A 54,129-nucleotide genomic window follows, 5' to 3' on the forward strand; every position below is an offset into this window, starting at 1 on the left:
CCGGCAGGTGTGGGTCCACACGAGCCCAGTGACCCCGGCATGTCCTTCCCAGGCCCCAGGGAGCAGGACAGAGGCTGCCTCCTCACTCCTGGGTCACTCGACCCCCAACTTCTGGTTCCAGCCCCAACTGCAAACAAGCGTCCTTCTCTCGGTCTGCTGAATGCCCCGATGTGTGCATTTTTGTGTTTTCGGGGTGATTTCTCTGCTCAACACGGCTCCGAGCATAGAGCTGAAGTGTTGGCCGGTGTCCCAAGTGCAGGAGGGCGGTGACGTGCTCACGGGGACAGTGCGTGTGTTAGATGAACTTCCTTTAGGCGAGGGTTACAGCCCCGCCGTGAGTGAATCAACAACTGCTATCAGACCAGGTGTCTCTAAACAGAAACGCATATCACATGTGACCGCGTGGGGATCGGTGGCGACAACGTGGTGACAGAGGGTGACCCCCAGCCTCACACCACAGAAAACACTCCACCACAGTGGACAACAACAAAATGAAAAGCTTGACTACAAAACTTCTAGGCAGAAAATTTAGAAGAAACTCTTAGTGCCTCGGGTTAGAGAAGGATTTCTTCCATAGGATACAAAAGGTGCAAGAAAACAGTTTAATAGACTGAACTTCAAAGTCAAAACCTTCTGCTCATAAACATACTAGTAATAAGATGTCCCTCCACACACGGGGACGTCCCTCAGCCACGCAGAGGGGTGAAGCCCTGACACTCGCTGCCACGTGGATGGACCTTGAGAACACGATGCTCAGCGAGAGAAGCCAGACACAGAAGGACACACAGGGTGTGACCCCACTGAGGAGAAACGTCCAGAACAGGCAGATCCACAGAGTCAGAGAGTGGGTTCCTGGTTGTCAGGGGCTGGCGAGGGGACGGAGTGATAGCTAAGGGCGTGAGGGAACATATTTGGGGTGATGGAAATGGTCCAAAACATGGCAGTAGTGACGGCTGCACAGCTCAGTAAACTGTCCCCACGTGCTCCGGTGCAGCCTGTGACAGCATCGCTCTCGGGACGGAGGGCTGACCGCAGGAAGACTGAGCGAGCAGTGGGTCCTGGGCCCGGCCGCTCAGCTGGGGGTCCCACGTGGGGAAGTCACTGGGACTTGCTGAGCCTCCACCGAGACTGGCAGCAGCCCCAGGGCCTCACTGGGCGCGGCGTTCCCGGCCCCAGAGCCTTCCCTCTGGTTCTCATCACCGGCTGTCACCAGACTTGCAGGCAACAGTTCCTTTCTTTTGTCTTTTTTAAAGGCAACTCTTGAGTACATGTATTTAACATGTAGGGAACTAGCCCTGACACCTTGATCTGGGTCTTCCTGCCTCCAGAACCTCGAGGACATCCATTTCCATTGTTTACGCACCGAGTACGTGGGGTTTGATGATGGAAGCTGACCCACGTGCGGGGTGACATCAGCGGAAGAATCCCGTGGCGAGGGCCTGCCTGAGGACCACAGGCGCCCGGGCCCTCCCCGCCCCCTGCCTGCAGCTCTGCGCCCGCACCGACCTGGGAGCAGAGCAGGTGCATCGCCTGCCGGAACTCGTGGAAGTAGGTCTCCAGCTCATCGTGCTGCAGTAGGGAGGGCGGGTTGGGCGTGGGCCTGGTGAAGTTGGCCACCGTGGCCGCGATGGCGATCTGGCGGCTCCCATCCTGCTGCAGGCAGCCCGGCTGCAGGCTGAAGCAGGCTGTCTGCTGAGACACAAGAGGAGTTTGTGGATGATTTTCAAGTTGGGGAGCGAGTTTGGGTGAATGGGAATAAGCCTGGATTTATCGAGTTCCTGGGAGAAACCCAGTTCGCACCAGGCCAATGGGCCGGGATCGTTTTAGATGAACCCACAGGCAAGAGCGATGGTTCAGTGGCAGGAATTCGGTATTTCCAGTGTGAGCCTTTAAGGGGCATATTCACGGGACCTTCAAAGTTGACGAGGAAGGTACAGGCAGAAGACGAAGCGGACGGCCTGCAGACAACTCATGCTTCCAGAGCGACTTCGCCTCTGTCCACTTTGACAGCCAGCATGGTGTCCTCTTCCCCAGCCACCCCCTCAAATATTCCCCATAAATCGCCCCAGCCAACCGCAAAGGAACCTTCAGCTACGCCTCAGACCAGCAACCTTACAAAAACCACCAGTGAATCTATTTCCAATCTTTCGGAGGCTGGCTCAATCAAGAAAGGAGAAACAGAGCTCAAAACTGGAGACCGAGTAGTGGAGACGCGGGTTTGATCCCTGATCTGGGAACTGAGATCCCACGTGCCGAGGGGCAACCAAGTCCGGGCGCTCTGGAGCCCGTGTGCCACAACTAGAGAGAAGACTGTGCGCCGCAACTAAGACCCGATGCAGCCAAATAAATAAATAATAAAAAAAAAATACAAACAATACAAACTTGGACTTCCCTTCCCTGGGGAGGGACGCGGGGTGAGGCCCAGCTTCTGCAGAGGAGCCCCAGCCCATGGCCGGCAGGTTCCCTCACGCACGCACCGACGTAGAGGTCCAGGTAGAACTTGTCGATGGAGGACCTTGCCCGAGGCCGCATCCCGGACCATGTAGAGCCTCACGCCTTCGTGCCACACGTTGGCGCCCTCCTCCAGGTCGAAGGTCAGCCCCAGCAGCTCCTGGGAGATGCCCAGCAGCCCGCGTGTGAGCGCCTGCATGGGGAAGTACTCCTTGAGCAGGTTTGGTCCACGCGGTAGCGCGTCTCCTCCCCCTGGTTCATGTAGCAGCGCAGGTCCCAGGCGTTGATGCGCCCGTCAAAGTGCAGGCCCCGCCTCTGGCACTCGGCCTTCTTTAGCTCCAGGATCACGGCCGCTCCTGGCTCCCCGAGGGGCTTCAGCTCCTGGGCCAGCTCATCTGCGGGCGGAGGGGAGAGGCTCGGCTACATCCCTGGGGCGGCCCCCCAGCCGCCCCCCACCCCGCGCCCCTCGAGGCAGAATGAAGGGTCCGGGAAGGCGACCCCCAAGGGCTGACACTGTGGGTCTCAGGCAGCACCACGTCCGGTCAAGGTCCGCCTGACCCCGTCCCCACTGGGACTCAGGGAGAGGCGGGGTTACCTAGGACAGTGGCCACCACCTGGCTGGTCTTGGCCATGTTCACCTCCAGCACGGAGTCGGCATGCGTGCGGAACCCTAGCAGGTGGGACTTCAGGGCCTGCAGCCTCACCAGCTCCCCGAGGATCGCGCAGTTCTCCTGGAGTCGGGCCAGGTCTCTGCGGGTGGGCAGGGCTCTCAGGCCGCTGGCGGGCACAGCCAATCCCCCTCCCTCCTCCTCCTGGCCCGGATTTCTAGACACTTTGGTGCTGTCCTAACACGTGGTCTTTATAAACACAGGTCCTTTTGGAACAAGAAAGGGCATGAACCGTGATGGGTTCTAAGGCCAAGGGCAGGAAGAAATGCGGCCAGGCTCTCCAGGAGTCACCAAGGGGCCTCCCCGGGCTCAACAATACAAACTCGGCTGCCATGCAGACAGCAGCTCATCCCCACGGCGCCCGAACACCCAGCGCCTGGACGGTGAGACACCTGTTGCTGCAGGTGGCCCGTGGCTCGCTGGTGAGGCCCGGCCCCAGGCGTACGTCCCCTTCTCCGGGGCCACCTCTTCGGTTCTGTGGTGGGGTTCTCCTGGGAGCCCCCAGTCACCACAGGACCAACGTAGCCTGTGTGCAGCCCAAGAAGGCGGGGACACAGGACTGTCCCCGGTGCCCCCCCGCATCCCCCGCAAGGCCGAGCGAGCACCAGTGGTGTCTGCGGGGAGGATGAAGGGCTCACGCACAGCCCCCATCTACTGAAGATGCGAAACGGGAGAAGCACAGACTGCAGCCACACGCGGTATGGACCAAACGCAAGTGTCCATGCAGGACCTGATGTCTGAATGTCAAGGCTGTGCCCGGGCCACAGCGAGAAGGCCCAGCCGCCACGCAAGGCACAGAGAGGGGATGGGGAGGCCACCTGTGCATCTGAGCTCATCGGGCATCACCCCAGAGGGAGAGGGAGAGGGAGAGAGGGAGAGACGTCTCTCCCTTCCCTGGGGGTTCTCTAGTGCAGCCAAGGCTGAAAACCACTGCATCTTGGGAGATGGGTCCTCGTGGAAGAGTTAAATAGTAGCTCAAGGCATTATCGACACATATTAAAAAGGCTCAAATTCTTGGGGAGTCAGGGAGGGTAGCTGGCAGCTGCCTCGTAAGCAAGGAGAGATTGGGCATCAGAGGAGGTGCCTGTGCAGCCCGCCGCCCAGGGCCCCGCAGACCTCAACTCCCAGCGGTGGTCCTGGGCTGGAGGTCAGCGGGGAGGTCAGGCCGTCCAAGCATCAACGTTGACTTCAGGGCTGATCTAAAAGGCGCCTGGTGGTTGTTGAAGCAGAAAGAAGAGAAAGCAGTGGGGAAAGGATGGGAGGGGGAGGGAGTCCCCCTCCTCTGCCCCTCTCCCTCTCTCCCTCCCTCTCTCCCTCTCTCTTTGCTGTACACCTGAAATTAACACAATACTGTAAATCAACTATACTTAACTATATTTTAAAAAATAGATAAGTAGGGCTTCCCTGGTGGCGCAGTGGTTGAGAGTCCACCTGCCGATGCAGGGGACGCGGGTTCGTGTCCCGGTCCGGGAAGATCCCACATGCCGCAGAGTGTCTGGGCCCGTGGGCCATGGCCCCTGAGCCTGTGCGTCCGGAGCCTGTGCTCCGCGATGGGAGGAGCCACGGCAGTGACAGGCCCGCAAAAAAAAAAAAAAAAAGATAAGTAAAATGAGGTCATTAGGGTGGGCCCAAACCAATATGACTGGTGTCCTTATAAGGAGGATGTGAAGGCACAGGGAGAAAACAGCCATCCACAAGCCAGGGAGAGAGGCCACAGAACGACATTTTGATCTCAGATCCCCAGCCTCCAGAACTGTGAGAAAATAAAATGCTGTTGTTTATAAGCCATTCAATCTGTGGTATTTTGTTATGGCAGAAACGAATTCAAATTGTTCCCAGTTTTGGCCATTGTGACTAAATCTGCTATGTACACACTCTAATGCGTGGTCTTTTGTGGACGTGTATTTGTGGCTCTTCTGAAGAATACTGAGAAGTGGAATTCCACGTGGACATCCAGTGAATCCCCGAAGCTGCTGCTGAATTTCCAAGGGATGGCACACCCCGCATGTCCACGCTCTCCTCCTCATGCCTTTTGCAGGGGTTGCTTCTGCCCTTGTCTTGGCTGCTGTCCTGTGGAGATTCTGGATGTGGAAAGAATGTTTGTGCCATGAAAAGGACCAAAAGAAGGGCTCGGGGACGTTTTTCCTTTCAGTCTTGGACTCAGGCTTCTCCCCACTGCCTTATGCTTCCCTGGGCATATTATTCCTTGGAAAATTCCTGATTTTTAGAAAAAAATAATACACACTTGATGTTTAAGAAAAAGTGTTCCAGGGACTTCCCTGGTGGTCCAGTGGTTAAGACTCCACGCTTCCACTGCAGGGGGCACGGGTTCGATCCTCGGTCGGGGAACTAAGATCCCGCATGCCGCACAGTGCAGCCAAAAAAAAAAAAAAAAAAAAAAAAAGAAAGAAAGAAAGAGAAAAGAAAAAGTATTCCATACAGAAAGAATACTGAAAAGGAAGTACATGCATACCTCAGAGATATTGCAGATTTGGTCGTGAACCACTGCAGTAAAGCAAATATCAAAATCAATCAATGGGGGCTTCCCTGGTGGAGCAGTGGTTGAGAGTACGCCTGCCGATGCAGGGGACACGGGTTCGTGCCCCGGTCCGGGAAGATCCCACATGCCGCGGAGCAGCTGGGCCCGTGAGCCATGGCCACTGAGCCTGCGCATCCGGAGCCTGTGCTCCGCAACGGGAGAGGCCACAACAGTGAGAGGCCCGCGTACCGCAAAAAAAAAAAAAAAAATCAATCAATGGATCAATCAATAAAGAGAATATCATGAGTCACCGTTTTTTCTTTGGTTTTCCAGTACATATAAAAGTCACATTTACACTGTACTGTAGTCTATTAAGTGCACGATAGCATTATGTCTAAAAAAAAAATAAATCTTAGGGACTTCCTTGGTGGTCTAGTGGTTAGAAATCTGCCTTCCAATACAAGGCATACAAGTTCGATCCCTGGTTGGGGAACTAATATCCCACATGCTATGGGACAATTAAGCCCTGGCGCCACAACTACTGAGCCCATGTGCTCTAGAGCCCTTGTGCCACAACTAGAGAGAAGCCCGCGCACCGCAGCGAGGAAGATCCCGTGTGCCGCAACTAAGACCTGATGCAGCCAAATAAATAAATATTTTTAAAAACCCTTAATTTAAAAATATTGCTAAAAATGCTAACCATTATCTGACAACACACGGTTCCCACAAACGTTCAACTGGTAAAAAAAAATCTGCAAAGCGCAATGAAACGAAGTATGCCTGTAAAGATGAGGCCAAACTGAAACACCCAGAAACATCAGTGTTTAGTGGTTAACGTCCTTCTGGGCAGCCAGAAATGGGCACAGTTTTCCCTCAAGGGGTGGTGCTCATATGAGTGGGGCGACATTTAGCTAATCCCTTAATCATGATGGTTGTGCAGCTTTCAATTTTCCAATCCTTTAAGCCACACTGTGCTGGACACTTTCTTACAGATAATTTAGTGCACTTGGATGTGTATTTCCTTGGGCCAGTCCTGGAAGAAGAAGTGCAAGTTCCTGGATATGAAAAACATATTAAAATACATTTATATGTTACATCTCGCATGTATTACATGAATGTGTGCGATATATTAATATACAAAGTATAATTTTATAGTTATGTATGTGTTTGTATTTAAACCAAAAAACATCACATGATAAAAATTTTAAATACAACAGAAAAATCCGAAAATAAGCTTTTCCTTCCTAATGGCTTCCTCTCAAAGCATCCCTTAGCAACAGTTTGATATTTCTTTTCCAAAAATAGTTTGCATATATTTACATATATATGTGCTATTAAAGATTTACAAAATTGTTTCCTATAGCATTTGCCATTTTATATCTTGCTTTCTCTCCTTATCATATATATATATATATATATATATATATATATATTTTTTTTTTTTTTGGCCGCACCGTGCTGGAATGTGGGATCTTAATTCCCTGACCAGGGATCGAACGTGTGTGCCCCGCATTGGAAGCGTGGAGTCTTAACCGTCTGACCACCAGGGAAGTCCCTCAGATATATTTTTTAACATGACCACAAAGGGATCTACTTCCTTAAAGACTGCATAGCAGTTAATAGATTACAGCATAGCATGTCTTAATCTATTTAAACAGCCCCATGAACGGACAGATAGGCGTTGCTAGTTTTTGTTATCATAAACAATACTGCCCGGATAGCTTATTCTCACATCTTTGCATACATTTACAAGTTTTTGTCACAGGTTGAGTTATTAGCTAGTTCAAAGGAAAATACATATGTGCATTTAAGTTTTAGCAGATGTTGTCAATATTCCATCCAAAGAATTTGCATAATTTCACGGAATAACAAAGTGTCGGAGTGTCTTTTTCTCTACATCTTTGCTACCATTGGGTAAGATACATCTTTTACAGTTTTGCCCATCTGCTACATTGTTTGGATTTTGCATTCCTTGGAGTAAACTTGAGTGAGTTTGCACAAATGTTTATAGGTTCTCTGTACAAACTTTATAATAGTTTCTTCTGTGTGGACACTCTCTTTCTTTCTGTCTTTTTTTTTTTTTTTTTGTGGTGCTGCATGGCTTGCAGGATCTTAGTTCTCTAACTAGGGATCGAACCTGTGACCTCTGCAATGGAAGCTTGAAGTCCTAACTACTGCATGCCAGGGAATTCCCAACCATCCTCTTTATTTACTTACTTTCCCAGCCTCCTTCCTGGACTCCTGCTAATTTATTCCTTTCCACTCTATCCTCTACAGGCTTCCAGAATAACCTTTCTCACAAGAAAATCTGGTCACATTGGGTCACCACTCAAAACGTGTCAGAGACCTCACCCACACCCCGCAGCCTGCAGGATAAAGAGCCTATGCTCTTTAGTCTAGTTTAAAAAGTCCTTTATAATATGGTTCCTCCCCCATCCCAAATGCCCATTAATTGAGCACTAAGTTCAGATACCCTGTGGGTGCTGGGGACCCAGAGATGAATGAAACAGGCAGATGTCTGCTTTCTGCAGCAGTCTACAGCAGTTTTTACTATTTTTTTCATTATTGCCTCTCTATAGGAGAAAAATAGAATTATCTTTAATTTAAATCAGTTTTAATCTAATTACATTTAATTTCTCCCTAACAACAGAAATTAAATGTTTAGGAATAAGATTTTGTCAGGGAGGGTTGGCTTTGGAGGGCCACAAGCCATTGTCATGTCTAAGGTTTTTTTGTTCTGTTTTGTTTTGTTTTCGCCACCCAAGAATTAGTTTTGGCCCTCTTGGGAGCCATATCACTCCCATTGAGAATGCATGCTCTAGAGGGAGAGCTGGACAGTAAACAAGTAAATGGAAAAGATCATTCCAGGGAGCCAAGAATGTTACTGTGAATTCCCTGGTGGTCCAGTGGTTAGGACTCTGCGCTTCCACTTCAGGGGACCGGGGTTGATCCCTGATTGGGGAACTAAGATCCTGTAAGCCCCGTGGCGCAGCTGAAAAAAAAAAAAGTTACTAAAGGAGGAAGAATGGTTGAGGGAGCCACGACATCTTGATCATTTGCATCAGAAAATCTCTTTCCAGACAAGGAAGACGAGCCTTGGTTTCTTCAGCTGCAAAATGGAAATAATAATTTCTCCCCACGGTTCCTGCAAACAGTGAAAGCTCAATAACTGAGCTTTGTTGTTATTATTAATTTTTAATTTTTTAAAAAACGTAAATGAGATACGCTTCTATTTAGCTACCTAGCAAGGTACCAGCTCCCAACCTCTCACACAGCCGGCGCCTCTACCTCCGTCCGTACGGTGGCGCTGTGGGGCACAGCGGTTGGGCTGCTCTAGGCAGCGGAATCGGAAGTCTCGTGCTCCTCCCACTTCCGGTCTTTGGCCCAGGCTTGGGCTGCGTGGAGAAGGTGTCCCAATGCCGACCGGAGACTTTGAGTGAGTCTGGGGTCATGGAGGGAGGCTTGGGAGGCGGACTGGGCGTTCTAGGGGGTATTATAGAATCTGGATGCGCCGAGGCCGCGGGAGCCGGGCCGCGCCTCATCCAGCCCTCCTCCTGGCCAACTTGTCCCCGCAGTTCGAAGCCCAGTTGGGCCGATCAGGTGGAAGAGGAGGGAGAGGACGGTGAGTCTGCCCTGTCGCCCCCGATCACCACAGCCAGCCCTCCAGGCCGTCACTGCTGCCTGTTCCAATCCCCCACCCTGGCACCGCCGTCTGACCCTGCATCTCCCCTCACGGCCAGCCCCTGCCCCGCGCCATCCTTATCCGGGCCAGCCTATCTCCAATTCCGGACGTTCACCTCTTCCTCCCATGCCACCGCCCAAATCCTTGATCCCAGCACAGCTGCTCCCCTTCTCCGGGGAGGAAGTTGTAACAGCCTCCCTCCTGCCTTTGTACTAGCGCCCGGGTGCCAGGGATCCCCTATGCTTGCCATTGCTGGAAGTTGCTACAGCCAGCTTCGTGTCCCCAGACGGCTATCCCAGGACACTTCCTGGCCAGTCGTCTGCCCTCGGTCCCGCCTTTCTCAACTCTTGGTGCGGACATCATCCCAAAGTTCCCTCCATTTCGGTTTGGGAGCTCTTGCCTCTCTATCTAATCCCTGTTCCCTACACTCCCTTTCACAGACAAATGTGTCACCAGCGAGCTCCTCAAGGGGATCCCTCTGGCCACCGGGGATACCAGCCCAGAGCCTGAACTATTGCCGGGAGGTGAGTGACAGACTCCTCTCCGTCCCTGGGCTGCCTCTTCTCCCCAGCCGCCTTCCTGCCTGGTCCCCGTTCCCCAGGGCTCAGTTCCTCTTGTGTCTTCCCCTCTCCCAGCTCCACTGCCGTCTCCCAAGGAGGTCATCAATGGAAACATCAAGACACTGACTGAGTACAAGATAGATGAGGATGGCAAGAAGTTCAAGGTGAGGCTGGGGAAGAGGTGGGTGCCCTTTGCTTGGGGGCACTTGGACAAGGAGAGAATGATGTGTGTTGGGTGCATTGATGAGGAAGATCCCCTGGCCCCAGGAACCTTGAGGAGCTGGAAGCCCACACGTCTCCCCTTCTGTCTACAGATTGTTCGCACCTTCAGAATTGAGACCCGGAAGGCTTCAAAGGCTGTGGCAAGAAGGAAGGTAAGGACTTCCCTGGCAGTCCAGTGGTTAGGGCTCTGCGCGTCCACTGCAGGACACATGGCTTCAATCCCCGGTCGGGGAACTAAGAGCCCACATGCCGCGTAGTGTGGCCAAAAATAGAAAAGAATAAAAAAAAAAAAGAAGGGGGAGGAAGGTAAGACCCTTCTTCCCCTGTCTTGGGGGCGCCTCCAGGGCTGACTCAGAGAAAAATAGGAATCCTTTTCCCTGGTACCTTTATTTTTAGAAGTGGGGTTTAACTGTTTGCACTTGTTTTACTGGAGCAGAACTGAGGCCTGTTTGTAGTCTGTGGGGGGCCCTGAAAAGTCCAGCAGGTGCAGCAGTGGGTGGGCTTGATTCTTACTCCTCTTGGGTTGTCTACCAGGAGGAACAGAGCCAAGCCTTCCCCTCAGGTGGCTGTCACAGCAGAAGAAGTGGTAGCAATAAATACATGTGGCACAATTCCCGGCGTGCTTTCTCTGTGTTAGACCCAGGTGCTTTGCAGGAAGTATTTTCTCATTCAGTCCCCGTAGCATTCCTGGGAGGTGTGGGGAGCATTGTGGTCCCTTTTTTTTATAGGGGAGGAAGTTGAGGTTCAGGTTGTTTAATTAGCTCAAGGCCCCTGGAAGTCTGGGTGACCCTGCACACCCCTGCGCATCACTCCATGGTGGGGGCTGGTCCGCTACCTGCACGGCCCCCACCAGGAGCTGTTGGCTGTGGAGCTGTTTCCCCCCTGAGCCTCAGTTCTCTCATCTGGAACATGGGGCTGAGAGCTGCCCTTGCCTCCTGGAGCTGGTGTGAAGCTAGGGCCTGGCAGGCACTCAGGGAACAGGAACTGTCATCACCACTGCTTTGAGGAGCATTTGGGGAGGGTGTTGAGTGGGGTTCAAGGCCCAGACACCCTGGAGGTGGCGCTTGTAAGTCTAGGGTGCCAGTGGAGGGGGTCGCATTTGTCCTTGCCTTAACCTGTCCCCTATCCCGCCCTGAGCTCAGAACTGGAAGAAGTTTGGGAACTCAGAGTTTGACCCACCAGGGCCCAATGTGGCCACCACCACTGTCAGTGATGATGTATCCATGACATTCATCACCAGCAAAGAGGTAAGTGGGCCAAGAGGCTGGTGGCCAGGGTGGTGGTGGTGTCGGGGTTGTGCCAGCCCAGTCTGAGCTGCTCTGACCTGCCCCACCAGGATCTGAACTGCCAGGAAGAGGAGGACCCGATGAACAAGCTCAAGGGCCAGAAGATTGTGTCCTGCCGCATCTGCAAGGGCGACCACTGGACCACCCGCTGCCCCTACAAGGACACACTGGGGCCCATGCAGAAGGAGCTGGCCGAGCAGCTGGGCCTGTCCACTGGCGAGAAGGAGAAGCTGCCCGGAGGTGCCAGGGCCCGGGGATGCGGCTGGCAGGCTGTGGGGTGGAGGACAGGGATTGTGTGCGCCTCTGGGAGAGTCGTGGGTCGTCACCTGGTGTCTGAACGGGACCGCCACTGCTGGGGCTGTCGTCTCCCACACAACAGTGTCCGCACTGCAAGGCTGTGACCACAGGCCACGTTCGTCTGTGTGAGAGAGACTGGCAGGTGGGTGCTCTGACTGCTGGTGATGTCACCTGACTCTCCTCACTGGGGGCCGTGAGAGCCGCTCGTGGGCACGGCCGCGTGTGTGACTACATACACCGTGAGTGGTGGGGAGACGGTTGTTCCCCGGATGTGTCTGTGGGTTTCCTGACTTGAGTGCACTGTGTTTGCACGCCCACACCAAGGAGGAGACTCACCCAGGTGAGCAGCCACTTGTCACCTGCCCAGGGGCAGGCACCTGGGGGCTGTCCTTAACCCTGTGTACCTGTCTTCCCATGTGTTGTGAGGCTGGACATTGCTGTCAACCCCTGTGGGTTCTCTTGCTCTTCCTGTGCCGCCGGCAGGGCGTTGAGGTGGTGTCAGCTTCCTGCATATGACCTTTAAGTCGTGACCACGAGGCTTTGAAGGAATCAACCGATCACCTGTGGTTTGACAGATGGTGCTTGGGCGGGGCCGTGGCTGGAGCCGCCAGCATCCTGGGGCAGGTCTGTGCCGGGGAGGCCTGACTGGGCCTTGCTTTTGGTCTCCAGAGCTGGAGCCTGTGCCGGCCACTCAGAACAAGACAGGGAAGTATGTGCCTCCGAGCCTGCGGGATGGAGCCAGCCGCCGCGGGGAATCCATGCAGCCCAACCGCAGAGGTGAGGTGGCGAGCACCCTGGCACTGGGCCGGCGGGCGGGCACCTCCCTGCACCCTGTGATTATCCCGCGGGTGGGGCCGGCCCCTTACAGATGCCTCTCCTTGCCTGCCCAGCCGACGACAATGCCACCATCCGCGTCACCAACCTGTCCGAGGACACTCGTGAGACCGACCTGCAGGAGCTCTTCCGGCCCTTCGGCTCCATCTCCCGCATCTACCTGGCAAAGGACAAGACCACCGGCCAGTCCAAGGTGGGCTGGCGGCCAGGGGGCGGGGAGGGGTCCTCCATAGGTCCCAGTTGTGCCTTGAGCGTCCCTGACCCCACCCCCTCCCCCAGGGCTTTGCCTTCATCAGCTTCCACCGCCGCGAGGACGCCGCTCGCGCCATTGCCGGGGTGTCCGGCTTCGGCTACGACCACCTCATCCTCAACGTCGAGTGGGCCAAGTGAGACCCCTGCCTTCCCCCGCCCCCCCCACGGTGTCACGGCCCACAGACGCTCAGGCTGACTGCAGGCCCCAGGCCAGGTTAACAGCCACAAAGGCTGTCCTGGGGCGCAGGTCATTTACTGTCCTTCTCCTCTTACGGAGGGGCGCACGGCCCATGCGCGGCGGGGCCTTCCCGCCGGTCTGGCTCGTCGTGTGCTCTGCGCTGCCATCCGGTCTCGTCCTGCCCTGTCCCCCTCATCCCCGTTGAGTTCCCTGTGGTGTGGGTGTAGGGTGTGCTCTTGGGATTCCCTTAGGGGTCGGAAGCCCCCATACTTCCCATCCTCAGCCACCTCGTGTTTCTCTCTCTAGGCCGTCAACCAACTAAGCCGGCTGCTGCTGCTCGGCCCCCAGCCCCCGGGACCCTTCAGTGGCAGAGGGCAGCCTCCGGAAGCAGGGGGCTCCGAGGGCAATAAAAGATCTCCACCACCCTGTGCTGTTCCATTTATTCGCAGATGTCACTCACACTGTGGTGGGCGGGGCCAGGCCTCCTCCCCGCCTTCCCCCTCTGTTGTGGGTTTGCTCCCTGGCCCTGCCCGGGGTTACTGCTGCGGGTGGCGATTCCTGCTGCTCTGGCTTGGGCGCTCCCTGGTCCCACTGCAGGCCTTTCCTTGGGGAGGAAGTTTTGACTCAGGGCCTCTTGGGGGATCAGAGCCAGGGGCCTGCTGTGCTCTCAGCCTCCATTCTGCTGCTGGGTCCCGGTGTCTCGTGATGAGGAGGGGGCTGAAGATGGGCCAGGTCACGGACTCAACTCAGGGGACTGGGGCCCCGAGGTTTTGGGGGTGGCTGTGACATTGAGAGGCAGGGCTTGGCCGGAGCACTCCATGTTCTCTGGGGCCTGCCCCTGCCCGCAGCCAGGGCAGCGTCGGCAGCAGCAGTCCAGGCTGGGCACCACAGCCATGTAGAGCAGCGGGTGTACGCAGATGGCCAGGGGAACGAGGCCCCGTGTTACCTGATGGGCCACGTACGTCCTCCAGCTCAGTGCCGCCTTAGCCTGGGCCGCACTTGCAAAGCCTGGGCAGAGGGCTCTCCAGCGCTGCCGGGCATACACGTTGAGCACCCCTGTGACGTAGTAGGGCACATAGGAACTAGCGTAGAGGGCAATGCCACCGGCCACCAGCATCATCACGTGCAGCTTGTTGGCCGCTGTCATGCCGTGGCTCTGCAGCACGGCCTGCCCGAGGGCGCCGTAGGCCACCAGGCTGAGCAGCAGCGGCAGGCCGCAGCCCAGAGCCACGAGCGCCAGGCTGTAGACCCTGTAGGCCTCAAGCTGCTTGTCATCTGCTGTCCCCAGGCACTTGATGCAGGCAAGGGGCCTGTCCACAGTGCACTTGCCTTCCTGCTGTGGCCCACTCAGGTGGGAGAAGCTGAGCATGGGTGCGGCCAGCAGGGCTGCCAGTGCCCAGCCAGCAGCACTGATAGCCCAGGCGTGCTTGGGCCGCAGTTGGCTGTGGGTGAAGAAGGGGTGGACAATGCCCAGGTAGCGGTTGAGGCTGATGCAGGTGATGAAGATGACGCTGCCCAGCAGGTTGCAGGTGAAGAGGAAGCGCTCCAGGCGGCAGGCAGTCTCCCCGTAGCTCCAGTGTTTGGGTGGGTAGAAGTAGGCGGCCAGCGGGGGCAGCGTCAGGGCATAGAGCAGGTCGCTGACTGCCAGCTGGGCTGAGAAGATCACGGCTGGGTGCCAAGGGCGATGGTCCTGGGTGCAGAAGCGGTACAGGGCCAGGCTGTTGCCAGCCAAGGCCACCAGAAACACAGCCACCAGCATGGGCCACAGAAAGTCTTCCTGGAAACCGCTGAGGATGTGGTCAGCAGCCGCTGAGAAGTTGGCTGGGCAGTGTGTGGGACCTGGGGCAGAGAGCGTTGCTGCATCAGCCTGTCTCTGACCATGGCTCCCGCCGCCTTCAGAGTCGGAAACACTGTGACACCCATACCGGCTGTGCGCCAGGAGCCCTTTGCGGGGCATACTCCGCTGAGTACTTTTCCACACCCAGGAGCGGGGGGCCAACCACAGCTCCTTCGTACAGAGGGAATCTGTACGAAGAGGCCCAGAGGCCCAGAGCGGTTAGAAGCACAGAGTCCTTCATTCAGCCTCTCTCTGTGTCCCGCACCATCAAGAACCAGTTGGAGCAAGAAGCAGGGACGCAGGCTTCCCCGGTGGCGCAGTGGTTAAGAATCCACCTGCCGGGGCTTCCCTGGTGGCGCAGCGGTTGGGAGTCCGCCTGCCGATGCAGGGGACGTGGGTTCGTGCCCCGGTCCGGGAGGATCCCACATGCCGCGGAGCGGCTGGGTCCGTGAGCCGTGGCTGCTGAGCCTGCGCGTCCGGAGCCTGTGCTCCGCAACGGGAGAGGCCACAGCAGTGAGAGGCCCGCGTACCGCAAATAAATAAATAAATAAATAAATAAATAAAAGAATCCACCTGCCAATGCAGGGGACACAGGTTCGAGCCCTGGTCCGGGGAGATCCCACATGCCACTGAGCAACTAAGCCTGTGCACCACAACTACTGAGCCTGCGCTCTAGAGCCCGCAAGCCACAGCTACTGAAGCCTGTGCGCCTAGAGCTGGTGCTCTGCAACAAGAGAAGCCACCACAATGAGAAGCCCGCCCACCACAACGAAGAGTGGCCCCCACTCGCCGCAACTAGAGAAAGCCTGCGCGCAGCAATGAAGACCCAATGCAGCCAAATAAATAAATAATAATAAAAGTAAAGGAAAAGAACCAGGGACGCATGTAACCCGGCAGTGACCACCCAGAGCCATCGGGGCCTGGGGTGGAGGAGAGGGAGCCCAGGTGAGTATCCCACCCCACTACACAACTCCCAGTCCGATCTGACAGTCGTCACCCCCTAGTGTCACCCAAGTCCAGCCCCCACCATCTACCTGTTGGCTGCACTCGGGTCTCCCTGCTCTGGCCCTCACCCATCTGTTCTCTCACATCCTCCAAAGGGCACCTGAGACAGGTCACATCCCTATCCTCCCAGCCCTCCCCGGCTTCCTCCTCACATGGAAGAAAAGCCAGCGCTCACCTTTTCGCACAAGGCCCTGCAGGAGCTATCCCTCCCACCCCACCAGGGCTCTCATTTCCCACTCCCAGCTCCCTGGGACCGCAGTGTCCTGGCTGTTCCTCAAGTCACAGCCTGCCTCAGGGCCTTTGCACCGGCTGAGTCACAGGCAACAGGCATCCTTAAGGCTGTCCCACTCACCTCCTCCTGGTCTGGTCCTGAGAGAGGACCTGAGATCACTCTAACGTTGTGACTGCACCCTTGGTCCCCTACCCTGCTTATATTTTTGCCACAGCTTGTCACTCCATCTGATCACTGTAAGAAAAATCCCCAGAATGTTCCCTCCTGAGGGTGAGGCAGTGCCCTGCTACTGGCTTCCCAGTGCCCAGAACAGCACCTGGGACTGAGCAGTGCGGGGGGAAGCTGAGCTCTGCAGTTGACCCTTTACACACCCCACTCAGCCTCAACTTTCCAACCTGAGAATTGGCCTGTTCCCAGTTGGTCCAGCAGGCTGGCCAGGAGCTCTGTGCGAGGTGCATGTACCCCTTCCCTGACCCGGTCGGCTACCCCTCTCACTTCTGCCTTCCTATCCCATCCCTCTGCCCTGGGAGGAAGTCGGTCCAGACGTGATTCTAAACCCCTTCTCCCCTCTGCCCTCCAGGAGCCGGCCGCCTCCACCCCCATGGCCCTGGATGTGTGCCTGGCTCACAGCAGTGCTGGCTCCTCACCTGAGGTGGTGGTGGCCGTGGCCCGCATGGCCTGCCTCTGGGTCTGCAGCCCAGTGTGCTGTGCTGCACACGGTCCTTTGCTGAGCTACTAGCAGCGCTGCTGGCCCTTCCCCTTCCCAGCAGCACCTTCTTCAGCCTGCAGAGCTGGTCTGGGCACACGCGTCACTTCCACCCCCGGTTTCCTTCCTCATGACACCCAATCCTCCAGAGCTGGCCCATCTGCTTGTGGGGGCCTTTGCTAGGCTGGGGGAGGGGCCAGGATGCCAAGGCACCAAAGCAGGGTCAAATCTGCCCGTCACCCGAAACAAGGCCCTGCACCTCCACTGCCCAGGGTCGGGGAAATGGGCCCAGGCTTCGGGCAGAAACCAGGCCCCCCATTTCAAGCACAGACTAAGACTCATGAGAAATCAGTTTATTAGAGGGGGAGGTTAGGAAAACAGTTCTCCTTTATGAAAGGAAACCGAGGGCTGCACCTGGAGGCCCAGGAGATGGGGAGCCCAGGGCAGCATGTCTCAGGCCCCAATCTGGGGCATTCCACCTGCCACCCAGGCTTGGCCTCAGGCTACTCTCTTAGGTGGCCACGGTCGGCCTCGCCTGTGGTCCCGGGCAGCCCCTCTGGGTCCCAACTTGGCCTGGGCCCCCGGGTGTCTGCCCTTGGCCTTTGGAGGCCTCCGGTCACTGCCTCGGTCAGGCTTCCGTTCCTTTACCCGTCGCTTCTTGCCTGGGGGCCCGGCAGGCCGCCTCCACTTGGCTGCCTTTGGGAACATGTCTGTGGGAAGAGACTGTGTCAGGGCCACCAGTGCACAGGGACAGACAAGCCCATGGTGCCCAGCTACACTGACCCCTGCCTGCCACACACCCTCATCAGGCTCCTCGCCCACAGCCTGGCGGAAATACTCGGCCTCATCCTCTTCCTCTTGCTGGCTGACCCCCTCTGCCTCTGCAGGGGCCCCGGGGTCCTCTGCATCGCTGTCCCCATCAGCCTCTGCCTGTGCCCGCTTCATGCCCGCCAGGCTCTTCTTCCTGGAGGAGGAACACTGGTCAACGTGGCAGCCTGCGCCCAGGACCCCGCCTCATCCGCCTGGCGACCACACACCTGTGGGCCTCTCGCTGCTCTCGCTTGCGCTGAACGTTCTGGGCCTGCTGGTCCTGCCTCTGGGCCTTGAGCCGTAGCTTCTCCTCCTTGGCTGCCAGGGTGGCCTGCAGTTCCTCCTCTGTTCTGTGCACTAAATGGGAAGAGACAGCCACTGAGGCCTTCACCAAGATCCAGGTGAGCCCCCCAGTACCTTGAGACCCACCTTCTATCAGGCCTCAGACCCCGGTGCCCCTCCAGCCCCGTCCTCACCAAAACTGTGGAACAGCACGTTCCCTTCTCCTACACCCTCCTGGATCTTGATGAGCTGCAGTGTCATCCGAGGCCCGATCTGGAGGAACGGGGGAGGGGGTTGGGGGAGTGTGTGTCAGTCCCTCCTTGAGACTGGGGGAAGCCACCGGGCCTGCCTGGGCGGGGCCTCACCTCGGTGAGCCGCACTGCGCTCTGCTGGGCTGGCATGTTGCCGCGCCCTGCCACGGCCTGGGGCAGCACCGTGATGTTGTGCTCGCCGTCCGGCTCCGCTTCACTCTCGGACAGCCCTGCGCCCCTGTGTGGGGCACACACGGGGCTCAGCAGGGGATCCCGGGCTCCTGGGACAGCTCTGGGGCCCGCTGGCGTGCGGTGGCCCCCTGCCCCCACCCTGAGCCCTCCTCACGTGGCCAGCAGCTCACTGACGTCCTGCAAGCGACTCATGTTGGGGAACTTCTCCTGAAGCAGTTTCTTCATCCCACGACTTGCACCCACAGGGACAACTCTGATGCTACTGCAGGGGTCAGAGCGAGGGAGAACGAGGGTCAGGAGCCATGGGGTCGCGGGGCAGCTCCACCCCCCACACACCCTTTCCATGGTCCATCGGAGCGTATACTTTGAAACTACGCAATCACAGAGGCTCAGCAGCCGTGCTGTCATCAGCTGCAGAGCGGGGCCACACCCGCCACCCCACCCCACCCCAGACTCACTAATGGCGGAAATCCAGCTCCTGGGAGTCAGGGTTGTAGTTGATGAGAAGGCAGCGCTTGATGGTGTTCAGGTTCACCTGGAAGGGAGAGAAGAGAAGGCATGGCGCCACGTGAGCTGCACCCAGGCCCCACTGTGTGCTGGAGCCCGTGCCAAGCCCCGGCTATGGCTGCACTCCTGAAACCTCACAGTAAAAGGGCACAGAGTGCTGAGAGCACTGCAGGGATGGGTGGGGCTGCAGTTGGTGTCCATGGGCTACCTGGACGTTGGCTAGAAATCCTGGGTCCGAGGCCCACTGAGGCCGTCGACACCGGACTTCCTGGTGACTGGCATCTAACAAGGCTAATTTGAAATCCACTGGTGCCACGGATTAGAAGCAGGGGCTCTGCTGCCAGACAAATTTAAAAATCTGGTCCTGCCTTCTTCTCCCTCGTATCTGACCTGAGACTAGTGACTTCACCTCTGTCAGCCTCAGTTTCCCCCTCTGTAAAATGGAGCCACAATACACGCTACTCTACTTAGACCAGCACTCAACGTGCATTTAGGAAATAAAGCACTATGGGCATAGTTTTCCACCTGCCAGATGGGACGGCAGCTCATGGAGGAAGCCTCTTGCGCAGTGTCACAGAACGCTATGAGTGGGATTCGACCTCAGAACCCGGAGTTCTCACCCTCAATGCTAGGAGGTGAAGACTGAGCAATCAACCCAAGGGCCCATGCGTGGTAACTGTTGCCTGGCCCAGCCCACCTTGTGCACGTTGATGGAGGGGAACAGGTTCTGGAACATGGTGGCCATGAGCTTCACGTGCATGCCGTGGGGGCCAAAGCTGTTGAGCACCAGGAGAGGAGGGTGGGCAAACTGCTGCTCGTGCATGCGGTGACGTCGCAGCGAAGAAACCACATCACGCACCAAGGTGTACTGCAGGACAGGGTGACGAGTGGATAACTGCCAAGCACACGTGGCTGGGGCAATCCCCAAACCCAGCTCCTACCCCTCGGAGGCCTCATACCACCTCTAGTCCTTACCTTGTTGATCCGGAAGGTTAAGGTAGGGCCTCCCGGGAGGCGTATCAGCTTCTACAGAAAAAAAGGATCAGTGAGGGTCAAGGTGTCCAACTAGGGAGCAGGGGGAATGGGAACCTCTGCCCATCTCTTCAGAGCGTTTACTTTGAAGCCAGAATCACGGCAGCTCAGAGGCACAAGGGGTCATCATGAGAGCTGAGGGAGGAGGAGGGGGTGGGGGAGTGAGGGGTGAGAGCATCCACTCACAAAGTAGACACTGGTCTCCGTTTTGCTCAAGATCAGGAAGTGTGTGACCCCAAGGGGCCCAGCCACTGCCACACAATCTTTCAGAGAGTTTTTCTTTCGAATCTGGAAACGATAAAAAGAAAAAGGGATGATCACTGATATCCCCTTATTGAACAAAGCCTATACGCTTAAGCTGTTATGCCCTTTCTTGCATTTAACCCTCGGAAGAAGAGGGGAGGAGAGAAGAGTGCAATGCTCTTGACCTCTAGAGCCAGTCAGACTTGAATCTGAGCACCGCCTCTGTCCCTCGACAGCCAGCTGAGGCCCAGACAGGTTAAGTAACTTGACCGAGGCTTTTGAGAGAAGCCAGCCTTGCTGATTCCTGAGTCCCCTCTTAACCACCAGTCCTAGGCACCCAGCCAAGCTGCGCGCGGTTCATCTGCTCGCCCTCGCTGCTGCCACTCAAAGCCCTGAGAGGCAGCCACGATGGTCCCCATTAAGGGCTCCTTTCTCCAGCTAGGGAGACTGAGGCCTCGCGCGGTTTCGAGGATGGAGCCATCCCCACAGAGGACGGGGCCCACAGCGGGTGGAGATGGGCTGGGCGATGCAGACCTGCAGGCGGGTGGCGGTGAGCGGCTCCATGACCCGCCGCAAGTCCAGGCTGAGCTGTCGGACGCTGCGACCCGCGCGGCCCCGAGAGAACACGAAAGAGTGCGGCTGTGCGGCATAGGCCTCGAGGTTGCGGAGGTGCGCCTGGGCGCGCGCCCGCTTCTGGTGCCGGGACTGCGGGGGCGAGAGGCAAGAGGTGAGCACTGCAGCCACCGCCGGGACCCCACCCGCGCTGCCCGCTTTCCCGGTCGCCGCGCCTCACCCGCCCCGACTGCCCCATGCCACCGTCTCTTCCTCGAGGCCTCTTCTGCTGGCTGTTTCCGGCGCCGCACAGCTCACTTCCGGCGCCGGCGAGGCGACTACGTGAGGCGCCGCTGCGTGATGACGTCACCACATGGGCTTGCGCACCAGGTCGCGGGAAACCTCGGAGGGGTTGCTATGGAGACACCTGGTGCCTGTTTCTGTGGAAACCGGGGGGGGGGGGGCGGCACGGTTCGAAATGAGCCATAGGTTCGAATCCCGCCTCGGCCATTTCCACCAGCTGTGCGATTTTGAGGCACACGTTCTCCACTCCAAGGCTCCTAAAGTATCCCAAAGTGAGGATGATCATCATTTCCTCTCTGACCCGCGAATTAAGAGAGATGATGTATGCACAGTACTTGGCGCACTGGCGCCAGGCACTTGGGGACCCGAAAAGGGGATAGCACCTTGGCAGTTACTCATTTAGGCCCCAGGTCCTGAGGACCAGCTGTCCCCCGCGGGGGCCCTGTCTGCGGACGGGCTGAGGGATGGAAATTCCACATCACCTTCTGGAAATTCAGAGCAAGGCGGTAGCTTCGTGAATAATTCACCCCCTCCCAGTTTCCGCTCAAAGCCCCAGCCTTGGCCTCAGGCCTCTGGCTTCTTCCCCAGAACCTTCGGGTGGGGGGAAGAGATCCCCCAACATCTCTCTCCCTGTTCCATCTGTCTCTGTCTCCCTCTCCCCAGCTTTGAACTTGCCAAAAATTGTCTCCTTCGTCATCTGTAAGTTTCCATCTTTCTCCTCTCTCTGTCTGTCCCTATCCCCATTTCTCTCTTCTCATCTCTATCCCCATCTCCCATCTCTCTCCCGATCTCCCAGACGTTTCTTCTTCTCTGTCTCTCTGACTCTCTCTCCCTCCTGTCATCCCCTCTCCTTGACTTAGGAGGTTTCTTCTCTCTCTGCTGCCAGTGGGGGAAGCTGGAGGGGGCCCAGCGTGGTGGTGGTGGGGGGGCGCCAGCCCAGGCCGGGAGCCCAGCCTGGCAGCCTCTCTCAGATCTGGGACGACCATTTCCTCCTTCAGCCCGGGAGGCCACTCGGGTTACGAGTTCTGGACTGTAGGAAATGGGAGGAGACTTCTAGTCGGGGAGGCCTTCTTACAAGTCGGAGACCCTAGCCTGGTGGGGGCTCTACGTGAGTCACTTTGTTCTGTCTGTTTTCGGCCCTGCAGGACCTGACCTGTGTGAGGATGTGAGAGTGTGTGTGGGAGATAAATGGAAACTTGCGCTGGGCTGTGGGCGGGTATCAGGGGCTCGCCGTGTGCCTGGTTTGTGTCTCTGCGCTTGCCAGTGTGTGACCATGTGTACCTGGGTGTGTACATGCCTGATGCAGATTTACAGACACGCTCAGCCCACGGGGTATTTTCCTTTAAGTCGTGGTGTGTGCGTGTGTGACCGCATTTTGTTTTTAGTTTTTGTTGTTTTTTTAATTAATTAATTTATTTTTGGCTGCGTTGGGTCTTCGTTGCTGCGTGTGGGCTTTCTCTAGTTGCGGTGAGCGGGGGCTACTCTTTGTTGCGTTTCGCGGGCTTCTCATGGTGGTGGCTTCTCGTTGTTGCGGAGCACGGGCTCTAGGTGCACGGGCTGTAGTAGTTGTGGCACGTGGGCTCAGTAGCTGTGGCTTGCGGGCTCTAGAGCGCAGGCTCAGTAGTTGTGGCGCACGGGCTTAGTTGCTCCGTGGCATGTGGGATCTTCCTGGACCAGGGCTCGAACCCGAGTCCCATGCATTGGCAGGTAGATTATTATTATCATTAATTAATTAATTAATTTTTGGCTGCGTTGGGTCTTCGTTGCTGCACGCAGGCTTTCTCTAGTTGCAGCGAGTGGGAGCTACACTTTGTTGCGGTGAACGGGCTTCTCATTGTGATGGCTTCTCTTGTTGTGGAGCACAGGCTCTAGGCGCGCGGGCTTCAGTAGTTGTGGCACGTGAGATCAGTAACTGTGGCTCGAGGGCTCTAGAGCACAGGTTCACTTGTTGTGGCACATGGGCTTAGTTGCTCCGTGGCATGTGGGATCTTCCTGGACCAGGGCTCGAACCTATGTCCCCCGCATTGGCAGGCGGATTCTTAACCACTGCACCACCAGGGAAGTCCTGTGACCACATTTTGAACACATAGTTGCTTCCTAAATCTGTGCTATTTCCAGTTGTGTCTTTATTTATTTATTTATTTTGACTGTACCACGCGGCTTGTGGGATCTTAGTTCCCAGACTAGGGATCGAACCTGGGCCCCAGCAGTGAAAGCGCTGAGTCCTAACCACTGGACCCCCAGGGAATTCCCTCCAGTTATGTTGTTGTAATTGTCTGTGCCGGGAAAATCCACGGACACACACACATACACATACACACACACAGATTCCATCTGTCTATCTTTGCTGCTTTGTGCAGTGGTTTCCATGTCTCATTGGGTATCCGTGTGTGTCTTTGTGCTCTACTGTTATGTGCACACACAGAGGTGTGTGTGTGACTGTTGTGGTATATGTGTGTGAGTTCTGGAGCCATGTTACCTGGGCCGAATGCCATTGCCGATCCTTTCTTTGGCTGTGTGACCACAGGCAAGTTGCTCACCCTCTCTGAGGCTCCGTTCTCTGCTGTAAGATGTGGCTACATACAGAAACCAGCTCTGGTTGCTAGGATTAAATGAGATACAAAATGTAGAGTTTAGAGTCATGCCTGACAGGCTGCAGGTGCCGCTGATATTCGCTACTGTTGTTCTCTGTGGGGGGTGTGTGTGTGTGTGTGTGTGTGTGTGTGTGTGTGTGTGTGTGTGTGTGTGTCTGCCTGTCTATGTCTGAGGCTGGGATCCATGCAGCCTCCCTGGGCCTGCAGCCTCCCACGCTCTGTGCTGTGCCGTGGGGGGAACGTCCAGGGCGCTGAACTGTGTTATCAGGCTCTGGTGGCCTGGGCAGGAGGGTCTGGCAATTCTGCCTCAGTTCTCACATGGGAAATACTAAATATTTACAGTTTGGAGCTCCTGGGCTCAGCATCACCACTCTAGTCCCAGGCTCTGGGTAGTTACCAAGCCTCCTCCCTCCTGCTCTCCCACCAGCCTCTCCCCTTCTCCAGTTCAGAGGCCCTGCTGGACCCTCAGCTCCTCCTCGGACTTCTTGTGTCTGCTGCGGGCCTTGCTGAACTCAGGGTCTTGGTCGTGAGAGGTGAGAGCACAGGAGGGTGGGAGGGCAGGTGGAGGCTGAATCTGTCTGTTGGGAAACCTGGGTCTTGGCTTGGCTGGGGGACTCCCCAGACCTCCTCTTTACTCCAGGCTGAGATCCTGGAAGGCAGCGGATGTTACACACACACTAGTTTAAACGGGTTTGGTCCATCCCTGTTGTGGAGGGCCTGATGTCTTCGGGCGGGGGGCGGCAATGAGAGGTCCCTGCTCTGCCCTTGGTAGCTAGTGCTTGGGGTGTGAGTACAGTAGTGAATATGCCTTTCTCCAGCACAGAGCCCTCCAAGATTCCCATATGACTCAGAGTAAAACCCCAAATCCTCCTCAAGGTTCACAAGGCCCTGCACACTTTGCCCCCATCACTTCCTCCTGCTCTCCGCCTCACTAATTCTGTTGCAGCCTTACAGGCTTCCCTGCTATTTCTTGGGAATATCAAGTAAGGTTCAACCTCAGGGCCTTTGCGCTTGCTGTTCCCTCTGCCTGAATGCTCTTCCCTTTCTCTCTCTTCCTTCAGGTCTTCACTCAAGTGTCATCTTCTCAGTAATGTCTGACCCCTCTATTTAAAATGCACCCCCAGCCCAGGTCTCCCACCCCCTTCCCTGTTTTTCTACTAAGCACTTACCTCTGGCCTACCCACAATCTGTTTTCCCAACCTGCTCCACAAGGGCAGGGGTTTTGTCTGTGTTGGTCACAGCTGTGTCCCCATCTCCTGGAACAGCTCCTGACACACAACAGGTGCTCAAGGAATGCTTGTAGAGTGTGTGAACAAGGCAATGTGTGTGACAATGAAGCCTGCAGGACATGCGCCTGTGTGGCCACCAGGATGTGTGGGTTTGGAATATGGTGGATCGTGGCGCGGACAGGGCCAGCATGTGGACATGTGGAACATTTTCTTAATGTTGGCATGTGCACATGGGAGGGATGTGTTTCCCCATCAGACAGCCTGCAAGTGTGTGAACCCCAGGAATGAAGACAATGGAGGCCCGCGTGTGGATCCTGCAGGGCCGCGGGTTGGTGGCCACAAGTATACAGCTCACCTGTGGGAGCCAGGGAACACCTGGCGGGGGCGGGGCATGTGGGCAGATCCGGGGCATGTGGGTGTTGCGGGGTGTGTGTGATGCCTGGCACTGTTTTAGGCGCTGCGGACAGAGCAGTGAACAAAAGCCAGGCTCAGCCTCTGGGAGCTTATGTTTTGGTGGAGGAATTCAGATCATAAACAATGGCAAACAAACAAGGCAATTGCAGAGTGATAAATGCTAAAATGAAATGGACGGACTGTGCTAGGGCGTGCCCAAGCAGGGGCGACTCTAAACGGGGTAGTCAAAGAGGGCTTCTTTTTTTTTTATTTTTGGCTGTTGGGTCGTCTTTGCTGCACATGGGCTTTATCTAGTTGCGGCGAGTGGGGGCTACTCTTCGTTGCGGTGCGCGGGTTTCTCATTGCGGTGGCTTCTTTTGTTGCAGAGCACGGGCTCCAGGCGCATGGGCTTCAGTAGTTGTGGCACACGGGCTCGGTAGTTGTGGCTCACGGGCTCTAGAGCACAGGCTCAGTAGCTGTGGCACACGGGCTTCGTTGCTCTGAGGCATGTGGGATCTTCCCGGACCAGAGATTGAACCCGTGTCCGCTGCATTGGCAGGCGGATTCTTAACCACTGTGCCACCAGGGAAGTCCCTCAAAGAGGGCTTCTGAGGAGGAGACAGCTGAGCTGAGACCTGAATAAGGAGAGACAGGGAGCTGTGATAAATTCAGGGAAGAATATTCCAGGCTGCGGAAACAGCAAGTGCAAAGGCTCTGAGGCTCGAGGGTCCCTTGTGTGTTTGAGGAACAGCCAGGCCAGGGTGCCTGAAGCAGAGTGAGCGCGGTGGGTGGGAGGATGAATGGGAGGAGGGGAGGGCAGGGAGGGGCCTGGGCAGAGCATGCAGGGCCTTGTGGGCTGCAGGGAGGACTTGGGCTTTTCCTCAGAGTGAGGAGGAAGCCACAGAGGTCCTGAGCAGAGGAGGAGGGACGTGACCTGTCTTGGGTGTTCACGGGTATCCTCTGGCCACTGTGGGAGAAACAGAGCAGAGATTGAGGATGGAAGCCTGGAGACCTGGCAGGCAGCTGCTCTAAGGAAATCCAGATGGTGTCTTGAGCTGGGATCATGGGAGGGAGTGAGAATAGGGGGGAATGTGGAGGAAGTCAGGGTCTAAACACAAGAGCTGATAGGCCTGGCTGATGGTTTCCATCTGCCATGAAGAGACATGAATGACTCTGGAGTTTTGGTCTGAGAACATGGGAAATAGGGTGTCTGCTACTAGACTGAGTTAGTGAGACTTTCTCTTCATCTCCCCTCACCACCACCCCCCCCGCCACCTGTTTCCCCATGGCTTCTGCTCCAGTTTCCTCCAGGTTCCTTTAATACATCAGGCATGGTCCAACCTCAGGGCCTTTGCACTTTCTATTCCCCCTGCCAGGGACCTCTTTTCTCCCAGATACCCCCATGGTTTCCTCCTTCACCTCTTTCAGGTCTTTGTTCAAAACTGTCACCTCTTCCAGGTCTTCCCTCCTCTCAAATTGCCCCTGCACGTATCCCCATATCTCTGTCTTTTACTGTTTTTTTTTTTTTTTTTGGTAGTTGTTTGTTTCTTTGGCCGCGCCGTGCAGGTTGCGGGATCTTAGTTCCCAGACTAGGGATCGAACCCCGGCCCCTTGCAATGGAAGCCGGGAGTCTTAACCACTGGACACCCAGGGAATTCCCCTCTGTCTTTTACTAAAAGTACCTTTTATCTTTAGTACCTAGGGCTGTCTAATACACTCAATTAATTCTAAGTTTATTTGGTCCTTGCTCACCAGGGCAGGGATTTTTGTGTTTTGTTCCCAACTGTATTCCCAGCGCGTAGAACTCAGGCCAGCACACAGTTAGCACTCAGAGAATGCTTGCTGAATGAATGGACGAGACACACTGACCCGCAGGGAGCCTGGAACTCAGTGGGGAGGCCAGAGCTGGATTCTATTGGCGTATCTCCAGCCTCGGGACAGGGAAAGGGATGGAGGCGGGCGTGTGTGGACCCTGATCTACGCAGGTGTACACCTGTGCATTCCCGCGTGGGACCACATAGGTATGGCCCAGCTTGAGAGTCGGGGGTCGAGCCTGCGTTCCGGGGCCCCCTCCTTCCCGTTCATCCTCTGCCTGCAGGTCCGCCATGTCGGCACCCCGGCTGCTCACGATGCAGGTGCTGCTCTTGCTGGACGCTCGGTGGGCGCGCGCAGCCGCCCCGCGCTGCACCTACACCTTCGTGCTGCCCCCGCAGAAGTTCACAGGCGCCGTGTGCTGGAGCGGGCCGGCGGCTCCGCGCCCAACTCCAGAGGCCGTGAACGCCAGCGACGTGGCGGCACTGCGCGTGCGAGTGGGCCGCCACGAGGAGCTGCTGCGCGAACTTCAGCGGCTGGCGACGGCCGACGGCGCTGTAGCCGGCGAGGTGCGTGCGCTGCGCAAGGAGAGCCGTGGCCTGAGCTCGCGCCTGGGCCAGCTGCGCGCGCAGCTGCAGCACGAGGCGGGACCGGGGGCGGGGCTAGGCCTGGGGGCGGAGCCTGCCGCCGCGCTGGCGCTGCTTGGGGAGCGTGTGCTGAACGCCTCGGCCGAGGCGCAGCGCGCCGCCGCCCGCTTCCACCAGCTGGACGTCAAGTTCCGCGAGCTGGCACAGCTGGTCAGCCAGCAGAGTGGCCTCATCTCCCGCCTGGAACGCCTGTGCCCGGGGAGTGCGGGCGGGCAGCAGCAGGTAACTCTGAAACTATCTCCCTCCCCAAATAGCAGCCACTTCTTGTGAGCATCTTCAGTAGATGGGCCCCCTGAAACCCCATGCCCTTTTTTTTTTTTTTTGGCCGCGCTGCGGAGCATGCGGGATTTTCGTTCCCCGACCAGGGATCGAACCCGTGCCCCCTGCAGTGGAAGCACCGAATCTTAACCACTGGACCGCCAGGGAAGTCCCAACCCCATGATTCTCAGTTCCGAAATACAAAAAGCTCCAAAAACGGACCCCTACCTCTTCCCCAGTAACTCATTTGGGTCAAAACGCAACTGGTAGCTACTTGAAGTCTTTACTTATCTACCTAATATGAATACTCATAGGATCCTATAATCAAGCATATTATTAATATGTGATAAAGACCAAAGACCTCGTTGGGGGTGTTAGGTAATATAGAGGTAGACCCTGCATTACTGTTTCTAACTCCTGCTATATTATTCTAAATTCTGGATTATGTCTCACCTTAGGTTTTGAATAAGCAATTGTTGCTTTGTGACAGTACCTAACTTACAGGGTGGTTGGGAGGATTCAGTAAGTTAGTAATATTGGATGTACTCATATTATCCCTACTTCACAGAAAAGTTTGGAGGCACAGATCGGTTAAGCTATTAACACCAGAGCAGGAGTTTAAGCCCAGCTCTGTCTCTTCTTGACTACTAGAGTTAGGCTTGGGAAGATCAATACACGCCCCTGCTTGATCTTCCCATCTGGGTGCTAGGAGATTTACGAGCCCAGAGCGTCCTGGGCTAAGGGTTAGTGCAATCACATCTAACTCTCTTGGTTACCCCAGGTCCTGCCACCGCCCCTGGTGCCTGTGGTTCCAGTCAGTCTGGTAGGTGGCACCAATGACACCAGCAGGAGGATGAACTCAGCCCCAGAATCCCAGAGAGACCAGACCCTGAGACAGCAGGGGCCCTTGGCCTCTCCTGTGCCCTCAGGGCACCCTGCTGTCCCTACCAAGCCAGCAGGTAAGACAAGGGCAGGGCTGTTGAGGGTGTGAGGAGCCAGGAGATTCCCAGTGCAGCATGAATAGAGGGAAATATGAGTCAGGACTTTAATGCCAGATTCCTCTCATGCTGGGGGGCCTGGAGGAAATGATGCTTTTATCCTGATAATGGAACAGGGAGATATGGCTCTTACTTTGATAAACACCAAAATTCTTACTATGGTGTGAAAATAAGAGAGGTACTCTTACTTTGACAAGAGGGCAGGGGATTCAGGACTGCTACTTTGGTGAGAATTTGAGGGAATTCAGAGGGCCATGTTCAAGACCTCTATTCTGATGAGGAGACCATAGAAGGAGAATTTAAGAATCCCAGGCTCCACATTTGCTTTAGTGAGAGAAGAATGACTTAGAGTCTTATTTAGGTAAGAAAAGGGGTATTGGGGCTCTTATTCTGGAGAGGGAATAGGAGAGGCAATTCGACTGTTCTGGTAAGGGGACCAGTGAGAATCAGGACTCTTACTCCAGTAAAGGGTTGACTGGTCCAGGTTGTGCCTGTCCCATATCCCTGTGCCCGCAGGCCCATGGCGGGATTGTGCAGAGGCCCGCCAGGCAGGCCATGGACAGAGCGGAGTGTATGAGCTACGAGTGGGCCGGCATGTGTTGTCAGCATGGTGTGAGCAACAGCTGGAAGGTGGAGGCTGGACTGTGATCCAGAGGCGGCAAGATGGCTCCGTCAACTTCTTCACTACCTGGCAGCACTACAAGGTGGGCACAGGTGGGTGGGGCAAGGCTGGGCAGGGGAAGGAGACCTGCTGCTGACTCCCTGACTTTCCTGCCCTGCCAGGTGGGCTTTGGGCAGCCTGATGGGGAATACTGGCTGGGCCTTGAACCTGTGCATCAGCTGACCAGCCATGGGGACCATGAGCTACTGGTGCTCCTCGAGGACTGGGGAGGCCGCGGGGCACGTGCCCACTATGATGGTTTTTCCCTGGAGCCTGAGAGTGACCACTACCGCCTACGGCTTGGCCATTACCACGGAGATGCTGGAGACTCTCTATCCTGGCACAATGACAAGCCTTTCAGCACCGTGGATAGGGACCGAGACTCCTATTCTGGTAAAGAGCTCTCTTTCTGGTGGTGGTGGTGGGGAGGGAGTAGGAGACTGTTAGTGAGGAAATGAAAGGGGGTGGGGTAAGACTTTCCTCTGGTAAGGATCAGGATAAACAGGAGAGTGGAGGACAGGACTCTTATTCTGGTGAGGGGGTGCGGAGTCCAGATTCCTTCTCTGATTAGGCAGTAAGAGTCAGGATTCCTGCCTTTGTGAAAGGTGGTGGGGGGGTGGGGGGAATAGGGGGAGGTATGAGAGCTAGGACTCTTATTCTAGAAAGGAAGTAGAGAAGGTTGTTTTCCCTGATAAAGGAATGAGAGGTAAAGCTCCTAGTTTGCAGAAAGGGTGGAGAAAATGTGACTTGTACTTTGGTAAGGGGATAAGGAAGGAATTAAGGCTATTACTCTGAAGAAGGTATGGGGACAGAGGATGCCTGGCAAAAGCCTTGTACTAATGAGGTGCTGGTAGAGGCTTTTATTCTGGTGAGAAGACATGGATTCTCTCTTCCCTCAGGTAACTGCGCCCTGTACCAGCGGGGAGGCTGGTGGTACCATGCCTGTGCCCACTCCAACCTCAATGGTGTGTGGCATCGTGGTGGCCACTACCGTAGCCGTTACCAGGACGGCGTTTACTGGGCCGAGTTTCGTGGTGGGGCTTACTCTCTCAAGAAGGTTGCCATGCTGATCAGGCCCCTGAGGCTGTGACCATCTGTTCATCTGTCCCCCAGGTCACAGGGGATGTGTGTCCGCAGGAGCCCAAGTTGTCCTGGCCACACCTCCTTTGTGACTCAGTGTGGGCCGCGTCCCACAGACCTCTTCTCGTTGTGGATCTGCTCCCCAGGACCCTGAAAACAGCACCCAGGAATCCCCCTGCCAGCATCTTGGACCCAGACGGCTCCCCAAGGGCATTTAGATCTCCATTTGAGCTCGTATTTTATAACAACACAAAATATGCACAGACCGTGTCTGGTTTGCATCTGCACCTGGCAGGGGTCACTCCCCGTGCCCGCCCTCGTCCTCCTCCTTCAGGTCCTCCAGAATGAGGTTGTCCAGGTCTTCCAGGAGGCCCCCCTGGCTCAGGCAGGTGGCCACAGTGGAGCCACTGCTGATGTGGAGGTTGCTGGGGTGCAGGACTTTGGGCAGGTGGTTCTGCTTCCGACTCTTGGGGTGTGCGCAGGACGTCCCAGGCACGTGGGGCTCTGGGGAGGGAGAGGTTCTGAGGTCGTGGGGCTTGAGGCCACGGGAGCTCTGGGAAGGGGAGGGGCTGAGGCTACAGGCTCTGGGGCCAGAGCTACAGGAAATTCAGAGGTGAAAGTCACAGGTGTTGAAGCCACAGGAGACCCAGGGACATGGGCGTCACCTGAGACTACAGAGGACACAACAGGAGCCAAGAACACAGAGACCACAGGGACAGAGTCCACAGGACACTGGGGTGTGGGCCACCAGAGTGAAACCACAGAACTTTATGTGAGGAGACATGGAAGGTGGATGACGCCATGGGAGGTGGGTGTTAGGAGGGGCAGGGGTCCTGAGTGACCTGGAGGTAAGAAGGCTGGAGGCCCGTGGAAGATGTGGAAGGAGGGGCCATTGCAGTGGGAGATGAAAAGGTCTCCAGGACGGAGGCCTTAGGAGGTATGCGGAAGAAGCAGGTAGAGACCTTGGTTCTTAAAGGCTCAGAGGTGTATGCCCGGAATGGGGGGGTAGGCCATGGGGACGCGCCAGGCCCTCACCTCGCCGATTGTAGCAGTCCTCAGCCGAGCAGGAGTGGGTGTGGGTGCTGCGGCGATCTGTGTCCCGGTCCCAGCGTGGAGGGAGGATCCGTGTCAGATCCACGGGGAAGCCGCACCCGTAGCAGGGGGACCGGGACCCCATCTGTGCCCAGCCCCTGGGGGCGGGCAGGGCCGTGAGGGTCCAAGGGCCAGCTGGGCCAGGGTTGGGCCAGGGCAGGGAGGGGCAGGGCTGGGGTGGGGCAGGGCCGAGGATGGGAGGTGGGGGTGGGGTCAGCGCCCTCACCGGAAGTTGTGCCGACATCTCGGGCAGTGGAACTCAGCCACACCCCACATCTTATCACTGGGCACCGGCTCGTAGCGCTTCCGGCATTTCCTGCATCTGGACACCTGGCGGTGCGGAGAGAGGGGCAGGCTTGCTGTCTGAGGTGAGCAGTGATAGCCTGATGTTAGCCAGATCGAGATTTACACTATGGAAATTGGCAAACACTGTAAATCTGGGGGTGCCTCCGCCCCACGAGAGCCGGTTATTAGGCATTTACCAGAAGCATACCACTGGTCAGGGGGTTCAGAAGCCAGATTTGGGGTTGTGGTTTGGGGGTCAGGTTTGATTTCTGTGGTAGCTGTCAAACTGTGTAGTCAGAGGTCAGGCTCTGGGATAAGAGTTGAGCTTCTCAAGTTGAATGTCAAGTTGAAAAGTCCAGCTCAGTGGGTTGGGGTTAGGGTCTGAGATTGGGGTTGATCTCTGAGGTTGCAGGTCCGGGGTTGGGCTCTCAGAGGCTGATGTTCTTGGGTCAGAGGTTTGGACACTGAGAGTGGGGCTTTGGAGTGGAGCCGGGACAGAACCAAGGTCAGAGGTTGGGTTATCACCTCCTTCCGCTGGGGCACGCGGCGCCACCAGACATGGTCACAGGAGGAGCAGGCGAACTGCCGGTCCACGGCAGGGATGAGATCTTCCTGGGCACGTTGGAACATGCGTAGGTTGGCTTCTGTTAGTGGCAGGAGCGAGGTCGCCACCGCCTGCAGAATGGAGACGGTGGTCAGCCCTCTTCTCCCCTTCCTGCCCCTACAATGTCCCTCCTCCTCACCTATGAACACCCCCATGGATGTCCTCCCTGCTTACCTCCCTGTCCCACATCCTGGACTCACCTGGATGTCCCGGTCCTGCTTCATGTCCTCTGGGGGGTCCTGGGTGGAAACACCAGGGGCAGAAACTGGAGATGCGGTTCACGCCTCTTTTCTGGGGGCGGGGCTTCTGCACGGGGAGGCAGGGTTCTGGCCCCATAGAAGAGTAGAGTGTCCCTAACTCAGGAGGGGTTGATTGAGCGGCATACGCTTCCTGAGGGCAGGATGTGTGACCTCAGTTGTCCTTATAGCAACCCTGGGAGGTGGGCACACCTGTCATCCCCATTGCTCAGACGGGGATACTGAGGCCCAGAGCCGGGAGAGGGCTTGCCTGAGATTACCCTGAGTGAGCATGGCGGAACAGGCTGGACCCCATGCTCCCTTCCTGCCAATGAATGCCACACACTTGCTGGCATTGTGACAGGTCACCTCTTTGAGGCCATGCTGCTTTAGGTTAAGTGCTTGAGCTCTGGATTCAGATAGAGATGCAGGTTGAAACCCTGGCTTCATCACTTCCAGCTGTGGGGGTGTGGCCAAGCCACTCCTCCTAATGAGGGACATCTAAGAGCCCAGGTTCTGACTCTTGGTGGCCTGGGTTCAAATCCCAGCTGCCACCTGCATTCAGCATGAACCTGGTGAGTGACGTCATCACCCTGTGTCTCAATTTTCTCATCTGTAAAATGAACGTGATAAGTAATAGGAACTGTCTCACAGGACCTGTGGCAATGAAATAAGTCAACAGGTAATATTCCTGGAGTCCTGCCGCAGGGGAAGTGCTCAATCAATGATACTCTTGGCTATTTTTATCATACTCATTATATGTATAACTGTAAATATATAAATGTTAAGGGTATAATACGTACTTTATTATACTCTTTAACAACTCTGTGCTGGGTCTTTCAGGCAGGCCAACCGGTACGCCAGCCACCAAAGCCATCTAAGGGGCAAAGTGGCCATGCAAAGCCTTTCATTCATTCATTCATTCATTCACATGGGTTCCCCTGCCCCTCTCTCCTCTCTGATCTCCTGCTCATCCCAGCCTGTCTGTATGTTCCTTTTGTCATGCCACCCCTCTTCCAGGAAGACCCTCTCCAACCCCTCCCCTTCCCAGAGGTCACTCCTCCTTAGTCTTGAAGAACTTGGTACCACCTCCTCCAGGAAGCTTTCCCTGATCTCTTTGGCTCCTCTATAATGACAATCGTGATTCGTTTCACTGCTTAGTTTCTTGTCTCTGTCTTCCATTTAATACAGTCAGCATGTGATGAGCATCTACTGTTTGCAGGCTCCCTGGCCAGATACACGACTGAGAGGTGCATAAGTGAATGAGGCTAGACCATGAGTTGTGGACTGACAAGGCACAGAGGGGGCTCACCATGGATGAGCCTGACCCTTCTGTTCTCCCTCCCCTTACCACATCCTTTGAGGGGAGGGCGCCGTTTACCTGGGCATCCAGGTCATTACTCAGTTCCTGTCCATCTTTCTGCTTTACCCCTGGTGGGGAGAGTAAGCGTAAGTGAAAGGCCTTTGAAAGATCTTGTGGGAGTTTCTGGGCCCCGAACCCGATACCGACCACCCCCCAAAGAGATGATCTCATCGCCTCTTCCTACCCTCAGCAGAGACCACACCCCCTCCCCGCTCCCCAGCGGAACCCCCTGCAGGCAGGACCCCCGCCTGCTCACCGTACACGATGGAGCGCCCCACTCCGGTATGGTCGCTGCCAAACTTCCTCATCAGAGTCCCCGCCTTCTTGGAGGATACCTTCCCATGAAACTTCTCCCGGAGGCGCCGGACGCTCTTCTCCAGCTGGGGTGGGGAGACAGGGGCTCAGATGGAGGAAGGAGAGGCGCGATTGCCCCTCCCCCATCCCTAGGCATCCTCTTTTCACGGCCTGAACTTGACCCTTGGTTTTAGCCTCCGCACCCCACCCCCCCAATCCCTCTACTGCATTTCCTGGAAAAAGCCAAAGTCCCCACAGGGCACTGGGGGAGGGAGCGGACTAAGGCGAACGTCCCACGCTAAGGGAGGAGGCCGGCCAGGTAACCCCTGGCCTCTGACCCTTGACCCAGCAGCCCCCGCTTTTCCTCGAGGAGGCCGCATTTCGCTCTGGGGCATGTGGCGGTCACTCTCCTTTCTGAGGGAGACGAGTGCCAGCCTGGGGGAAGGTCTAGGTTTCGGATGGAGTCCCCAGGAACTGCGAAGCCCCCTCCGCGTCCCCCGGCTCCTCCCCAGCATCTCTCGCGGGCCCCCGGCCCAGTTGTAGCCTTCTCCTACCTCCACACCTTCCTGAGACATGGTGGCGGCGCAGGTCCCCGCGAGGGTCCGCACTGGGCGCTCAGCGTCCCCCTACCTGGGTGCGCCCGTCTGTCCAGCTGCCTCTCAGGGCAGGGGGCGGGGCCTCCAGGCCGGCTCCGCCCTTCCTTTCCAGCCCTCCGTTTCGCTTTCGATTGGAAAGAGGGGGGACGGGGCGCGCTGGCTCCGCCCTGGCTCCACCTCTGCTCTTGCGCCCCAAACCCAGGCGGGCGCCCCCGATCTGCACCCTGCGGCGGAGCGCGCAGACCTCGGGCGGGGGAGGCGGCGCGGCCTCTGCAGTCGGTCACATGTCCCCACGCTGCGCGGGGTCCGCGTCTTCACGTCTCTCGTGGGGGCGGGGCCGCATCTGAAGGCCGCGGTGTGTCTCCCGGTCCCCGCTAGCTCGTGCTCCCCCAGTCCACCGCTCTGTCCCCTCCCCTCCCGTCCCCTCCTCTCCCCCAGGAATCAGGCGCTAATTAGGACCTGGACCCCTTTCTCACTTTGAGCCTCTTACCTCGCCACGTCCCCTCTCTGAACCTCAGTTTACTCCTCTGTAAGATGGGGATGATGATAGTGGCTACATCCTGGAGTGTGTGTGTGTGTGTGTGTGTGCCCGCGCGCGTGCGTGTGCCAGGATTCGAGTCCCCGGGTAGAGCACTTAGTAGCTCCTGGCATGCTGTAGACATTCAGCTAGTCCCTGGGCCACCTATTATGTGCAAAATATGAAGGGGCAGGCAGTTGGCGGGAAGGAGGAGGTGCTTGCTAAAAATACTGATTCCTGGTCCCTAGCCGTTCTGCAGAATCGGGCTGTCTAGGGGTTCCAGGGGATCTGCACTGTAAAACGTAAGGTTGAGAACCCCGGGGGGCCAGGACAATTTTAACCCAGCAAGCGGGGGAGGGGCTCTGTCCCAGCCTTGCCGCATCAGAAGTGTCTTCTTGGAGGAGTCCTGGAAGTGTGACGGCTCAGCAGGTGAAGAATGGAGTGGGGGAAGGAAGCAGCTAGCCGTGCAAACCCCCAGAATCAAGAGTCTAGCGCGTTAGGCCAGGGCTTCTCAACCTCAGCAACATCGGCATTTGGGGCTGGATGGTTCTCTGTGGTGGGGGCCTGCTGTGTGCATCGTAGGATGTTTAGCAGCATCCCTGGCCTCAACCCACTAGATGCCAGCGGCACCCCTGCCCCAGTCATGACAGCTGAAAATGTCTCCAGACGTTGCCAAATGTCCTCTGGGGGTGGCAAAATTGCATTAGGATAAATGACTCCTAAAACTTTTTCAACATGCACCTCTATCAGTAAAAATGTTGAAGCTCAACCCCCAGAGGGATATTTGTTTATAAATTATATACAAATACAGTTATACTGAGAGATTCTGTAGATCACTTTATAATAATGTATTTATTACATGATGATATTCCTTAGCAAACTTAACAAAAAAGATTAAAAAAATGTTCTAATGTTTTCTACTTGAACCCCAAAGTTTTGTTTGTGGGGTCTATGCAGCCCTCCCTGGGGTGCATGTAAACAGTTCATGGTTCTTTGTGCTGAGTGGTGGGATTTCGGGCAGGGAAGGGGGGGTGGTATAGGCAGCACAGAGGACCTGGGATTTTATCCTGAGGGAAGTGGGGAGACATGGAGGGGCTCTCCCAGTATAGTTGCCAATTACTACTTACCCAGTGGAGGGGGAGGTCACAGCTATGTCCCACCCCTTGGTCAGGGTGGGCACAGAGCAGGCAGGAAACAGGTGGGAGTCTGATCCAGCCCCCACACAACTCAGGTCTGCTAGATTCTCATCCTAATGGCCACCACAGTGAGAGCTTACTCTGTGCCAGGCACTGTTCCACTGTGGACGCAGCATCAAAGAAAACAAAGATCCCTGCCCACATAAAGCTAGCATTCTAGTGGGGGAGACAGACAAGAAACAAATATGTAATAGGATAGGAGAGAATACATGCCAGGATGAAAAATGAACTGGGGCAGGGGGATGGGTAAAGGGAGTTTAGGGAAGCCTGCAGGAAGTAACATCTGAGTGGAGACCTGAAGGATGTGGGAGAAGAGAGTTCCAGGTAGAGGTGGGAGCCTGGGACTCTTGTTACCAGGTGTTGTAGTTCTCTGTTGCTGCATAACAAATAATCCCCAAATGTTATGGCTTAAAACAATAAACACGTATCAGTTCCTACGGTTTTTGTGGGTCAGGAATCCAGCAATGGCTTTACTGAGCTTTCTGGCTCAGGGTTTCCATAAGGTCGTAGTCAAGATGTTGACTGGGGCTGCAGCCATCTGAAAGTTTGACTGGGGCTGGAGGATCTTGCTTCCGTGGTGGCTCACGCACATGACTGGCAGGTGGGTGCTGATTGTTGGAGGGATGCCTCAATTCCTCCCTACTTGGGCTGTTTGTGCTTGATACTCCCAACCTGGCAGCTGGCCTCCACAGAGCAAGCAACCCAAGAGAAGGAAAGCCAGGTGGAAATTATATATTTCCAAGACCTCACCTTGAAAGTCACGTAGCATCACTTCTGCCGCCACATCCTGTGTGTTAAAATTGAGTCACTAGATCCAGACCATGTTTAGGGAGAGGGGAATAAAGACCCTGCCCTCTCTCCCCTCCTCCCCTCCCATCTCCTGCTGGAGCCTCTCACTGGCTGCACCAGCAGGCAAGGAAGGTAAGGGAGCCAGTCGTGCAGTTAGCCTGTCAGGGCACAGGGCAGGGGGAGAAGGGTGAGAGTCAATTCAGAAGGACAAATAAAGATACAACCTGAGTATTCAATTTTGGCATTTGTAGACGATCAGAAAAACAGATTCCCAGGGAACACATGGGGGCGCTACCTACCCACCAACAGTTCTGTTTGAGCTTTGTGGCCATCTTGGTCTGTCGGGCCAGATGTAGCTTGGTTGTAGTGAGTGGTGTGAACATTTCTGCATTTTATCCTTTGTCTTTATAAAAAGGTGTGGAAAGGGAGAAAATGGATGTGCTGATAACAGTGATAAGAAATGTAGCCTCTGACACTTTAGTATAATTGAGTCAAAGATGGAGCCCATTTGATCCATCCATTCATTGATTTGACAGACATGCATCAGGTGCCTCCCATCTGGCAGGCATGGTGTCTGGCACCATTTCTGCCCTTCTGGAGTCATGGTCTTAATGGGAAAGAGAAACATGAAGCACATGATATCACAAGTAGTTATTTAATTATATTTATGATATGTACCAAAAAAGAGAAATTGAGAGATCCATGAGAAAGGACAACACATGGGACCCTGAACTGGGTAGGGTGGTCAGGGAGGGCTTCATGGAGGAGGTGCCTCTTGAACTGAATTTTTTTTTTTGACCGCTCCACGTGGCTTGCAGGATCTTAGTTCCCTGACCAGAGATTGAACTGTGGGTCACGGCAGGAAAGCTCTGAGTCCTAACCACTGGACCTCCAGAGAAGTCCCAATGAACTGAAATCTTAACACTTTCTGAAACACTGTGTCAAGTGTTTTGAACTATGTATCTCATTTGATCCTCATAGCAATCCTATAAGGGGGATAATATTATTACAAAAGGGAAGACAGGTTCAAGAACCTGCTCAAGGGGGGCCCTCCAAAGGATGAGTAGGAACTAACTAGGTGAAGAGGTGCAGGGCAGAAAGAGCAGCAAGTGCAAAGGCCCTGAGGTGGGATGGGGCAGGGTCTATTGCAGAAATCTATAGGCCACCATGGCTCTGGCTTAGTGAGCAGGGGGGAGAGTGGAGGGAGGGGAAGCTCATGCCCAAAGCAGCAAATCTTGATCTTTAGTTGAACCTTTTGAGGCATATGCTGGGTGACCATAGGTTTAATTGTGGAGGAAGTGGACCTGATTGGAGCATGTGTGTACTTTTTGCAACCTAGTCAATTTCCCCCTCAGTTTAATTAATTAATTAGACCATGCTGCGTGGCATGCAGGGTCTTAGTTCCCTGACTAGGGATAGAACCCATGCCACCTACAGTGGAAGCGAAGAGTCTTAACCACTGGACCGCCAGGGAAGTCCCCCCTCAGTTTAGCCAAATGAAGAAATTTGGGGATGCCCAGAATTGGAGATGTTGGGAAATGGAAAATCTCCAAACCGTTGGTTGGAAAGGGCATCCCTTGGTAGAACCTTTGGAGAGGGCAACTCGGCAACACTTACTAAAGCATTGTGTGCTATTTTTTTTAATAACAAAATATTTTTATTAATTAGCTATCAGACATGCCTCTCCAAACTTTTCCCCCACATTTTATGGATATGTACTCTTCTTTTTTATACATTTATTTATTTATATTTTTTATTTTTGGCTGCGTTGGGTCTTTGTTGCTGCGCGTGGGATTTCTTTAGTTGCGGTGAGTGGGGGCTACTCTTCGTTGCGGTGCGCAGGCTTCTCATTGCGGTGGCTTCTCTTGTTGAGGAGCACGGGCTCTAGGTGCGTGGGCTTCAGTAGTTGTGGCTCATGGGCTCTAGAGCGCAGGCTCAGTAGTAGTGGCACACGGACTTAGTTGCTCCGCGGCATGTGGGATCTTCCCAGACCAGGGCTTGAACCCATGTCCCCTGCATTGGCAGGCAGATTCTTAACCACTGCGCCGCCAGGGAAGTCCTATGGCTATGTACTCTTTAATTGACTCTTCATATGACAATGATTTGTAATGTTTTCTATAGAGAGAATACAAAGATAATTTATCTTTTCTCTAGCATGGTTGATCAGTATTTGTTTTTTATTATTAATAACAGAAAAAATTTTTTCATCCTCGTAGTTCATTATTCCTGTGTGTGTGCACGCGCCCATGAAATTTCAGAAGATTGTGTGCTATTTTAATTGTCTCTTTCAACTTTCGTATTCTGATGCTTTGACAGCTGGGGCCTCGCTGATGACCCTCCCTGGGCACACACACAAACCATTTGTGTGCATTTCTGCATGTGGATCTCCACAACACCTTTACTTTCCACATGGCATATTTCTCTAACAATCAGATTTTTGGGGTTTTTTTTTTTTTTTTGCAACAAGCGTCCATAACTTTTGTAATGAGAACCAAGAAAATACACAATAAGACAAATCCAATTACGTTTTAAAATAACATGTACGAAACCCTGGATATCTATCTTTGACAATGACACCTAAGAGGTGAGAAGTAATTTGGGATTTCATAATCTGTGCAGTCCTTAGTAAATGGAATGTCCTTTACAGCACAGAAATCTATTGTTCAAGTTTTGCGAAGTCACATTCAAACATGTTTCCAAGAATGCATTATGTGCAAAAGTTGGGTAGCTTGTTTGGGACTCTGCTCAAATGAATTTGGTGAGTGGAGAAATCGCAGCGGCTAAAAGAGCCTGAGTGTACCCAGGGGCCAGCTGGGCGCCAGGCTCTCTGTGGGGTGTCCTCCAGGCTTTAGGCTATCAAGTCATCCCTCAGCCTTCTGGCTAGGTGCCAGTGTCCCTTTTTCAGATGAAGAAACTGCATTTCAGAGCAATTAAGCAAATCATGCAGGCACCTGGCTTATAGGTGGCACAGTCAGGACTTGAACCCAGGCCAGCTAACCGCAATGCTCCTTCCGGCTGGAATTGACGATGAGAAGTATAGAGGTCAAGAGGGCACACGTTGGAACCAGACAGTCTGGGTTAGAGTCCATTCCTAGCTCTCTGAGCAATTTCTTTGCCTTTCTGGGCCTCAGTTTTCCCATCTCTGAAATGGGAATAGAGTTATTGTGAAGGTTCCGTAAGTTAATATAGATAAACCATTTAGAACTGGGCTGTCTGAAAGGGTAGCCACTGGTCACATGTGGCATTTGAGCTGTTGAAACGTGGCAGGTCCTAATCAGATGTGCCGTCAGCGTCAAATGCACGCTGGATTTTGAAGATTTATGTGAAATAACACATCATTGACTTTTTGTACTGATTTCATGTTGAAATGGCATTTTGGATATATTGGGCTAAATAAAATTATTATAATTAATTTCACTGGTTTTGTTTTGCCTTTTTAATGTGACGAGTAGAAGATTTAAAATTACACATGTGGCTTGCATTATATTCTGATGGGATTTAGAGGATGCAAAACATAGTAACCCTCCACGGAGCATGTAGCTATTTTTACGACCACACCACCTTGGTCCTGTTGCTTTTCCTAAGGCATTAACTGTGGGAAAACAGTTCTCTGCTCCAGCCCTGGGCCTGGTGGCCCCGTGTCTGCTCCTGGCAGCAGAAATACCCACAGTTAATTATTATTATTATTATTTTTCCACAGTTAATTATTGATCCCACGTTCTGGAAAGTTCACAGGGAAAGTATCGGGAAAGTTCATGAGGTACCCTTAGCTCTGGGAGCTGGGGTGGCCAGGTGACTTCATTTCTTTGTATTTCACATTTTGAAATTTCAAATTTGTGGATAGCCCCCTCTAAAAACACAGGACACTCTGCCTTTTTTTTTTGTTCTGATTGCAAAAATTAAGTGTGCTTGTTCTTAAAAAAAAAGTTAAACATTAAGAAATATTTGTTTTAGAAAGAGGAAGTCTTTATATACATAGGAAAATAAAACCTTAAGTTATAGTTTTGCCTGTGGCCATAGAGGTGACCATAAACTGCAGGAAAGAGGACACAGGGTGTGCAAGCAAACCATGGACAGTTCTGGTTCCTTGCAGGGGAGGGGGGATTTGGATGGGGCATCACATTTTCTATCCCATATGCCTGCCTTTTGGGGAATCTGTTTGCTAGATCTTCATGTATGATTAAAAACAACAACAACAAGAAAAATAATAAAGGAAGGGATGGTAACTCCTCATTGCCTTGCTCCTAGGATAAGTCTCATTAAATTTGATGTATTGGATTGGCCAAAAAGTTTCTTCAGGTTTTTCCATAACATCTTACGGGAAAACCCGAATGAACTTTTTGGCTAACCCAATATATTCTTCCCGATCTTTTTCCTTTGAGCTACTTATTTTTCTATCTGACTTCACGATGGTGATATTTGAAGAAAAACAGTAACTTAAAAACATCAGATTTCCAAACAGAGTTCAGAATCAAAAGAGAAACTTTGTTGCCAGGTACTCAAGGAAGATATGCACCCTTTGGGTGCCTTCCTTTTGTCATTTAGGAAAAGGGAAGAAAAGTCCTCATCTCCTAGAGTTGCTGGGAGAAGAAAGGCATTCATGTGTGTGAAGTGCTTAGATCAGAGCCTTCACGTAATAGGTGCTCAATAAATGTTTGTTTCGACTCTTGTTACAAGATGCAGGTTCAGACTGATACCGACCAGTGGTCTTGGCCTTCCCCAATCAATAGAAATGGACTAGAGGCCAGACAAAAAATTCAGGCAAGACTTTATTGGGGCCCCTGCTGCAGCAGCCAGGGCAGCAAGAACAAGCAACAGGTTCCCTTGCTTGCTCGCTCCCTGAAGGGGGGAAGCTTGTTCTTATATGCAGTGAGGGTGAGGGTGAGAGTGTGTCCAGGGGTCGAGCTGGAGGGGTGGCTTAGGTGTTTTGCCCACCGCTCTGGCGGTGTTGTGTGCAGGGGGCATGCTCAGTCCCCTGCTTTTGCTCCCAATGTCCTGTTTTTGGTCCAGGCTCTTCAGAAGTGGCAGTTGAGTCTTTTTAGTCTTTTCTATCTTTTTGTCCATAACTTTCCCGAACTGCTCACGCACGCAGTTATTTTTCGTCCCATATAGTTTCTTTGTATTTTGTTGCTCAAGGTTTGTCCAGATTTAAGCACTGCAGCAAAGGGTCCCAGGTCCCAGCCCATCTCAAGACCAGAGTCCCAAGATACCTCTCTGCCCATGGCTGACCCCACTTAAGCCCTTTGTTGGCTCATCTGTAAAATGGGATCATAGCACTCATGCCTATTGTAGGATTAAGTGAGAGAATGAGACACAGAATATACCTGCTCTGCCTTCAAGGATGCCTCAGGGGCACCAGTAAAAAATAAGCAATCATAACGCTCCCTATAGATGTCCAGGTTGGGGGAGGACGGAGCATGTGGACAGTATTCCAGAAGGAGGTGGTACGTGTGGCATGAGAATCTATTGGCCCCGAGGTTGGGTGGGGAAGCGGGGAAGAACTGAACTAGGAGTTCTCAAACTCTCCAGAGTGTCAGGGCCTCACTGGGGACTTATTGAAAGGCAACTTTCCAGTGTCCACCCCAGACCTATTAGAGGTGCCCAGGCAGTGAGAAGACACTGGTTCTTGTCTATTCAATAAATGCTGAGCGCCTGGCATTGCTCTGGGAGCAAGGAAAACAGACACAAATTCCTTTCCTGCAAGGAGCTGACATTGTAATGGCAGAGAGAGTCATGTGAAAGTTTATTGTTAGTGGCTGCAAGACAATGGAGACAGTGGCGGGTGTGTGGAGAGCAAGAAGGAAACTATGATTATCATTCTTTTTTCGGCCGTGCCGCATGGCTTGTGGGATTCTAGTTCCCCGACCAGGGATTGAACCCAGGCCCTCAGCAGTGAAAGTGTGGAGTCCCCACCACTGGACCACTGGTTATTATTCTTAAGACATGTCTCATTTTTGTCTCCTACCATATCTAGAGAAGCAAGATGCATGACCAAGCACTCAAGATCTGGAGTGAGACAGTCCTGGGATCAAATCCTCCCTTCTTCACCTACTCATTATGGGCCATGGGGTGACTGATATAACTTGGCCATGCTTGAGCAGGACAGTGAAATCAGGTCTCTGAGGAGAGTAAGGAGGGAGATAGGTTCATCGAGAGGTCTTAAACAGCCCAGAGATGTTGGACAGGACCCAGGTGGTGGCACACTCTTTTCCAAATGTAGCCACTGTATTAGCTATCTGGTGCTGTGTAACAAGTTGTCCCCATATTTAATGGCTGAAACAGCAAGTCTCTATTATCTTGTGGTTTCCTTGGGTCAGGAATCTGGGCATCACTTAACAAAGTGCCTTTGCGTCAAGGTTTCTCACAAGGTGGCAATCATGATGTTTGCTGGGACTGTCATCATCTCAAAGTTTGATTTGGTTGAATTTAGGTCTACCATTTTATCATTATTATTATTATTATTTTGGCTGTGCTGAGCAGCATATAGGATCCTAGTGCCCCAACCAGACATCGAACCCAGGCCCTGGCATTGAAGGTACTGAGTTCTAGCCACTGGACCTCCAGGGAATTCCCTACCATTTTATTGTTTATTTCTGTTGGTCTCCTTTGTTTCTTTATTCTTCTCTATTTTTTTTTCTCTCCTGCCTTCTTTTGGATTACAGGCATACCTCGGAGATATTACAGGTTTGGTTCAGGATCACTGCAATAAAGCAAATATCACAATAAAGTGAGTCACATGCATTTTTTCCTTTCCCAGTGCATATACAAGCTATGCTTAGGGCTTCCCTGGTGGCACAGTGGCTAAGAATCCGCCTGCCAATGCAGGGGACACAGGTTCAAGCCCTGGTCCGGGAAGATCCCACATGCCCTGGAGCAACTAAACCCGTGCACCACAACTACCGAGCCTGCGCTCTAGAGCCCACAAGCCACAACTACTGAACCCATGCACTATAACTACTGAATCCCGTGCTCTGCAACAAGAGAAGCCACCACAATGAAAAGCCCACACACCACAACGAAGAGTAGCCCCTGCCCACCGCACCTAGAGAAAACCCACGCACAGCAACGAAGACCCAACACAGCCAAAAATAAATAAATTAAAAAACTTCTAAAAAAAATACAGGGACTTCCCTGGTGGCACAGTGGTTGGGAGTCCACCTGCCAATGCAGGGGGCGTGGGTTCGATCCCTGGTCCGGAAAGATCCCACATGCTGCAGAGCAGCTGGGCCCGTGCGCCACAGCTACTGAGCCTGTGCTCTGGAGCCTGCGTGCCACGGCTGCTGAGGCCTGCGTGCCACAGCTACTGAGCCTGTGCTCTGGAGCCTGCGTGCCATGGCTGCTGAGGCCTGCGTGCTACAGCTACTGAGGCCCGGGTGCCTAGAGCCCGTGCTCCACAACAAGGGAGGCCACCGCAGTGAGAGGCCCGCGCACCGCGACAACGAGTGGTCCCTGCTCACTGCAACTAGAGAGAGCCTGCACAAAGCAACGAAGACCCAACACAGCCAAAAATAAATAAATAAAAAATAAACTAAATTTATTTAAAAAAATACTAAACAAACAGAAAACAATTACAGTAGTAATATCAAAGATCACTGATCACAGATCACCATGATAAATATAATAACGAAAAACTTTTTGTAAAAATTTTATTGATTGATTGATTGATTGATTGATGGCTGTGTTGGGGCTTCATTTCTGTGCGAGGGCTTTCTCTAGTTGCGGCGAGCGGGGGCCACTCTTCATCACGGTGCGTGGGCCTCTCACTGTCGCGGCCTCTCGTTGCGGAGCACAGGCTCCAGACGCGCAGGCTCAGTAGTTGTGGCGCACAGGCCTAGTTGCTCTGCGGCACGTGGGATCTTCTCAGACCAGGGCTCGAACCCGTGTCCCCTGCATTGGCAGGCAGATTCTCAACCACTGCGCCACCAGGAAAGCCCGAATAATGAAAAACTTTGAAATATTATGAGAATTACCAAAATGTGACACAGAGACATGAAGTGAGCAAATGCTGTTGAAAAAATGGTGGCAATAGAATTGTTCAACACAGGGTTGCCACAAAACTTCAACTGGTAAAAAACACAACATCTGCAAAACGCGATAAGATGAAGTACCATAAACAAGGTATGCCTGTATTTGAATATTTTTGAGTATTCCATTTAAATTTAGCTCTTGAGTTTTTCACAACCTCTCTCTCCTTTTTAGAGATGGCTCTATGGATTACAGTATACATACTTACCTTTTCACAGTCTACTTAGAATTAATACTTTAGCACTTCAAGTGGAGTGCAGAACCACTGTTTAGTTTCCTTTTTCCTCCCCTCTCTGTGTTGGAATTGTCACATGTGTTACATCTACATACACTGGAAAACGTCATCAATGTTTTAATTTTTGCTTTCAACCATCAAACATTTTAAAGAGAAGGAAAGTAGTGTATTACCAGAGATGTATCATTTCTGTTGGTCTTTGTTCCTGAAGTTCCGACCTTCCTTCTGGTATTATTTCCCTTCTATTTGAAGAACTTCCATTAACCATTTTTTCTTTTAAAAGAGAGGATTTGCTAGCAACAAATTTTCTTAGTTATCCTTCATTTGAGAATGTCTTTACTTCACCTTCATTTCTTCATTTTCATGGGGAATAGAATTTGGGGTTGACAATTCTTTCAGCACTTGAAAAATATTATTTCCCTGCCTTCCATCCTGTATGTTTTTTGATGAGAAATCCATCATCATTCAAATCATTGTTTCTCTGGACACAATGGATTGTCCCTCTCTGACGGCTTTCAAGAGTTTTTCTTTGTTTTTAGTTTTCAGCAGTTTGATTATGATGTGTCCAGCCATGGGTTTCTTTGAGTTTGTTGTGCTTGGGATTTGCTGAGCTTCTTGAATCTGTGGGCTTGTGTCTTTTGCCATTTGGGGGAGTTTTCAGCTATTATTTCTTCAAATATTTTTTTCTGCATTTTACTTCTTTCTCCTCTCTTTCTGGGACTCTCCTGACAGGAATGTTAGACCTTTTAATATTGTCCCACAGCTCTGTTGTTGAGACTGGATAATTTGTATTGCTCTATTTTCAGGTTCGTTGGCTCTTTTCTCTACCATCTCCATTCTGCTATTTAGCCCATCCAGTGAATTATTAATTTTGGTTATTGTATTTCTCAGTTCCGAAATTTCCATGTGGTTCTTTAAAAAAATATTTATTTCTCTATTGAGACTTTGTTTCCATTAGTTCAAGAGTGTTTGCTCTTACTTCCTGGGCATAGTTATAATTGCTGCTTTAAAGTATTTGTCTGATACTTCCAACATCTGCATGATTTTAGGGTTGGCATAGGATGATTTTCTTTTCCTTTGTGAGTAGTTGGAAATTTCCTACTGTTTCACATGTTGAATAATTTTGGATTGTATCCTGGACATTTTGGACATTATATACAACATATTGTACTATTATATTATGATACTCTAGGTCTTGTTTAAAACCCTACAGAGAATGTTGATATTTATGTTTTGTCAGGCAGTCAACTCAGTTAGGTTCAGATTGTAGGTTGCAACCCACTTTCTCCAGGCAGTTGTTCCAATATCATTTCAGTTTTCAAAGCTATTGCAGTACTATTTGGATCCGTTCTGTGTATGTACCACCACTCTCTCCGACCCACAGGTCCTCCTTCCTTCCCTGCTCATCAGACCAGTAAGAAAGGGTTTTTTAAAGAGCCCTTTCTGTCTACATCCAGCGTGCAGTTCTGGGTTTTGGGCTGCCTGTAAGTCTAGGTTGGAAAATACCAGAGGAAAAATAATAAGGAGGGGCAGGACACCAGGCAGCTTCAGAGAAAGGAATTATTACATTTATCTATGCACTCAGATGTATAAGTGTAACCTTTTAGTGCCCTGCTTCTTATCTCCTTGGCCTACCTGGATTTCAGCTGCATTTGTTGTGGACAACTCCAATATGCGTAGAACTCCTACCTCAAGAATGCATGTGTTTTTCTATTTTCTCCTTCAGGGTCTTTGTGGCCCCCAGCATGTGCAGCTGTTAATGCCCTCTGGAGCAACTGTCAACCCTCAGCCAGACGTGATCTGGTGGGTAAATAATACCAACAAACTGAATCCAACAGTACATTAAATAGATCGTACACCATGACCAAGTGCGATTTATCCCAGGATATGTTCAGGCATTGGAAAACTCAAATGGGTATTTGTATGCCAGTGTTCACAGCAGTATTATTTACAATAACCAAAAGGTCAAAACAACCCAAGCGTCTATCAACAGATGAATGGATAAACAATGTGGGGGACTTCTGTGGTGGTGCAGTGGTTAAGAATCCGCCTGCCAATGCAGGAGCCACAGGTTCGAGCCCTGGGTCGGGAAGATCCCACGTGCCGCGGAGCAACTAAGCCTGTGCGCCACAACTACTAAGCCTGTGCTCTAGAGCCCGTGAGCCACAACTACTGAAGCCCGCGAGCCACAACTACTGAAGCCCGCGCGCCTAGAGCCCGTGCTCCTCAACAAGAGAAGCCACCGCAATGAGAAGCCCGCACACCGCAACGAAGAGTAGCCCCTGCTCTCCACAACTAGAGAAAGCCCGCGCACTCAGCCAAAAAAAAAAAAAAAGAATTAAAAATAATCCACCTCCAAAATGTGGTATCTCCCACACACAGTGGGATATTATTCAGCCATAAAAGAAACAGAGAACTGTCACATGCTATTAACTTTGAGGAATCTTGAAAACATTATGCTAACTGAAAGAAGCCAGACATCAAAAGTCACATATTGCATGAATCCTTTTTTTTTTTTTTTTTTTTTTTTTAATGTACGCGGGCCTCTCACTGTTGTGGCCTCTCCCGCCGCGGAGCACAGGCTCCGGACGCGCAGGCCCAACATGGCCGTGAGCCATGGCTCACGGGCCCAGCCGCTCCGCGGCATGTGGGATCTTCCCAGACCGGGGTACGAACCCGTGTACCCTGCATCGGCAGGCGGACTCTCAACCACTGCGCCACCAGGGAAGCCCATGAATCCTTTTTTATGATGTATCCAGAACGGGCAAGTCCATGGAGACAGAGAGCAGGTTCGTGGTTACCAGGGGATGGGAGGTAGGAGAAAGTTGGGGATGATTACATAATGGGTACAGGGTGTTTTTCTGGGGTGATGAAAAAATTTCGAAACTCGAGAGAGGTGGAGACTCCACATATTGTAAAGATACCAAGTACCACTGAATTGTCTACTTTGAAATGGCCAATGGTGTGTTCTGTGAATTTCACCTCCACAAAAAATAAAAACTTCAATCTATGGTGGATGGAAATCTAAACTGCCCAAACTCTTAGGATCTAATTTAGTAATGCCCGTGAAAGTTTAAATGTATTTTCTAGCAGCCAACTGCAAGAGCTCCCAATGGTCAAACTGGAGAGATTTGCTCATGAAAATCAAGTAGTATTGGATTATAACCCGAAGTATAAAATAAGTAGTCATGAATCCATACGGATATAAATAAAGGATTGAATAAATTAATAAGTGGGGGGAGAAGAGACAAATTTCTCACGGTGAATTCCAAATAATCAGTGTAGGTGCTCTGCCCTGGAGGAAGGGGAGTATAACTCCCCGCCCCTTTTGTATGGACCCTGCACAGAGACTTCCTTTCAAAGAGTACATTATGGAAAAGGGAGCAGGGATAATAATTTTGCAGTTAAGAAACCTGATAAACTGTACTTCAGCAGGTCGATCAAGGCAACATCAATAGTCATAAACCACGTTGATCATATATACCTTTGATATGATATGATTAAAACGGCATTTTAGGGGAATTCCTTGGCGGACCAGTGGTTAGGACTCTGCGCTTCCACTGCAGGGGGCCCGGGGTTTGATCCCTGGTCGGGGAACAAAGATCCCGCAAGCCACGCGGCACAGCCAAAAAATAAAATAAAATAAAATAAATGGCATTTTACTTCTGTGATATACCTCCCTCAGCCCGTAACCCGGTAAGCCTAATCCTGAGAAAACATCAGGTAGGTCCCAATAAAGTGTCATCCTACAGTATTCATGACCAGTCCTCAGGACTGTCAAGGACATCAAAAACAAGGAGGAGTCTGAGAAATTGCCTCAGTTAAGTCAAGCCTAAGGAGACACGACATCTAAATATAATATGACGTCCTCGATGAGATCTTGGAACAGAAAAAGGATATTAGGTGAAAACCAAGGAAATCTAAACTGTGGACTTCATGTAATAATAATGTATCCATATTGGTTTACTAATTATAACAAATATACTGATGATAATGTTTATAGGAGGGGAAACTGTGCAGGGGTATATGAGAAGTTTCTCATACATGTACTATAGTCTCAATTTTTCTGTAAATCTAAAACCGACCTAAACAATGAAGTCTATTTCAAAAATTTACCCACCTTTTGCCATTGAAGGACATCTGTATAGGGCGGTGAGGGCACAGACTCTGGATCCAGATTGTCTGGGTTCAAATCCCAAGCTCTGCCACTTACTAGTTGTGGTCGGCAGCCTGCAAGATGGCCTACAGTGATCCCTGCCTGTTGCCTGTCATGCCATGTGTAGCCCTCACCCACACGGACTAGGGCGTCCTCATGTGACTGACAGGAGGTTGCAGAAATGATGGTGAGTGATTTCTGAGGCTAGGTCACAAAAGGCACTGTGGCTTCCCCTGTGCTTTTTCTCTTGGATCACTCACTCTGGGGAAAGCCAGCTGCCATACTGTGGGGAGACTTGAGGAAGGTTCCACATGGTGAGAAACTGAGACCTCCCACTAACAACCATCGCCAACTTGCCAGTCGTATGAGTAAGCTACTTTGGAGATGACTCCTCCAGCCCGTCAAACCTTCAGATGATGGCAGCCCCAGCTGACATCTTTTTTTTTTTTTTTAATTGGAGTATAGTTGATTTACAATGTTGTGGTTTTTAAAAATTTTTTATTGGAGTATAGTTGATTTACAGTGTTGTGTCCAGGGACTTCCCTGGTGGTACAGCGGTTAAGACTCTGTGCTTCCACTGCAGGGGGCATGGGTTCGACCCCTGGTCGGGTAACTAAGATCACACAAGCCCTGTGGTGTAGCCCCCCTGCCAAAAAAATGCAATAGTCAACAATGTTGTGTCCAGCTGACATCTTGATTATAACCTCCTGAGAGACTGCTGCACCAAAATTATGCAGCTAAGTTGCTCCCTAACAGAAATTGTGAAATAATAAATATTTAGTGGTTTAAGCTCCTAAGTTTGGGGGTAATTTGTTTCATAGCAATAGATAACCAATGCACTAATTCAGGGGTAGGCACACTTTTTTTTCCCATAAAGGACCAGATAATAAATATTTCAGTCATTGCAGGTCATGTACAGTATCTGTCAAACATCCTCCTTTGCTTTTTAAAAATCCTTCTAAAATGTAAAAAAACATTCTTAGATCAAGGTCTGTACAAAAACAAGCCAGAGGGCTTCCCTGGTGGCACAGTGGTTAAGAATCCACCTGCCAACTAAGCCCATGAGCCACAACTACTGTGACTGTGCTCTAGAGCCCACGAGCCACAACTACTGAGCCTGCGTGCCACAACTACTGAAGCCCGCGCGCCTAGAGCCTGTGCTCCGCAACAAGAGAAGCCACCACAATGAGAAGACCACGCACTGCAACGAAGAGTAGCTCCTGCTTGCCGTAACTAGAGAAAGCCCGGGTGCAACAACGGAGACCCAAAGCAGCCAAAATAAATAACTAAAATTATATATATAAAAAAAGACAAGCCAGAGCCTCCCTGACATCTTTCCTTTCATCCTTTCTACTTTCCTTCTTTCCTCCTTCCCTCCCTCCATCATTCTCTTCTTTTTTTTTTTTTTTTGCGGTACGCGGACCTCTCACTGTTGTGGAGCACAGGCTCCGGACTCGCAGGCTCAGCGGCCATGGCTCACGGGCCCAGCCGCTCCGCGGCATGTGGGATCTTCCCGGACCGGGGCACGAACCCATGTCCCCTGCATTGGCAGGCGGACTCTCAACCACTGTGCCAGCAGGGAAGCCCCCTTTTTAAAAAATATTTATTTATTATTTATTTTTGGCTACGTTGGGTCTTCGTTGCTGTGCGCGGGCTTTCTCTAGTTGTGGCGAGCAGGGGCTACTCTTCGTTGAAGTGCACGAGATTTTCATTGCGGTGGCTTCTCTTGTTGAGGAGCACAGGCTCTAGGCATGCGGGCTTCAGTAGTTGTGGTGTGCAGGCTCAGTAGTTGTGGCGCACGGGCTTAGTTGCTCCGTGGCATGTGGGATCTTCATGGACCAGGGCTCGAACCTGTGTCCCCTGCATTGGCAGGTGGATTCTAAACCACTGCGCCACCAGAGTAGTCCCTCTTCCTTTCTTTTTATCTCTCTCTCTCTCTCCCTTTTTTTTTTTTTTTTTGTGCAGTACGCGGGCCTCTCACTGTTGTGGCCTCTCCCGTTGCGGAGCACAGGCTCCGGACTGCTCAGGCTCAGCGGCCATGGCTCACAGGCCCAGCCGCTCCACGGCATGTGGGATCATCCCGGACCGGGGCACGAACCCGTGTCCCCTGCATCGGCAGGCAGACTCTCAACCACTGTGCCACCAGGGAAGCCCTCTCTCTCTCCCTTTATCCCTCCCTCTTTTCCTTCTCTCTCACTGTCTTTCATTCTTTTATTTATTCAGTCCTTCATTCAGCAAAATGAACAGCTACTATGTGCCAGGCCCTCACTGAACTGCTGCAATTATATCTGTGACCAAGACAGCCTCCCTGCTCTCCTGGGGCTCCCAGTCCAGTAGGGGAGACAGACAGCAAAGATGTAAGTAAAGAATCTAATTTATCATTATGCCCTGTGACGTTTCGTCGGAAGGAAAAAATCAGGTTGCAGACAGAGACAACTTCAGGGAAGGATGCAATTTCATCTAGTGAGGGTGCTTGGAGAAGGCCTCTCTGATGGGAGACTTGAAGGGTGAGGAGAAAGCAGTCATGGGAAAAGTGTTTTGGGCAGAAGGAACAGCTTATGCAAAGACCCAGAGGCAAGAAAGAGCTTGGAGTTTCCGGGAACCATGAAAGACGGCCTGTGTCCTGGAGTGGAGTGAGTGGGAAGCTGGGGGACTTGGGGTCAGGGAGGTTGACGGGGCCACATTGCAGGGCCTTGAGTGCTGCAGTGTCAGAGCAGTGGGAACCTGGGAGGGTTTTGAGCAGGGGTTGCTGTGGTCTGACTTTCTTCTCTGATTGTCGTGTGGATTCCAGCAGCTTTACTCCCTCCCCAAGGCCTCTTGTCTGGCTCATTGATAATTAGGCCAGTGAAGGTTTATTGAATAATTACTATGTGCTGGGTACTCACAAGAACTCTCTGAGGGAAGTAATGTTAGAGGTGAGGAAACCGAAGCACAGGAGGTGAGTAAATGGGCTAATGTCACACAGCCAGGAAGAGGTGGAGGCAGAGTTAGAATTCAGGTAGCTGCTGCCATGCTATCCCGTGGCCCCAAACCCCACCTCCTCTTCAGGTCTCTTGCCATCAACTCAGTTTCTGCCCGTCAGTCAACTGGGCCTTTCCACTTCAGAGCTGGTCAATTCCTCTCCTGCTCAAACACCTTCCATGGCTCCCTACTGCCCTTGATAATGACCAAGCCCTCTAGCCTGGTGTTCAAAACCCCATCTTTCTTTTTCTCCCTCTCACCTTCAGCCCGTCCTTGACATCCCAAGTTCAAGACCTCCTGGATGCCTTGCAGTCCCTTCAGCACTCCCTCAACCCCCACGGGCTGCTGCCTTGGAGCGGCAGTCCCCTGCTCCCACTCCAAGCCACATTGATGAAACTCATTCACCCTCCCCTGCCCCTTGTCTCCTTTCTCCAGTTGCCTGGGGTTCCCGGTCAAAGCTTACATCAGGACCAACTGCAGAGTGGGTGCTACATTCATTCATTCATTCACTCATCCATTCAACAATCATTCCTTGAACACCTACTATATACCAGCCCCTGCTATAGGAACTGGGAGTACCGCAGTGAACAAGACAGACATGGCCTCTGGTCTTAAAGAGCTGATATTGTGGGGCAGGAGAAATACCCAATTAACTAACAATCAAACCAATAAATATCATACAATATATTTTTAAGTGTTACTGAGAGCGGTGGGAGGAGGTCTATTTTTAGGTATGTTATAAAGCAAGTATCTTTTTTAAAAAAATATTTATTTATTTATTTGGTTGTGCCAGGTCTTAGTTGCTGCATGTGGGCTCCTTAGTTGGGGCATGTGAACTCTTAGTTGCAGCATGCATGTGGGATCTAGTTCCCTGGCCAGGGATCAAACTCCGGCCCCCTGCATTGGGAGCTTGGGATCTTAGTTGCTGCGCCACCAGGGAAGTCCCTAAAGCAAGTATCTTTAAAAAAAAATTTTTTTAAATTTTATTTTTGGCTGCATCAGGTCTTTGTTGCGGCACGCGGGATCTTCGTTGTGGCATGCACGCTCTTTGTTGAGGCACGCGGGTTTCTCTCTAGTTGTGGCGTGTGGGTTTTTCTCTCTCTAGTTGTGGCTCGTGGGCTCTGTACTTTGTGGCTCACGGGCTCTCTAGTTGAGGCGCGTGGGCTTAGTTGCCCCGCGGCATGTGGGATCTTAGTTCCCCGACCAGGGATTGGATCCACATCCCCTGCATTGGAAGGCGGATTCTT

The 54,129-nt window shown here is 52.9% G+C and overlaps 5 protein-coding genes, 2 non-coding genes and 1 pseudogene across 8 annotated transcripts; 3 read left to right on the forward strand and 5 right to left on the reverse strand.

The window, feature by feature from the left end:
• Positions 1–464: 464 nt before the first annotated feature.
• On the reverse strand, positions 465–6,058 carry LOC117311763 (thimet oligopeptidase-like). Its single transcript, XM_073803263.1, has 2 exons — positions 3,047–6,058; positions 465–2,846 (listed from the first exon to the last, which is right to left on the reverse strand). The coding sequence occupies exons 1-2, from the start codon at positions 3,081–3,083 to the stop codon at positions 2,596–2,598; spliced, it is 288 nt and encodes a 95-aa protein (XP_073659364.1). The 5' UTR covers positions 3,084–6,058; the 3' UTR covers positions 465–2,595.
• LOC117311897 (CAP-Gly domain-containing linker protein 1 pseudogene) lies at positions 938–2,335 on the forward strand (annotated as a pseudogene).
• Positions 6,059–8,932: 2,874 nt separating the features above from the next.
• Positions 8,933–13,332, forward strand: EIF3G (eukaryotic translation initiation factor 3 subunit G). The gene is made up of 11 exons (XM_033854385.2): positions 8,933–9,034; positions 9,174–9,220; positions 9,721–9,804; positions 9,916–10,004; positions 10,155–10,214; positions 11,205–11,309; positions 11,399–11,588; positions 12,315–12,422; positions 12,536–12,672; positions 12,759–12,865; positions 13,216–13,332. Exons 1-11 carry the CDS (start codon positions 9,015–9,017, stop codon positions 13,229–13,231), a joined length of 963 nt encoding a protein of 320 aa, XP_033710276.1. The 5' UTR covers positions 8,933–9,014; the 3' UTR covers positions 13,232–13,332.
• On the reverse strand, positions 13,333–20,925 carry P2RY11 (purinergic receptor P2Y11). Of its 2 annotated transcripts, XM_033854384.2 has the most exons (13): positions 20,800–20,925; positions 20,541–20,711; positions 19,950–20,051; positions 19,707–19,757; positions 19,429–19,599; positions 18,683–18,759; positions 18,379–18,486; positions 18,147–18,270; positions 17,976–18,054; positions 17,727–17,856; positions 17,490–17,653; positions 17,313–17,399; positions 13,333–14,748 (listed from the first exon to the last, which is right to left on the reverse strand). In XM_033854384.2, exons 1-13 carry the CDS (start codon positions 20,815–20,817, stop codon positions 13,643–13,645), a joined length of 2,388 nt encoding a protein of 795 aa, XP_033710275.1. In that variant the 5' UTR covers positions 20,818–20,925; the 3' UTR covers positions 13,333–13,642. The 2 variants fall into 2 exon arrangements, with proteins under 2 accessions (XP_033710275.1, XP_033710274.1); XM_033854383.2 differs by lacking the exons at positions 17,313–17,399; positions 17,490–17,653; positions 17,727–17,856; ... (7 more) ...; positions 20,541–20,711; positions 20,800–20,925 and adding an exon at positions 16,631–17,191.
• Positions 18,566–18,645, reverse strand: LOC117312032 (small nucleolar RNA U105B). The gene has a single exon (XR_004526210.1). It is a non-coding gene; the product is annotated as a small nucleolar RNA U105B (small nucleolar RNA).
• On the reverse strand, positions 19,820–19,905 carry LOC117312027 (small nucleolar RNA SNORD105). The gene has a single exon (XR_004526205.1). It is a non-coding gene; the product is annotated as a small nucleolar RNA SNORD105 (small nucleolar RNA).
• A 4,240-nt stretch (positions 20,926–25,165) lies between the features above and the next one.
• On the forward strand, positions 25,166–30,796 carry ANGPTL6 (angiopoietin like 6). The gene is made up of 5 exons (XM_019933054.3): positions 25,166–27,758; positions 28,576–28,753; positions 29,309–29,496; positions 29,576–29,846; positions 30,353–30,796. The coding sequence occupies exons 1-5, from the start codon at positions 27,183–27,185 to the stop codon at positions 30,541–30,543; spliced, it is 1,404 nt and encodes a 467-aa protein (XP_019788613.1). The 5' UTR covers positions 25,166–27,182; the 3' UTR covers positions 30,544–30,796.
• SHFL (shiftless antiviral inhibitor of ribosomal frameshifting) lies at positions 30,299–35,273 on the reverse strand. Its single transcript, XM_033854386.2, has 8 exons — positions 34,962–35,273; positions 34,370–34,493; positions 34,132–34,181; positions 32,715–32,753; positions 32,436–32,585; positions 31,852–31,955; positions 31,569–31,723; positions 30,299–31,037 (listed from the first exon to the last, which is right to left on the reverse strand). Exons 1-8 carry the CDS (start codon positions 34,980–34,982, stop codon positions 30,832–30,834), a joined length of 849 nt encoding a protein of 282 aa, XP_033710277.1. The 5' UTR covers positions 34,983–35,273; the 3' UTR covers positions 30,299–30,831.
• Positions 35,274–54,129: the final 18,856 nt, after the last annotated feature.

Source organism: Tursiops truncatus, chromosome 3, assembly GCF_011762595.2.
Source record: "Tursiops truncatus isolate mTurTru1 chromosome 3, mTurTru1.mat.Y, whole genome shotgun sequence".
NCBI lineage: Eukaryota > Metazoa > Chordata > Mammalia > Artiodactyla > Delphinidae > Tursiops > Tursiops truncatus.

Bases quoted from the DNA above. Each gene is read 5' to 3' on its own strand.
- LOC117311763 (XM_073803263.1), bottom strand. From the start codon at position 3,083: ATGGCCAAGACCAGCCAGGTGGTGGCCACTGTCCTAG. The intron at 2,847-3,046 runs GTAACCCCGCCT...CTCCGCCCGCAG, and splicing joins GGTGGTGGCCACTGTCCTAG to ATGAGCTGGCCCAGGAGCTG.
- EIF3G (XM_033854385.2), top strand. From the start codon at position 9,015: ATGCCGACCGGAGACTTTGA. The intron at 9,035-9,173 runs GTGAGTCTGGGG...TTGTCCCCGCAG, and splicing joins ATGCCGACCGGAGACTTTGA to TTCGAAGCCCAGTTGGGCCG. The intron at 10,005-10,154 runs GTGAGGCTGGGG...TTCTGTCTACAG, and splicing joins AGGATGGCAAGAAGTTCAAG to ATTGTTCGCACCTTCAGAAT.
- P2RY11 (XM_033854384.2), bottom strand. The intron at 19,600-19,706 runs GTAAGGACTAGA...CCTGTCCTGCAG, and splicing joins TAACCTTCCGGATCAACAAG to TACACCTTGGTGCGTGATGT. The intron at 18,271-18,378 runs GTGAGGAGGGCT...TGCCCCACACAG, and splicing joins GTCAGTGAGCTGCTGGCCAC to GGGCGCAGGGCTGTCCGAGA.
- ANGPTL6 (XM_019933054.3), top strand. From the start codon at position 27,183: ATGTCGGCACCCCGGCTGCTCACGATGCAGGTGCTGCTCTTGCTGGAC. The intron at 29,497-29,575 runs GTGGGCACAGGT...CTGCCCTGCCAG, and splicing joins CTACCTGGCAGCACTACAAG to GTGGGCTTTGGGCAGCCTGA. The intron at 29,847-30,352 runs GTAAAGAGCTCT...CTCTTCCCTCAG, and splicing joins GGACCGAGACTCCTATTCTG to GTAACTGCGCCCTGTACCAG.
- SHFL (XM_033854386.2), bottom strand. From the start codon at position 34,982: ATGTCTCAGGAAGGTGTGGAG. The intron at 34,494-34,961 runs GTAGGAGAAGGC...TCCCCACCCCAG, and splicing joins TGTCTCAGGAAGGTGTGGAG to CTGGAGAAGAGCGTCCGGCG. The intron at 31,724-31,851 runs GTGAGGGCGCTG...GCCCGCCCCCAG, and splicing joins AGATGTCGGCACAACTTCCG to GGGCTGGGCACAGATGGGGT.